The following is a 66,585-nucleotide window of genomic DNA, read 5'->3' as shown; positions in this document are numbered from 1 at the left end:
AAGGTGCTGAAAGCATTCTTTAGAAATGTTGGCCCATATTGATAGGATAGCATCTTGCAGTTGATGGAGATTTGTGGGATGCACATCCAGGGCACAAAGCTCCCGTTCCACCACATCCCAAAGATGCTCTATTGGGTTGAGATCTGGTGACTGTGGGGGCCATTTTAGTACAGTGAACTCATTGTCATGTTCAAGAAACCAGTTTGAAATGATTCGAGCTTTGTGACATGGTGCATTATCCTGCTGGAAGTAGCCATCAGAGGATGGGTACATGGTGGTCATAAAGGGATGGACATGATCAGAAACAATGCTCAGGTAGGCCATGGCTTTTAACTGATGCTCAGTTGGCACTAAGGGGCCTAAAGTGTGCCAAGAAAACATCCCCCACACCATTACACCACCACCACCAGCCTGCACAGTGGTAACAAGGCATGATGGATCCATGGATCTCATTCTGTTTACGTCAAATTCTGACTCTACCATCTGAATGTCTCAACAGAAATCGAGACTCATCAGACCAGGCAACATTTTTCCAGTCTTCAACTGTCCAATTTTGGTGAGCTCGTGCAAATTGTAGCCTCTTTTTCCTATTTATAGTGGAGATGAGTGGTACCCGGTGGGGTCTTCTGCTGTTGTAGCCCATCCGCCTCAAGGTTGTGCGTGTTGTGGCTTCACAAATGCTTTGCTGCATACCTCGGTTGTAACGAGTGGTTATTTCAGTCAAAGTTGCTCTTCTATCAGCTTGAATCAGTCGGCCCATTCTCCTCTGACCTCTAGCATCAACAAGGCATTTTCGCCCACAGGACTGCCGCATACTGGATGTTTTTCCCTTTTCACACCATTCTTTGTAAACCCTAGAAATGGTTGTGCGTGAAAATCCCAGTAACTGAGCAGATTGTGAAATACTCAGACCAGCCCGTCTGGCACCAACAACCATGCCACGCTCAAAATTGCTTAAATCACCTTTCTTTCCCATTCTGACTCTCAGTTTGGAGTTCAGGAGATTGTCTTGACCAGGACCACACCCCTAAATGCATTGAAGCAACTGCCATGTGATTGGTTGATTAGATAATTGCATTAATGAGAAATTGAACAGGTGTTCCTAATAATCCTTTAGGTGAGTGTATAACTATATAAAAAAAGAAAAAAAAAAAAAAAAAACTACCCACGATCATAAGCGTAGCAGCAACGTCTGCTGATTGGTCCAACTCGCTGTTACCATAGAAATGTTTACCTTACTGGCTGCTGAATTCAAACACTTACCTCTGTAATTGAAAATGAATTTCTCCCAGAAGAACTTGTACCCTTTCCTCAGTTTTGATGTTTCCACTTGAGAGTTTTTATTTACCATCCGAACCACATCGTCATATGTGACTTCAAGGCAAGCAGGTTGCGGAGACATTTGATCCAGCGGTATCTATCGGACTAAGTTTCCAAGCAACACAGCAGTAATGACTTTATGAACTTCTTCACTTATAAGATTGATAATATCAGGGACAAAATTATAACTATGCAACCGTCTACTACAGTATCGCATCAGGCAGTGCATTGTTGTCTCCCTGAGGAAAAATTTGATTCATTCGTTGCTATAGGAGAGGAAGAATTTACTAAACTCATTAAATCATCTAAATCTACAACATGTATGTTAGACCCTATACCGACTAAGCTACTGAAAGAAATACTTCCAGAGGTCATAGATCCTCTTCTTAATATCATTAATTCGTCTTTGTCTCTAGGATATGTACAAAAAAACTTTAAGCTGGCTTTGATTAAACCGCTTGTTAAAAAAACGCAACTTGATCCTACAGAATTAGTCAATTACAGGCCGATCTCGAATCTACCTTTTCTGTCACAGATATTAGAAAAGGCAGTATCCTCACAACTGTGTTCCTTTCTTGAAAGAAATGATAACTGCGAGGATTTCCAGTCCGGATTTAGACCGTACTATAGTACCGAAACAGCTCTCGTTAGAGTCACAAATGATTTGCTCTTATCATCCGATCGTGGTTGTATCTCTCTATTAATGTTACTCGATCTTAGTGCTGCATTTGACACCATTGACCACAACGTTCTTTTAAATAGATTAGAACATTATGTTGGCATTACGGGAAATGCAGTAGCATGGTTTAAATCATACTTATCTGACCGTTATCAGTTTGTAGCAGTAAATGAAGAGATGTCTCATCGATCACAAGTTCAGTATGGCGTACCACAAGGCTCAGTACTAGGACCGCTGCTGTTCACTCTGTACATGCTACCCTTAGGAGATATCATTAGGAAACATGGCATTAGCTTTCACTGTTATGCCGATGATACTCAGCTCTATATTTCTTCAAAACCTAACGAAACTTATCAATTCACAAAATTAACGGAATGCATAGCGGATATAAAAAATTGGATGACTTGTAATTTCCTACTTCTAAATTCTGAAAAAACAGAGTTTCTAATTATTGGACAAAAAACTTCCTCACGTAATAATCTAGAATACTGTCTAACACTTGATGGCTGCTCTGTTAAGTCTTCGTCGTCGGTTAGGAACCTGGGTGTGCTCTTTGATACCAATCTTTCATTTGAAAGTCACGTGTCTAGTATCTGTAAAACTGCATTTTTCCATCTTAAAAATATATCTAAATTACGTCATATGCTCTCATTGACAAATGCGGAACAATTAGTTCATGCGTTCATGACCTCAAGGCTAGATTATTGTAATGCTCTACTGGGTGGTTGCCCTGCACGCTTAATAAACAAACTACAGCTGGTTCAAAACGCAGCAGCTCGAGTTCTTACCAGAACCAGGAAGTATGACCATATTAGCCCAGTTCTGTCAAAACTGCATTGGCTCCCTATTAAACATCGCATAAATTTTAAAATATTGCTGATTACTTACAAAGCACTGAATGGTTTAGCTCCGCAGTACTTGAGCGAGCTCTTAACGCATTATAGTCCGTCACGTCCATTGCGATCTCAAAATTCCGGCCAGTTGATAATACCTAGAATATCAAAATCGACTGCTGGCGGTAGATCCTTTTCCTATTTAGCACCAAAACTCTGGAACAGTCTTCCTACCATTGTCCGGGAAGCAGACACACTCTGTCAGTTCAAAGCCAGATTAAAGACACATCTCTTTGACCTAGCTTTCACATAATACATTATAGACTTCTATAATTTAATGTTATGCTGCATAGATTAGGCCAGCCGGAACCGGGAACACTTCCCAAAAATCCTGATGTACTCGTTACATCATGAGAAGAATGGCATCTACGCTAATTTTAGTGTCTGTGTTTATCCCAAGGTTTTTCCTGCAGCCTGCCGGATCCAGGCCGTATCCAGATCTGACGAAGGACCTTCACCTGGACCGATGACAACGCAGTGCTGAAGTGCCAACTAGTCTCTCCCTATGGAGGATCCCAATACCACTCTACAGATAAGGCGTTGTCGGGAAAATTCGTCTCGCGGTCCTACCCCAAAGCAACAAATAAAATAAAATTCCTTATCAAAATTTATAAGGAAAGACAAGTATTTTGTTTAGGCTTGGCTTGTAGGGAATTCCAAACCTGCGTATATTCTAACGCACATAACTATAGAACCCATTCTAAATGCACATGTGAACGCCATCAGCGTTTCTCACAGGTTTGCGTTTAAAGTCTGTGTAGAGAGAATGGTGTCGTCTTAGCGGCCCCTAATTTAATAACAAATGATCATTGCGACGGAACCAAATCAATTAAAACTAACTTTAGATGGAAATAACTTAACTCTGCTATAAAGCCGAAACAATCTCTGTTACCTTAAATTATACGCTTATCTCTGTGAAGCTGCTTTGAGACAATCTACATTGTTAAAAGCGCTATATAAATGAAGATGACTTGACTTGACTTGACTTGACTAAGCCATTGTAAAAAGCTAACCGGAAGAGTCGTATCCCTACTAAAAGACGTACTTCCGGTCTTCAATTTTTTCGTGATAGGCCTATTGATGCTCGCTCGTTCCTCCGTCCTCCAGCCTGTGACCCGGAAACTGATCAAAGTTTAAGACAAACCATGTGCAAATTCATAAGTCAACACTGAGTATTTTCTCCTTAAAACTGCAGTGAACAAAAAGACAGTCTCAAAAACGCGGTTTGAAATCGCTGGTGTTTCTGACGTCACAAAACACCTTGTAACCAATCAGGTCAATGAGTGGATTCTGAGCTGGTGTGAGTAAGTGGAGGCGGGGTGCATTTGCATATTCATCGAATCTGTGTATAAGAGGCATGGGTGTAGAGTTACATTAAAACTATTTTAAGGCATCAAGATTTTTTTTTTCTAGGAAAAAAACATTTAATTTTGCTGATCAAAGATGAGTTTTAAGGGATAAAATTATAGACTACAGGGGGACTTTAAATATTTGAATATGCAACAAAGTTCACAGTTGTATGGTTATACGAGATACTTAAAGTCCACATGAAATCAAAATTGACCATATTTACTTTGTTTGCCTAAATTGATCGTTTTGTGGTGAACAATTCATCCATGCAAGTCAATCCACACAAAAAAATTTTTTGGCTTCGTAATCTTTAATCAAAATCTGAAAATGTCCCTCCCCTCTGCTTTGGAGGACCTTCCCTGATGACGTATGTTTGAGGAATTGGTTTGGGAAACGCTTAACCACTCCCCTCAAACCGTTAGTCTGTTATGAGCAGAGATGGAGAGGAGGAGCGCTAGAGTAAAACCCTGCCCTCTGTTCAATATTCCGTTTCACTGGGAAATACGTCACAACACTGGAGAAAAGTCGTTTGCAACTTCCGGTTCACGCGGACTTTAAAGTGCTGAGCTTTATTTTATTAATGTAATTCTAATGTCAGTCTTTATTTGGCCTAACAGTCTACATTGTTCTTATTTTCTTTGACGTCATGCATTTCTGGGGATTGTGTAACGTGAATTTACTGAAAAGCAGTTTCACTTTCAAATGAAGTCACACCACAGTCATTGCAACACACTGTGATTTCACAAAAAGTCTCTTCTGTGTGTGCAACATCATTATTATAATTGTTCTCCTAGATATTGATCATTTTATTGGTATGGTGACATGGTGTGAAAATTAAATGAATAATTCAGTATTATTATTATTATTATTATTATTTACAAATAGCAACACCTGAAATAGGCAACTACAAATTTGCAAACAATGGAAAAATACTAATATCATTATAGGCTACTTTTCTAAAACTGTGTATTGCAATACTTTATGGTGTGATTACAGCTTTAAAAGACAACCTAAAAGTAAATATAATATTATGTCTAATATGTTAAGTCTTGACTGCAAAAAAAAGTATTGAACATGTCCACCGTTATTAGGCCTACACTTTGAATAGAATTTGCATTGCACTTTTCCGGAAAGTGCCGGCTTAAAATAGCATTGAGTTGAGGAAACCCCTGCTTTGGATTCTCAGGATGTAATTCTTAAATTTAGTCTGTCTTATTTGTTTTCTCTACTTCTTCTTTTCCTTCTTATTGTCTCTCTCTGCTGGCGTCTCCTCTGTCACAGCGCTGCACTTTTCCTCTCACTCTTTCAAACCTGCTCTGCTCTGCTTGGGCACGCAAATATTTACAGATGAAGCTCCGTCCCCTCCGACACAATGAATGACTCAGATTGCAATATGTTTCTGAAAGAGACGAGCACAGGAACCGCAAAACCTGCAGCCTCTCGCATGCAGCAGGGCTCCAGCAATCTGACCGGAGTCTTGCGACAGTCGCCATGAGACGCTTCAAGAAATACATCACTTAAAAATAAAAATGCCATTCATTCACACGCATGACGTTCCAAACCCACATGACTGTCTATCTTCCATGAAAAACAAAATAAGAAATGATGAAGAAAGCTGATGCAACTCTTAAAGTTATTTCCTAACCTAACCATAACTGAACTTAACTAAACTCAGCTCATGTGGGCTGAGGTGGAATTTTTTTTATTTATTTTTTTATCCTTGACTTGACAACATGAGACGCAGAATTGGTTAGAGCTAGAGCTGCAGAAGCGACAAAAGGGAAATAGAAAGAGGAAGTTAGTCACCCATTTAAGATGGTGTGTGATATTTCATTTTTACACTTTATCTTGCCAGGTAGGCATGCGATAGAAAGAGAACAAGAAACTAATGGGGTTTAGAGGGTTTCAGGATTGGGAACTGGCGTGAGATGGACTGACTCATCTTTACCCACATGAATAACATATTTTGATAGGTCTGATCATATGTGCAAACCACTAGGTCATGTTTCTGACCATGCTTGTTCCATATTATTTAAACTAGTCACATTCAAACATCATTGATAATTTGATAAACAATTTCAGATGCTGCTGTATAAATATATTACAAATGTATATAATTATAAATGAGAAAAATGTAAAATATAAGTGTGTAAACAATAATTAAAATAAAATGAATATAAATTATGCAAAATTACAGATTATAATTAACTTTAAATAATGTCTATAAGAAGTCTCTTATGCTCAGCAAAGCTGCATCTATTTTTTTTTTTTTTTAAGATTGCCCCAGACTTTTCAATAGAAGTATATCACAGTTTCCACAAAAATATTAAGCGGCGAAACCTTTCAATATTTTGTAAGGATGGACTTCTACTAAGACTGAATTCAAGAATTCTAACCTGCTATAAAACAATAAAACTCACTAATCTGAAGAAGAGATCTATGGGACAGAGAGCACAACAAAACTTCTCCAATCTCGTCTCTTCCCCCCATGCTGAGTTCCTGACTCCTCACACTATCTGATCCCCTCCAGGTCTCATTCAGTCATGCAAAACACACACCTACTGTCTCCAGTTGTTTTATGAGAGGTCAAAGTAAATACTTTTGGTGCGAATGGTAAAGAAGGTTCATTCCCGCAGCAGCAGAACAGTCAGAAAAAGAAAACAATGCCTGTTCTTCTGTTGTGGGAGATGCCCCAATAAAGATCGTTGATAACATTTGTATTTATCCCCCAAACTCAGGCGTGACCACTTGGGCACGAGAAAGGGTCCAGCAAAAGCTGAATAAATATTTGGGTGCTAGATGTTTATTGTTCTTTTGTTCCACTGGGGTATTTAAAGGGGATTGGCAAACCACTCAAGGAAGCATCTGTAAACAGAACTTCCCACACTGTTGCTGTGTGTCTCTATTGCCAGGTATGCTGACTCTTTTAAACTATTTTTGATATTGCATTTTGAATTATGTTTGTACTTTATGCTGATCAGTTATGTATTGTGTATTCTGTTTAATCCTTTTTAATTGATGCTTAATCCTGCCTGGCAAAATAAATGTTACATCTTGATTTATTCTGAAGTATTCTGAAATCATTATTTTAATGTATTAAGGAGGCTGGTGCTACCGCAAATCTTAGTTAAGGTAGGTCAAACTAAAGGCGCATGTATACGGAGCAGTAGGCACGTAAACTGAAGACCTTTTGATTTCTGTCTATCACTGATTTAGCAAGTTGTATGGAAATGGCTAAAATAAACTACACTTTTTTGTACAAGTGAGCAGTAGGCAACTGACTTAAGAGGTATTAGCTAACCCTACATCCACTGACTAAAATCAGAATTAGCAAGTTTGTGTCCGTGAGAAACACGATCCGGCCGACGTGATCTCTATGCGGCATTGGGTCCATAATTAATTAATAACTGAAAGTATGGAAGGTCAAGAATAATAAAAGATCTAAATTAAATCACAATTCATATTTTGATCAGCTGTTAAGAGAGAAAATCAATAAATACGAAGAGTCACTTAAATTTGGAGTCAGATTAAATTATTCATGGAGTCAAAATTAAAATTGGAAATCAACTGTTTAATAAATTAAAGTAAATTTTCAGAAGCGCCCGAAAAGACATACACGCTGCATTGCCTTCGACCAAGACATCGGACACCGTCATTGGGCCGGTGATTGGAGCTTACAAAGTGGTGACCCCGACGTGATCTCCCAGTCTCAGGCGAGTGACGTCTTTCGGCGCGACAATTCAGATCCGAACGGAGCATGAGGTTTGAGCTTCTCCTTCTCTGTCTCCAGCTGCTGTGGTAAGTACATTTTTCCTGTATCTTTTAGAAAGTGTTGAGGGAAAACTTAGACGCACCTCATATAGACACATTGGTAGAACGGGTCGGAATACCCAGGATAGACCGGAACCGCAGAAAACCGGTATAAATCTAAGATTACTAGGAAAAACATGGCTTATCAGGGAAATGGTAGTTCGAGTGTAGACAAGGATGTAATGGAATCTCTCGCTTTGCAACTAAAAGATCTCCTCTTCCGTTTGCGTAACAAGGGAGTAGATTTTGATTGGAATAATGAGCAAATTTTAGCCTGGTACGCTACCGAGGGGCGAAAACTAGAGACTAAATCTCATTTTCGGAAAATTCCGGTCGCGATAGTCTATTTGCTACGTCGAAATGATTTAGCAACTATTGCTGAAAACGAACGCGTGATTTCAAACATAAAAGAACTAGAAGCAGCGCGATCAGATGAGTTGAAAAAACTCAGAGCACAGGTCGAAGCATCCGTGTATGATAAACAAACTTGGGCAAGACAGGGCGACGCGATGGGAACACAAATTAAAAAGCTTGAAAAGAAACTTCAAGTAGATAAACAATACACGTCCGCGCTCGAGGAGTGCTGCGGTTCTGCAGGTTTTCCTATAGCTGCAGTTAAAATAGCGGCGATAAATTCAAAAATTGGCGAGGATGTATACAGTGATAGTGACGAGGATGATATGGTAGCAGCTCTACCGAGCGGCATCCAAGATCAGTTGTCTCTGACAGAAGCTCGTAAACAAACTCCAAAGGCACGCTCTAGTCTGGGAGTGCGCGATCTTTCTCCAGAACCCGCGACTGAAATGTATTATCCAAATAAACCTAAAGAACCGAAACCACGCAGTCCCATAAGAACTCGAAGTAAATCTGGCACTGTTCTAAAAAAAACAGTAAAAGTTGCTGTTCTTAAAACAATGACTAACGCAGATGATGAAGTCACTACCATTAGCCGACCTTTAACTTGCGAAGAATGCACAAAACACAAAGAAGTTGTGGGCATGATGCCAAGGAAAGGCCCTTTTCAACCCTACTGGGACAACTTAATGTTACAGGCTTCAGTATACAAGTTAGAGCCCAGAGACGTTTGGCAAGTGGCTCTCCTCACTCTTCCAGACGAGCTAAAACCAAAAATGTCACGCGAATTGAGATCTGGAGAAATTATAATCAAACAGGAAGATGAGGATGAAAATGAAGTTTATGAAAGATTGAGGGAAACTTTATTAGAGTTAAGGGGACCAACACACGCCGAGTGGAACAGAATTTTAGACATCAGACAGGCCAACAAAGAGCCATTTGAGATTTATGCTGAACGTTTATGGGTGACCTACAAAGAGCACTCAGGGTTAGAGGATGCACGCCGTGATCAGGAAGTTTTACTTCAACTCCTGAAAAATAATGCAGGTCCTCATATACAGCAGGCGCTCGTTCATGGAGCCGATCCATCCGAGAATACTTACCGGTCACTGGTGGATTGGGCTTCCAAAATAGAAGCTAGACTCAAGCAAAGCAAAACTCGTTCTGTTTCAACAACACAATGGCTAGCTGAAGGAAAAGGAAACAAAAAATTCGACCTAAAGCCCAAATCTCAACCCTTCTGTTACTTCTGCAGAAAAAATAATCACATTACACAAGATTGTTTCAGATTAAAACGGGCCGAAAATAATCAGAAGATAAACTCTAAATCTGACAATGAAATTCTTAAGCGTTTAGAGAATTTGATTATACAAAACAACTCCTCAGGGAGTAACCCAAAACAAACAGAGGAACAACCTAAAAATCTGAATAACCCGTACAGAAACCTTCAAGCAGACCTCGCTAACCTGTTAGCAAAATACAACAATCCCCAATAGGGGTGCGTGGCCTCCGTTGCTATAGGAAACATTATCACAAGCGGAAACCGAATCAAAATAAGAGCTAACCTTGGAGGCCGGTTAGTTAACATTCTTATTGATAGCGGAGCCGCTTGTTCTTGCACAAACATTCCATTACCACTAAGCACGCGAACGATTCAAATTAAAGGTATAGGCGACACTTTAATGACAGCAACTCAAACAAAATCAGTCCAACTCGATTTAGGCATGGTAGTGCTAAAAGAGCAATTCTGGTATTTACCAGATAACAGCGAAGGAACTGTATTGGGTATGGACATTATGAGAAAACATGGCTTTGTAATTCATTGCTTTGAAAAACAAATTGAAGTACAAACAAACAAAACAACAAAGAAATGCCTGCCTCAAGGCAAGGCCAATATCATGTCCATATCCAGTACAGATCCAACTCAACTTCTCATCAACAAACACAGCGATGTTTGGGCTAACCATGAACATGACTGCGGCCTCGTTGATTTTGAAGTATGCATTGAGGGAGAGCCCCCTCCCCCGCAAAAACAATATCGCATTAAGCCAGAGGCAGAGGTCGCGGTTCATGAGATAGTGAAACAGCTTGAGATTAGAGGCATAGTTCGACGATGCTGTTCAACCACAAATTCTCCGTGTTTACCAGTTCCAAAACCTAACGGTAAATGGCGTCTTTGCATTGATTATCAGCGTCTCAACAAAGTTCTGCCTAAAGCAACAGCTATAGTGGCAAATCCAGCTACAATCTTATCACAGGTTTCAACTAATGCTTCGTGGTTCACAGTGCTTGACATCAAAAATGGTTTTTGGTCTATTAAAGTCAAACGAGAAGACCAGTGGAAGCTGGCATTTACTGTAAATCAAATGCAGTATACCTGGGAAAGAATGCCGCAAGGCCTTCACAATAGCCCCTCGATTTTTCATCGAGCTGTGGCAGATGTGCTCAATCCCTTACTAGGGACGGGCAAAGTAGTTCACTATGTAGACGACATACTGATAGCCACAGAAGAACCACTTGAGAACCACTTGCAGCTGGTTGACGAAGTGTTACAGATGCTAGGTGACGCAGGCTTTAAAATGAACAAAGAAAAAGCCCAAATTGCGCAGAGGGAGGTACACTATTTAGGATACACTCTGACTCAAAGTCACAAAGCTTTAACAGACGACAGGAAAAAATGCATTGCCGAACTGCCTCGACCTTATACTTTAAACTCGTTGCAAAAAGTATTAGGAACAGCAAACTATTTACGAGATTTCATCCCTGATTTTGCAAATACCGCTGCACCGTTGTATTCGCTTTTAAAAGGGAAAACGAAACCAAATGATGTCCTTGAATGGGCTGATGAACACGAACAGGCTTTTACAGATTTGAAACAGCGTTTGTGCGCCGCGCCCGCCCTGGGTTTGCCCAACCCATCAAAAGTTTTCCACATTCAAGTAGACGCGCATGAAATCACACTAAGCGGAGTCTTAGCTCAGGAATATGGAGGAAAACTGCGCCCAATCGCTTACTACAGCCGAAAAAAATCTCTGGTCGAACAAGGATTCGACCCATGTACACAGCATGTGCTTGCGGTGCATTGGATGTTAAAAACAACAGAACCCATTGTAGGTTTCCAATCTGTGGTTATACACACAATGCACACGCCTGTACGAATGCTGTTACAGGGCCGAATAAAGGGAGTTTCCTCCCAAAGATTAGCGAGATGGCTAGCAGACATTCAAGCGCGCGAAATCACAACAAAAAACACACGAATTTTGCCACATCTGCTCGGGGATGTTGAGGGACACCCACACACATGCCAGCCCAAACAAGAAGCACAAAGCCTTGTCCATGACGAGCCACTTCCAGGCCAAGTGCATGTGTACATTGATGGTTCCCGATTCTGTCAAAATGGGCATTTCTATACTGGCTGTGCAGTGTGGACACCTCATCTTCCCGAGACAGATGCTAAACGGCAATTGTTGTTTAAACTACCAGCTAACATATCCGCACAAGAAGCTGAACTCATTGCATTGCAAGAAGCAATCAAGGCACACCCTGAACCGCTCTGCGTGCACACTGACAGTCGGTATTCTTTCGGCGTCGTAACTGATTTTATGGCACAATGGCAATTGAGAAAATTCCTCACCTCCGCCGGAACGCCTATAAAACATTTCAACACCATAACTGCGATATGGCAAGCTGTACAAGCGCGAGAAAACTCCATTTCCGTGGTAAAAGTGCGCGCGCACATTAACAAAAATCCAAATGGGCATGAAAGAAACAATAACATTGTTGACCAATTGGCAAAACTGGCAGCAGTGAAAGGCAACCGTTGGCAAAACGAGACAACCTCTGTTTCTGTAGCAAGTGCTGCACAAGTCACACCCATCGACCTAAAACAGTATCAACAAGATCTGTGGGTCTCTGATGGAGAACTTGTGCCACATTTGAAACATGATCAGATGGTGAACATAATTGAAGGCATAGTAATCCGAGATGGAAAATTTGTCGTTCCAGAAGCCCTCCAAAAGCCAATAATCAAATTATATCATGATTATGCGCATGTATCGGCAACAAAAACAGCACAGTTGATACAAAAACAGTTTTGGTGGCAAGGAATGACAGCTGACATTGAAAGATGGTGCTATGCCTGTCTGGTGTGTGCGACAATTAACCAGGGAAAGCTAGGCCGAACTAACCTACGCAGACCAGAACCACCAAAAGGGCCCTGGGAGTCCCTACAATTGGATTTCATTGGTCCGCTTCCCAGTGCCAAGGGAGGGTATCGCTATTGCCTCGTGATAATTGATAAATTCTCAAAATGGGTTGAAACAATTCCCACGCGCAATAATACAGCAAACACCGTGGCACGTGTGATGGCGAACCAAATCATCCCTCTTTGGGGAGCGCCCATTCAAATTGAATCAGATCAGGGGACTCACTTTACTGGACAAGTCATGAAAAATATGTGCAAAATGCTGAACATCAAGCAAAAATTTCACATCCAATACAGGCCGCAAAGCTCTGGTATGGTTGAACGTGCGAACCGCACCATCAAAGAAAATATTGCTAAGCAAATAGCTCAACACCAAAACAGGTGGATTGATGCTTTACCCACCGTTCTGACTGTGCTGCGAGCAACCCCATCAAAAGCTACAGGCATCAGCCCATATGAGCTTATGACTGGAAGGGTGATGAAGTTACCCATTGATCCAGAAATTTCCCCAGCAGACCTGGGCCCCCTCATGCTCGCAACTCAGCAGACGGTGTTGGTGCAATTGCAAGAAAGGTTGAAAGTGCTGCACGCCCAGGCTGGACTGAAACAACAGCAGTCAGACCTGACAAATGATGCACAATTTAACCCAACCTCTGAAACAACATTTTCAGAAGGAGACATTGTGATGGTACGCGTTTTTGTAAAGCAAAACGCATTTTCCCCTAGATGGCACGGGCCCTATGAAATTAAAGCTGTTTGCAACAGTTGTGTGGCCGTGACCATCAGAGGAAAATTAAGATGGTACCACATGTCCCAGTGTAAACGGTTCAAAGGTTCATTGAATTAATTATGATCTTTTTCCTTCATAGGACAGTCATCGCAATTCCATGGAGGCCAGATGCCAGGACGGTGTCCGGACCCGCCTGCATCGAATTGGGACAACGAGTCACACTTACACACACCTTAGGATGCGGTAGATGGGTATGGAAATATATCAAGGGGCCATCCACATCATACATTCCAGTCACATACAAAGAAATAGTCACATGGCCTCCCGGATTAGCACCGGAACCAAATTGTGTAACAAAAATATGCTGTAAGACAGGTTCTACCCATCTTCCAGACAAAAACCTCACAAGCTACACACGCGCACCAAAATTTCACCACAACATTACCGCCTGGTACCAACTCGAAGAATTTCCAGATTCAAATATTGGTAACATGCACACACTATATGAAAATAACAACCATGGAGGAGATCCAAAAAAATGTTATTCCACTAAGGACCTCCAACCAACCACATATAGGTGCACACACACTACAACACATAACAATACACATTTAAAGTTTACTGAACTTCTTTTCAATCTAACAAATAAGGTATCGAACAATAATTTGAAAACATTTGTTTGGACTGGCCGAAAAGAAGGAACATACTGTGTGGGAAAATGTGAGGCAAATATGGATAATTATACTAGCCCTCACAATTGTTCATGGACTTTACACCATTGCTTTAACTTAACCACATGCGGTTACAAAAAGCCCACACAGTGTCCGAAATTGTATACCACCCCTCCAGGTGGCATAATCAAAGGAAATGTAAATAAGACTTTACTACATGATGTCAATCTTGTGATAACACATGTCACGTATAACATCTCCAATGTGTTATCTGCTTATGTAAAACACTGCAACTTTAATGATAAGACGTATACATGGCTACAGTCACGCATCGATGATTTAATTTCTGATTACAAAAACAGACTTGCAGTTCAAATTCCATCTGCTCGTACCAAACGAGACCTGTTTGGAAATATAGCAGGCCTTTTTGGCTCAGTTAATTCTATATCCAACACTTACAAAATAACAGGTCAATCTCAATATTCAACTTGGTTGGCAAATCAGGTAGCTACTGGTTTTCAACACATCACCAATAGTAACGAAAACATTATCAAAGCGGTCAAATCTGAGGCGCAGGCGCTTCTGACGACCAGTCAATCAATTTTCAATCAGACCCGTACCATCGAGCATGACTTAGCCTGTAGATTGTATGCACAAGATCTGTTTACTGCAGCAAGACAAGAGATTTTAGATCTTCGTCTCCATAAAACACCTAGACATGTTTTAAATGATCTTATTGAAATTTTAGATCTACATAGATGGCTTGCATCAGAAAGAATGAAAAATATTAAGTATTCTGAATTACTATCAACCTTAATGATGTATACTGGAAATGAATGTACTGGCTGTATTGGGTTCTTTGCCACTTTCCCTCTAATTCACCCAGACCAAATTTATCTAAATTCCACTACCATACGCTCTATTGGCGTGGTAGTGAGGGATCAAATCATTAAATGGGATCATCTGACGGGATATATGACTTTGAAGGGCACTGAAACCTTGTTTACCACTCGCACCTGTTGTCATGAGACATCCAGTTACATTATCTGTACCTGCAACACTTTACAACCCTTTTCTTCCAATGATTCTAAGCTCATTAACGTTCAGTCATTGCATGGTCATTCTGATGCTGTTCAAGTGTCTCACACACAGTGGTGCGTCGTCAGTGAGATGAATTCCTTCTCCTATGGAGGTCTGACCTGCCCTGCGAACCACACGTTCTGTCTGGAAGTGAAAGAGGACTTTTCAATGGGTCAGATAAACATCCTGGGGAGGGTACCGATGGACGTGGACGTTTCTCCCTGGTGGGAGGACACTTTCTATGAACAGAGCACTCAAGCTTTGGTCAAAACAATGGACTTGGTGCAAGAAATCATCTTACAGACTGAGTACCATCTCAACCAAGCGCAAGTGGAAGCGAATCTGGCGAGAAAGACTGCAGAAATCCTGTCCAGCTCCTCTACCCGCTCAGCAAGGTATGCTTATACCTGGTGGGACTGGACGTTCCGTGGATGTGTCCTCGCCAGTGTGCTCATCTTCTTATTCACACTCTGCCAGTGCTGCTACTTCAGATGCCTTCTCCGCACAATGCGCACTTCAACGAACGTGGCCATTGCGCTCAGTCCATTACAGATACCAGCCCTACGGAAATTGCAACCATAAGCGGACTTCATCAAATTTTGGCCCCTCAGGGACTGATCTAAATCTGCCCCAAGGGGCCAGGGGCGGAAACTGTAAGGATGGACTTCTACTAAGACTGAATTCAAGAATTCTAACCTGCTATAAAACAATAAAACTCACTAATCTGAAGAAGAGATCTATGGGACAGAGAGCACAACAAAACTTCTCCAATCTCGTCTCTTCCCCCCATGCTGAGTTCCTGACTCCTCACACTATCTGATCCCCTCCAGGTCTCATTCAGTCATGCAAAACACACACCTACTGTCTCCAGTTGTTTTATGAGAGGTCAAAGTAAATACTTTTGGTGCGAATGGTAAAGAAGGTTCATTCCCGCAGCAGCAGAACAGTCAGAAAAAGAAAACAATGCCTGTTCTTCTGTTGTGGGAGATGCCCCAATAAAGATCGTTGATAACATTTGTATTTATCCCCCAAACTCAGGCGTGACCACTTGGGCACGAGAAAGGGTCCAGCAAAAGCTGAATAAATATTTGGGTGCTAGATGTTTATTGTTCTTTTGTTCCACTGGGGTATTTAAAGGGGATTGGCAAACCACTCAAGGAAGCATCTGTAAACAGAACTTCCCACACTGTTGCTGTGTGTCTCTATTGCCAGGTATGCTGACTCTTTTAAACTATTTTTGATATTGCATTTTGAATTATGTTTGTACTTTATGCTGATCAGTTATGTATTGTGTATTCTGTTTAATCCTTTTTAATTGATGCTTAATCCTGCCTGGCAAAATAAATGTTACATCTTGATTTATTCTGAAGTATTCTGAAATCATTATTTTAATGTATTAAGGAGGCTGGTGCTACCGCAAATCTTAGTTAAGGTAGGTCAAACTAAAGGCGCATGTATACGGAGCAGTAGGCACGTAAACTGAAGACCTTTTGATTTCTGTCTATCACTGATTTAGCAAGTTGTATGGAAATGGCTAAAATAAACTACACTTTTTTGTACAAGTGAGCAGTAGGCAACTGACTTAAGAGGTATTAGCTAACCCTACATCCACTGACTAAAATCAGAATTAGCAAGTTTGTGTCCGTGAGAAACACGATCCGGCCGACGTGATCTCTATGCGGCATTGGGTCCATAATTAATTAATAACTGAAAGTATGGAAGGTCAAGAATAATAAAAGATCTAAATTAAATCACAATTCATATTTTGATCAGCTGTTAAGAGAGAAAATCAATAAATACGAAGAGTCACTTAAATTTGGAGTCAGATTAAATTATTCATGGAGTCAAAATTAAAATTGGAAATCAACTGTTTAATAAATTAAAGTAAATTTTCAGAAGCGCCCGAAAAGACATACACGCTGCATTGCCTTCGACCAAGACATCGGACACCGTCATTGGGCCGGTGATTGGAGCTTACAATTTAGATATAAAGATATCAGCATATTAGAATAATTAAAATATGATATAAATGATACATCTAAATCTAAATAATATAGTATAAATGATTCTGTAACATCTGTTAAAGGGATAATTCACCTAAAAGTGAAAACTCTGTCATCATTTACACTGCTTATTCTTCAAAATATCTTCCTACATTCATACAGGTTCGGAACAATGTGAGAGTGAGTAAATGATGACAGAATTTCATTTTTGGGTGAACTATCCCTTTAATATAATATAAATGATTGATCTTTCTGGGTCAGGTTAGTAATAAATATTGAGTTTCTGTGGTCCATTATCCCATGTGATCACTTTTGAGAATGTTTTTGTTATAATTTGTATCATAGTTCAATGTGCATAACCCTATAAGGCATTAAATGTACTATGACTGAAAGCACTTTTGCTCTTGTTGCTCTTTGCCCATTATTGATGCGTTACATAACACCACGTACAAAAATTCATAATATTTCTAAGGAAATCAGGAACAGATATCACTGCAGTTTTTAGGAACATGACAAACACCATGACATCGTCAGGGGTCAAAGAGCTGTTCCTCTTGGGGGAAAAGCTAACCCAACTTTTGCTTTCGTCTCCAATACTGACGTCCCTTCTGAAGCATTGTCACTCCGGTTGACACACCTGATGTGGTTCAGCACCAAGGACAGAGGACAGACAAAAACACGTGAGCTTTAGACCAGAGGAAGTCAACAAATCACAAGATTCAGCTTCTGTCACGGTAGGAAGGATCGTTTGACTCGTGTTACTGTAGTCAAAACACTCAACGGACAGTGAAACAATTTCCAATTCAAATATTTTCACTTTCAGTTTTCACAAAAACAAACACACGATGCTTTGACATTCTCAAAATGAAAGCATTTTCAAATTGCAGTGTTAAACTGAAATATAAAGTAATGTTATAATACACATTTGATGTATTAATGAATATAAGCCGTCTCAGCCAACAGCACTGTTCTGCTTACATATTTTGCTGTTTCTGATGAGTTCACTGCATCTGCATTCAGTTTTTGTATTATTGTAACTATTTTCTTAATTTTAATTTTTAATTTTTTTTTTGCTAAACATTAGTTTGTTAGAGGTGTGATCTGATGACGGGAAGGTGACTCATGAGCATCACAGTTTTGCGATATACATGATGTCACTCATATGCCTCATCATTTCTTGTTCCCATGGTTTTGTGGTTCTTGGTTTCGGACTGTGTTTTGTTCTCATTGTTCCTGTATTTGGTCATCTTCTGTGTTTATGCTGCGTTCACGCCATGTCATTATTAAAATATCAAAATTACAACACATGATATTGTATTCGGAGCAGTTCACGCCCTAGAACAGGGAATTGTGCGTTTCGATGGCATCAACGCCTAAATGAATCTGCAGCAGTCGGGTGGTACAAGTAGGAGCTGTAAGTACGAGCTCTACGATGACGTGAGCGCTTTTTACAAGTTGAAATCTCTAAGCTAATTTTCCCAGTAAAGAGGAAAGTTGAGAAAGACTTGCTGTCTTTATTCCAGGGGGTTAAGAGGGTCAGAAAGCAGCAGAGCCGGGGGTCATCGCTGTCCTGAGAAAACATGCAAAGAGTCAATGCGGAGGTGGACTGCAAACATGAGCTGAGAGGTCATCTGGCTTTATTTAGACGAAAACAATATGGTGAGGAGTAATAAAGTGTTAGACGATGAACTTTTCGTGTGAGCCACACTAGATGTTTAAGACAGTGCTGTTTGTCAGTCAGAACTGAACTGAGAATGCCTTTCATAATTCTTATCAATTTCTGAGCAAACATCAAAAGAGAGTTCTGAATAAATTGTCACAAACCATCTTCAAATAACTTCTTACATTTTTGCAATTTACCAAAAGTCATATTACTGAAAAAAAAAAAAAAAAAAAAAAAACACATTAGACTGCGTCATCTAAAACATATTAGGCACTGAAGTTCCTGCTCTTTAAGGAAGTGACAGACAGTGTTCTTCTGTAAAGCTTCAAGACAGAGAGCTACGGTGAGTCATGCCTTGTTTTAAATCATGTGAAAATACAGAATTAGTCAAAAAAAAGAAAATAAATGTGTGTTAAAAATCTAATTAATTCAGCTCAAATTGAGTTTAATCAATATGACGGAGATTTTCAAAAGTCAACTTCTGTAAAGGTTAAGTTGCTCTTGTAGCTACAGTATCAAACATGTTTATTTATGTTTGTAACACATTAAAGTGAGGTTCCATTTGTTCTACATTTAGTTAACATGAACAACAGGGAACAACACTTCTATTGAATATGTGTACTGTTATAACATTAGTAAATGCTGTAAATATATATTGCTCATGTTCGTCTATGAGACCTTATTGTAAAGTGTTAATCACTGTATTTGGCCAAAGAGTAGAAGTGAAACATGAATGTACTGTATGTATGTATATATATATATATATATATATATATATATATATATATATATATATAAAATACACATACAAATCCAGACATCCATGCATACAAATCTTTCTTTGTTCTCAGCAAGGCATTATTAGAGAAAAAAATAGACACTTCCCTTTCGAGGGAACTCGCGATGCGTCAATGACGCTTTGGGAACGCTCCTGCGTGATTGCGTCTGAAGCACCTATGTCAACCAAGCGGGAAGGAAGTCGACCGGAAGTTGAAGTCGGCCGGGTGCCGCCATCTTGAGAGGAACTTCACTTGCGTTAGCAATCCCATTGACTTCCATTCATTTTGGCGTCACTTTGACAGCGAATAACTTTACATCTGAGGCGTTTGAAGACTCCATTTGTCCATTTTTTATTTCTAAAGAAACACGACAATGTATAAAATGCTCCATTACCTTGTAGCTTATGTTATGGCCCCGTAGAAGCAGTTTTTGTAAAAGTAGGCTAACGATTGCGTCATAACCAAGCGACTCTTTGTCGCACATTAGAGAGATTACCGTATGGACGGGAGGAGAAGCTCGCTGGCAATCGGGGGGACGTAGGGGCAAAATGACAATATAATTAATCAGAATACCTAGCAAAAGTTGATCCTGCTCCATGCTCATGGACAATTCCTACTTACACTCTCCGTCTCTGCAAGATTCGGAAGGGAATGATTCAGATTTCTCTTGGCACAGCTACTAGAAGACAGACGGGTTGCTCACGTGGTCCGTGTAACGCTTTGCTCGGTTTGAGTCTGCGCGTCAGGAAAGGAAGTGCTAAGAAATCGCTAAAAATGGGCTTCACTTGTCTCAATTGAGTCCCAATGGGGTCGCTGTGTCCATTTCTTTTACTGTCTATGATGTCAACTAGTCCAATGGCGAGAGTGGGCGTCACGGGCGGGTGACGTGACGACCAGGAAAGGATAAAGGACATCCGGTTTAGAACCGCGCTAGCTTCTGTGCCTCAGCAAGCGCTCTGTGTTATACTGTCTGTCTTATTTATTGTTGTCTGTCACAAGCATAAATATTATGGCGAACAAAACAACCTTAGATCGTGTGTTCCTCCTTGCCCTCTGTCTTTACGGGTGGGGATACACACGGTGTATGTGTTGTTTGTTTGAAACGGAGCATGTTCTGTCAGCGCTCGAGGGTGCTGACTACGAGCATTGCGAGTTACTATCGTACTCGCTCCGTTCCCGCTTGTCACTCTTTGAGGAGGGTGTTCAGGCTCGCGTTCCTCGCAATGGCGACACCGTGTTGCCGAGGCAGCAAGGAAGTTGGTATTGTGGGTTAGCAAATAGATCTCGCGGAGAGGTTAGAGACGGGCTCCGCCTTTTCTCTGGCTTTATCCGGGGGATCCAGCGCTCTCTCTCTGCGATCGGAAGCACGCGCCGCGGCTTCTTCCGTCCTGGTCAGAGAGCCCGGTGTTTCAGCAGTCTATCTCTGAGGAGGTAGAGTGCTGAGCATCGATACATGTCCACAACCACAAGCATATTATATATATATATCTAGACAGGAGTATGGGGAGCAAACAGCTTTGGATTGTGTGTTCCTCCCCGCCCTCGCTTCATTACGAGTGGGGACACACGCGATTCATGTGTTGTTTGTTTGGGAGTGGAGCGTGCACGGTCAGCTCTAGTAAAATAAGGAGGCTGACAGTGTTCATTCATAAATTCCCGACGTGTAATTTTTGCACTATCGAGAGTTTAGCTCTGCTCCCGATGGCTTTTTTCTCGAGGGAAGAAAGTCAATAAAGATTTTTTGGCTCGGATCTCGCGGGTGCTGAGGCAGCGCGTAGATTACGGGGTCTGCTATAACAATAATAGTGGACTGGCTACGTTCATTCATGAACATTTCCGACGTGTGTTCACTATCAAGAGTTTCCCCATGCTACTGTTTATTTAAAAAAAGACTGCAATAAGAGTCCAGTGGTTATGCAAATGCAATGCATTTATTAAAAAATAAATAAATAAAATTGTGTATTGCAAGCTATGAATTTATGATTCTTTTGTTGCATGTTGAAACTATTTTATATATATAAGCCTATATATAAATATATATTCAGCCTTTCATCTAGACTATATTAAATTGTCTGGTTGATTTTTTTTTTTTGCTGTTTAATTCTGAGGAATTAAATAAGTGGGCTGCATTTAAAATGTGCTTATCTGACTTACATTAGTTAGATTCATGTATATGTTCAGTAATTCATCCAGACCGTGTTAACTTGTCTGGTTGATCTTTTTCTATATTTAATTTTGAGGAATTAAATGGTATAGTTTGGTGCTACAGTTGTCCACCTCCGAGGAGATGGATGTGCTGAGCATCGAGTTAAGGGAATTGAAGATTCTACATCTCAATCTTCTGTGGACAATGAGTTTAGAGTTTATAACTTTGCAATTGGGGCTGCTGGGCGGAGCAGCTCTAGCCATTAACAAACTCATTGTACAGACAGAGTGTCATTTCCTGTGCTCCCCCTCAGAAAGATTGGGGACCAGAATGGCATTCTCAACAGAAGCCTTTAAAGCAGAAGATGGATCTGAGGACTGTTTTTCTGTGAAAAAGGTTTTCAGCCAAGGTCCTGATGCCACTGGTGTCAGACCTCTGAGGGTGGAGCGGTGTACACCTCATTATACGGTGCCCGCCCCACCTCGGTGCCCTCAGGAGGCCGTTCTGCCAACCCCGCACCCTTGGTCTCGGGGCGCAGCGGTTTCCAGCGAGCACATGGCTCAGTGTCACCACGACACTGTGTCAAACTCGCACCCTCTGAGGGGGTTCAAAAAGAGTCAGTTCGGTTGTTTCCTGCCAGAATGCTTCAGGTCACCGAAGTGGCTGTTACAATAACACCAGAGGCCAGTCTCGAGAGACTGTTACCCTTAGTAGATTTTCTGACAGAGTGGAAGAATCTGCCGAATATATCTCCATGGGTCCTGCAGATAATAGAGAGAGGTTACAGAATACAGTTTAGTTTTCCTCCACCTCGTTACAACGGGTTGCTACTCGCGTTAGTACATCCCGAGCAGGCTCTGGTAATGGAGCAAGAAGTAGAGTCTCTATTAGCGAAGGGAGCTATAGAGCAGGTGTACTCTCCCGACAGAGAATCGGGGTTTTACAGCTGCTACTTTATTGTTCCATAAAAGGATGGGGTGCTGCGTTCCCATTTTTAGATCTTCGTCTGTTGTATCGTGCAGTCATGAAACTCAAGTTCATTATGCTCACACTCAAACAGATTGTGACTTTTTTCAGATCTGAGGACTGGATAGTCACAATAGATTTAAAAGGCGCTTACTTCCATCTTCCCTCAACAAAGGAAATTCCTGAGGTTTTCTTTTGGGGGCAAAGAATACCATTATCGGGTGCTTCCATTCGGTCTAACTCTATCACCCTGCACGTTCACGAAGTGCGTAGATGCAGCTCTGGCCCCGCCAGGCTGCAGGGCTACGCATTCTGAACTACATCGATGACTGACTGATTCTGGCGGAATCGGAGCAGTTAGCAGTTCGGCATCGAGATGTCGTCCTCGCTCAGATGAAGAAATTGGGGTGAGACTCAATGCCAAGAAGAGTGTGCTTTCTCCACTACAGAGAACCACTTTCCTTGGTGTGGTATGGGATTCAGTCACGATGCGAGCCATACTTTGCCCGTTCGTGTAGCTGTTATCCTCGCAACCACAAAAGAGTTGAAGCTAGGCCAGCCACGCACTGTGAAACAGTTCGAGAAACTGTTGGGCCTCATGGCAGCAGCGTCCAATGTGATACCCTTTGGCCTACTGTACATGAGACTCTCGCAGTGGTGGCTCAGAACCAGAGGGTTCTCCCCGAGGGGAAACCCACTTTGTATGATCAAGATCACGCGGCAGTGTCTCCGCGCCTTGGTTATATGGAGGAATACTGGTTCCTATCTCACATGAGCAGTCACGCATTGTGAAACAGTTCGAGAAACTGTTGAGCCTCAAGCAGCAGCGTCCAATGTGATACCCTTTGGCCTACTGTATATGAGACTCTCGCAGTGGTGGCTCAGAACCAGGGGGTTCTCCCCGAGGGGAAACCCACTTCGTACGATCAAGATCACGCGGCGGTTTCTCCGCGCCTTGGTTATATGGAGGAATTATTGGTTCCTGTCTCACGTGAGCAGTCACGTATTGTGAAACAGTTTAAGAAACTGTTGGGCCTCATGGCAGCAGCGTCCAATGTGTTACCCTTTGGCCTACTGTATATGAGACTCTCGCAGTGGTGGCTCAGAACCAGAGGGTTCTCCCCGAGGGGAAACCAACTTCGTACGATCAAGATCACGTGGCAGTGTCTCCGCGCCTTGGCTATATGGAGGAAATACTGGTTCCTTTCCCAGGTTCCGGTGTTGGGAGCTCTTTGCCATCGAGTTGCTATCTCGACAGATGCTTCCCTCACCGGCTGGGGAGCGGTATTGGGAGGCCACTCATCTCAGGGCCTGTGGAGGAGTCATCATCTTTTTGGCACATAAATTACCTGGAGATGATGGCAGTCTTCAATGCGTTGAGGCAGGGGCTGAGGCCCGGGGAATGGAGGCTCCACACCGAGGTGGTGGAGCACATTTTGGGGGGTTTATGGCCAGGCACAAGTGGATCTGTTCACGTCTCAGGATACGACGCATGGTCCACTTTGGTTCTCCCTCACACACCCAGCTCCCTTGGGGCTGGACGTTGTGGTATGGACATGGCCGAGGCTACGTCTGTACATCTCTCCCCGATTATTCTGCTCCAAGGAGTTCTGGAGAAGGTCCGCCGGGACGGAATAAGTCTACTATTTGTAGAACCGTACTGGCCGGTCTGATTGGTTCTCAGACCCGGTGTCTCTACTCGATGGCTCTCCCTTGGAGATTCCAGTCAGGAGGGACCTTTGGTTTTAAGTGGGAGGGGTGACCCTTCACCCCAGCCCAGATATATGGAACCTGTGGGTTTGGCCTCTGAGGGGGCCAAACTCATTGACTTGGTCTCTCAACTGAGGTTGTGGAGACCATACTTCACTCCAGAGCTCTCTCCACGAGGAAACTTTATGTATTTAGTGATGGGTTTTCACTTCATATTGCGGGTCTCGGGCCCAGTTACTGCCCGATTGGTACAGTGCTGGAGTTACTGCTTGCTTGTTTTTCCGCAGGGTTATCCCCTTCCACACTGAAGGTGTACGTGGCAGCCTTAGTGCCTACATGTCCCTTTTGGTGGTATTTCCCTGAGGAGGGGGAGAAAGGGGGGGACCTTTGGTTGTTTCCTCCGTGGTGATTTTAGACCAGGACAGGAGTATGGCGGCTTAGAAGCCTTATTATATATATATGTAGATATCCCTGTAGGGTGTGGTATGCGGCAGGCTGGTCCTCTCCGCTCACATTCGTAAGGTTTTGCAACTTCGACCTGGGTGCTTCCCCAGGTTCTCCAGTTCTCTTGTCTTAGTTGTGCAGTATTCACACAGACAGGTTCTGGTTCGTATGGCGTGTTGGGCATTCTCGTTCCCAAAGCGTCATTGACGCATCGCGAGTTCCCTCGAAAGGGAACGTCTCAGGTTACGACTGTAACCCTAGTTCCCTGAGAAGGGAACGAGACGATGCGTCACTTTGCCATACTTACTACATCCCTGTGATCGACTTGCTTCGGTTCTAAACCGGATGTCCTTTATCCTTTCCTGGTCGTCACGTCACCCGCCCGTGACGCCCACTCTCGCCATTGGACTAGTTGACATAGGTGCTTCAGACGCAATCACGCAGGAGCGTTCCCAAAGCGTCATTGACGCATCGTCTCGTTCCCTTCTCAGGGAACTAGGGTTACAGTCGTAACCTGAGACGTTTTTTGGTCTCAGGGTTTTGGCATGTAAGAAATGATGTGAGCATCTAGTGAAGTGAACATAGAAAAATCTAAATAAATACAAAAAGTAATGAATAAAAGTGACAAAAATGATTTGGATGTGTGAAATAGTTTGTCTGTGTGCTGAGCTTTGACCTTAATTGTGGTTAAGGGTTGAAGACAGGAAGCTGAACTTTAAAACTATAAGTATGAGCAAAATAGATAAAGAAGAAATTAGTTATAAACAGTTGTTTCTCTTTAAGTGTACTTAAAGATATATATATATATATATATATATATATATATATATATATATATATATATATATATATATCTTTTTTTTTTTTTTTTTTTTGTATAATAAAATTCAACCTCTCTTCCAGCAGATAACGTCTCATGTCTGTGTCACCATCCAGCTCGATCATGGACCAGAACACAACCAATTCAACTCAAGGACCTTGTGGCTTGTCTGAAATGCCAGCTCGTACATTCTTTATATCTGTATACTCTCTGGTTTTTCTGGCAAGCCTGACACTCAACAGCATTGCACTATATGTGTATTTTTGTAAATCTGCAAGCCAGTCCAGCATAACAATATATCTCAAGAATCTGGTTATAGCAGACTTCTTTGTCTGCCTGTGTTTGATATTACGCATTATCAAATTTGCTAGCACTTCAGTGGACATACAGCGTATCTACTGTATCTATGGTGCTCCAGCTTCCTACCTGAACATGTACTCCAGTATTCTCTTCATGGGCTACATTGCTGCAAACAGGTATGGATGTTCATTCGTCCGTCCATCCATCCGTTTAAATTGGTTTCTGACCTTCAGGGCACCATGAAATATAGTCCATCCATCCATCCATCCATCCATCCATCCATGCACCCATCCACCCACCCACCCATCCATGCACCCATCCACCCATCCATGCACCCATGAACTTGATTAAGATTGTTTATCTTTAAAAATTATTTAGCAAAAATAGGACATTTTTACCATACAAATTAAAAATATGCATAGATTTTTTTTAAATAATATTTAAATAAAGGGATAATACATATGAATATGTCTATATTCCTAGGCCAGACATCACTAAAAAATATTACACACTAAAGAAAAGGCTAGTCTAATAACAGTTCAACATATGATTATTTTTTTCTTCAGTAGCAAGTCACGGAGCCGCAAACGTCACAAACACTGTTTCTGTATTTTGAAAGCCTTTTCTGTATTCTTTGAATTCTTTGCTCCTTTGTTTCAGGTACATGAGGATCGTCCGGCCACTGGAGACTCACGTGCTGCAAACCGTCCGCTCGACCCGCTACATCTGCATAGTGACCTGGGCTGTCCTGTTGTGCTTTGTTTGTGTCTACATTGCTGTTTTTGTCAGTTCTGATAAAGAAAACACTCCCAACAGTGGTTTTAGCTGTGAAAGTTTTCATAACAGCTTGCTCAAACGGATCTACTTGGTCATGCATATCCTTTCCTTTTTAGTATTTTTGTCTGTGCTTGTCTCCCTGATTCTGTTTTATTGGGGGAACGTACAGAGGCTTCGACAAGCTCAGCGCACGATGCCGGAAAAGCCTGGGAACACACAGCTCAGCAAGTCAAAACGCAACATGCGAGTACTGGTGGCGGTTTTCTGCGTGTGCTTTGTGCCCTATCATATGGTGAGACTCCCGCACGTGTTCATCAGTCCCCAGATGCATGACTGTACAGCAGCTCAGGCCTTCGACATCATAAAGGAGCTGACCGTCCTGCTTGCAGTGCTAAATGCCTCCTTGGATCCACTTATTTACTTTGTCTTTTGTAAGACCTTCAGGGCCCAGCTTAACCTTCAAAGATTTCAACAAAGAAACCAGTAAGTTGAGTTAATGGCGAAATGTGTGATTAGCGGCACGCAACAGAACTGCAAAAATTCAAATCCAGCCAACATTTCATGGTGGGGCCAATGTCAGCATATGGGCCCTTCATGGGTTTGTCTGAATTAACCCTCAGGTTGTGTTCAAAACCCCATAACACTTTTTTTGTTCCCGGTCAAAAATGACCGGCCTATAAAAACTAGCTTATAAATCACTTGTTATGCTATATTATCACCCAATATTGGATTCAATCTTTTTGTCAACTTGTTCTCTTTCAATTAGGACTGGTTTTATATTTCTATTTGCATCTGATTAATCATAGGCCTCATTTATCTGAGAGTAGGTATCTCATTTTTTGAGTAAAAAAAGCATTATTTTTGAATAATTTTGGAAATATTAAATAAAATATAAAAAATTGCCACTGTTGATCACACTAGTCTACTTTAATTTTTCACAAGGAAGTTTGTTTTGAAAAACTTTTATTTTGTACAAAATGGCACAAAGTTATGCTTGTGGTGTTCCTGGTCAAAAATGATACCTACTCTCAGATAAATGACGCCTATGATTAATCAGATGCAAATAGAAATATAAAACCAGTCCTAATTGAAAGAGAACAAGTTGACAAAAAGATTGAATCCAATATTGGGTGAATATTTGTACAAAATAAAAGCATTTCAAAACAAACACCCTAATTAAACATTAAAGCACACTAGTGTGACAAACATAGCAATTTTTCTTCATATTTGATTTAATATTGTGAAAATTATTCATAAATAATGCTTTTTTTACTCAAAAAATGAGATGCCTACTCTCAGATAAATGAGGCCTACAATTAATCAGATGCGAACAGAAATATAAAACCAGTCCTAATTGAAAGAAAACAAGTTGACAAAAAGATTGAATCCAATTTTGGGTGATAATATAGTATGAGATATTGATAAGCTATTTTTTGTAGGCCAGTCATTTTTGACCGGAAACACAACAAGTGTAACAAGGTGATAATGGAAGCTTCCAAAAGTTCACTTGAACAATTTATTTGTTTAATTATTGATGTAGCAGTACAGAAATATTTCTTTTCATTTTAAGACTTTTCTTTGTTTTATTTAGCTTGACACAAATATTAATATAAAATCTTAAAATATGTATTAAATAAGCTATTATAACATGATGTCCAGCCAAGGAAAATGGACATCTTCGCCCTTATTTAAATATTCTTAAAAATTTGCTTGGATTTAATTGTTTTATTTGTGCTAAAGCAATGAAACCTGCCAAATTGTACAGACATCATTGTTGGCCAGGCTGTCATATAACAAAGTTAAGAACACATGCAAAAACAAGAGAGAGAGACAGCCAACTAAATATCAATAACTGATTATGTTGTAGTCAATGTATGCTTTTTGCAGGAAGATTTTTGTGTTTATATCTGCATTTGTTTTATTGCATAAGAAATAACCTGTAGCTGTAGTTTGCTTTTTTTGCCAAATAATTTTGTCAGATAAATACTTTAACCACGTTAGTATTTTGTACATTCCTCATATTTTCCTCTTTGATGGTTTAATTAATAAAACTTGTAGGATCATTAAAAACAAAAATCCCCTACAGACATCACTTTTGGCCACCACTGTAAATACATTATATAATAATAAATGCCACAGCACTCAGCGTGGGGTGAGAGAGGAAACCAGCTTGTGCCTGACAAACACAACATCCGTATTTAAGTCCCCTTTGAACTCCCACTGAATCCTCATATGCAGAGCTAATGATAATAAATCAGGAAAGCTCTTCAGACAGCTGTGGTAAATGTTCTTGTGTTGTATTATTTTTATGCTCTAATGTACTTGGTTGGATTTGTAAAACTGATTCGCAAAGTATTTCAGTTACTTTAAGTTATTTAAGTTATTCTGTTTAAACTGAAATTCTTACATTGCACTTTTAAGTTAAATTCAGGAATGTTCTGTAAATATTCAATTTTCTTGTTAGTTAATTCTTGTTAGTTTAGTTTATTTTTTTGTCATAGTGTGCATTATGCTTACAAAGAACTCATATCTGGTTTGCATATATATATATATATATATATATATATATATATGTGTGTGTGTGTGTGTGTGTGTGTGTGTGTGTGTGTGTGTGTGTGTGTGTGTGTTTGTGTGTGTGTGTGTGTGTGTGTGTGTGTGTGTGTGTGTGTGTGTGTGTGTGTGTGTGTGTGTGGTGTGTAGTTTTTTTTATAGTCTCATATTTTGTTGTATGTTGTCTTGCACTGTTCATTGAGTCTCAGAGAAACATGTACTGGATGTGCTGAAAATAAAGCTCTTTTGAATTTAGAAACCTCTGACAAAGTTGATGTTTTATTGGTAACACTTCAGAATAATGCTCCGTCATTAATAAGTATGCAGAAAGTAATGCAGGACTAATGAGTAGTACTACATTAACACTTCAGCTACTACTATTAACTAATATAGAAACAAGCTCAACTTATAAGTAAATTATATCAATAATTACTTCATGGGAATTGGCATCATTAAAAACTTATAGGTAATTTTGACACTAAGTATTTATTACTAAGTAATTACTAATCACAATATTAATGTGTCTGAGACATTAGCAACTGTCTTTTTTGACTCTCAATGTTATAAAATACATCACTAATTACTCAAGTGTTAGGGGAGACTGGGGACAGTTGCAACACTTTTTGCATTTCTCTCAGTTACTCAGAGACTATTTGGACTAGACAAACCAAATTTGTAGCCAGATGTTGCAACTGACCCCAAACCAGGGGACAGTTGCAACACAACCATGGGACGGTTGCAACATGTTAAAAATACCTTCAATTTCACTAATTAACTTTAGTTTTTTGTCTCAATGAGCATAGAATTCTGAAAATATTATCTGTTTTAGGCCTACTATAATATAGTGTTATTTATTTATACAATAATATTATTGTAGCCTAGCTATATTTATCAAATAACAGTTATTGAGTTTTGTTTGTTTATACATAGGCCTACATAGATTCAGTGTGCAGGGGCCTGTTTCAGAAAGGAGGTTAAGTGAAAACTCTGAGTATGTTAACCCTGAAGTGAGGGAAACTCTGGGTTTTCTGTTTCAGAATGGGAGGTATGTCAAACCTGAGAAAGCAGAGTAAGTCAAGCCTGTTTCTGAAAGAGAGGTAACTTATACTCAGAGTCAGTTACCATGGTAACTTACTCTGTGAACCTAACCTGGTCGGGAGCAGGTAAGAGATAAGAATACCCGTTTATACTTAGATTTAAACTTAGATTTTATAGGCTACTCCACATAAAAATTTGAAAAAATCTGAATGTGTAGATTGTTTGATGTGTAGACACATAATATGGGATCAAATTCCCGCCAAATATATAGCGGTCACGTATAAAAAAATAATAAGCGTGAATCAAAAATTTAAAAACACATGTAAAAATATATTGCACAAACTAAAAAAAAAAAAGCAAAATGATCAGAATAGCAAACAACGTGGTCACGGATCAAAATATAATAAGCGTGAATCAAGAAATAACAAGCATGAATAAAAACTTTAAGCACATTAAAAGTTATTTTGCACAAAACTTAAACTTATGGTCATGCTTTCTTAAAAAGTATGTTTTCCTTGGTTTTATTACTGTGTGCTTTGTGCTTTCTTGCATTTTCTGCTCATATTTTACTCTTTTGTACACTTGTGCTGTTTTTCTCTTCGCTCTTCTTTCTATGTTCTGCGCTTGCTTTCCCAAATGTTGCAGTTCGAGTTTCATGTAAATTAGGGCGGGCTTAAGCGTCACCATTGGTCCACTAGTTCTAGATTGACAGCTACTCCTCTAGCCAATCAATCGAAGAGGGGAGTTGACGTCACACCAATGCGACTCGTGGCTACTGATGCTTATGTTGGAGTACAAGCTGTTTATGTTTGTACAATTTCTTCAATCCCATTATAATATACTAAAATGTTATTTTTCTAATACTTTTATATACTATTAAATTTCTTATTTGTGCTTTGTTATGTGCATTTATTAAATTAATTATTTTCGCTTGGCATACCAGCGTGATTACATCACCGCACACTTCAGTGGGTGGTGCGCACCCGTGATGCACTTCATTCTGAGTAAATATAACAACAAAGAAGCACTGCTGCGCTCTTTTATTTAATTTTTCTTTAATCCTAATACTCCTTTTCAGGAGTGCTACACTTATACAGGGGAAGACGGCAGTTCAATTTAACTTTACAAAGACTTAAGCAGTAAAGCTATCTGAACTCTGGACATAAATAATTAAATTGATCTTTTTTGAGATACATGAGAATGTTAATGTGCACTCTTGTAATTGGTGTTAACAATATTACTTGGCTCATGATGTCAATATGCTAAGGCTGCTGTAAGTAAAACATCCTGCAGTTATGAAACGCTACAATTCGTTGCAAAAACTAAAACGGCCATTGTCTGAAGACTTTAGGACTTTGACCTGTCATCACTACGCATTGCCTACCTTTTTTATTAACCTCGCCAAATTTGACATTGAAAATGATTGTGTTACAGAGAAGATGAAACCAGTTGAATTTAATACAGTGATTTATTACAAACTTGTGTTTACTTACATAGCTACATAATTGCATATTACTTTAGGATTAATGTTTTAAATATAGCTTAAAATTTGAATACAGCAACATCTCCATCAACGATAGGTAACGTTGTTTCTAGAGTGCCGCTGTCCTGCAGAGTTTAGCGTCAACTCCGATTAAAAACCTAAATATCCTAAAGACGATGATTAGCTGGTTCAGGTGTGTTTGATTAGGGTTGGAGGAGCTAAACTCAGCACCCAGGACCGACATTACACATCCTTGTTATTGATTAAATATGAAAGTAAAACGGCCAGTAGGTGGTGGGAAGTTACTGCTCGGAGAGGATCGACGCTCGCGGTGCCAGGTCTCAGATCATCAGACAGGCATAACTGTAATAGGTCGTCGTTAGGATGACGAATTTAACGATACCATATTGCCAGGTATACGTATATACCGGCAACAGGTTGAGTTGCAGGCACACATGAAGTTTAAAGGTGTCCTGCCACGGAAAAATGTTTGCCAACTGAGTTGATGGTCGTCTTCCCCTGTGTAAGTAAGCATCAGTAGCCACGAGTCGCATTGGTGTGACGTCAACTCCCCTCTTCGATTGATTGGTTAGAGGAGTAGCTGTCAATCTAGAACTAGTGGACCAATGGTGACGCTTAAGCCCTTCCTAATTTTCATGAAACTCGAACTGCAACATTTGGGAAAGCAAGCGCAGAACATAGAAAGAAGAGCGAAGAGAAAAACAGCACAAGCGTACAAAAGAGTAAAATATGAGCAGAAAATGCAAGAAAGCACAAAGCACAGAGTAATATAACCAAGGAAAACATACTTTTTAAGAAAGCATGACCATAAGTTTAAGTTTTGTGCAAAATAACTTTTAATGTGTTTAAAGTTTTTATTCATGCTTGTTATTTCTTGATTCACGCTTATTATATTTTGATCCGTGACCACGTTGTTTGCTATTCTGATCATTTTGCATTTTTTTTTCAGTTTGTGCAATATATTTTTACATGTGTTTTTAAATTTTTGATTCACGCTTATTATTTTTTTATACGTGACCGCTATATATTTGGCGGGAATTTGATCCATACTAATAATATTAACATTACCTCTGTAGGCCTCTCTGTGGCAGCAGAAACTCTTTATCCCCATCGTCCTGTGGAGATAAGCTTTGGTTGAGTACACTTTATAACACTATTTGTCATCATTTCTGGTGTATTGAGTGGCTACTTACAACTGTCTGGGGTTCTGTTGGGACAGGAGGCTCCAAAAGACCAACAAAAAACCCAACCCAAAGTAAAATAAATGGAAATATCAAAAATAGCCTATATAAGAAATTACACATATGTAAACCTCTTACATTTTATGAAGGCCCTTGGCTCTTCGGGAGTGACTGGCTCTGAAGTCCCTCCAGGAATTCCCTCAGCCAAAAATGCTGCTGCACTGCTAGAAACGGGATGCTATTTAGTTATTCAATATGTCAAATATTTGTAAAGTCAGGTAGCCTACACCCATGATATCCTCAAGCCTTACCTGAGTGAATTATGTTTTTATATTTAATTTTAAGATATTAAAGCCTCTTGGGGTACAACTGTAAAAAGTTTGAGAACCACTGGGACTGGGTTAAGGAATAGAACAAAATAAACATCAATATAATTTATTATTATAGAATTTATAATATACAATAGTAAAGCCAACGATTCAGTCAAACATAAGTCAGCTCTCTAGGCTACAACGTTAAGTTAACATTAAATAAAGCTATGAAACTTCACTTTGCCCTCAGCTAAAACGTTTTGCCAGGGAACAAATTATAGATTAATGATACAAATAAAATAAATAAATCGCCCGTTAGATATACACAAGACGATTTATATCTCATGTTAAACCACTAGACTAGAGACATCCGAGCCAGCGGTAAGTCAGCAGCACTAGCCGAGGAAAGGCTGTTCTCGGCGGGGTACGAGCGCCGAGCGTCCGATTGCCTGGTTCTCACAACTCCGAAAACGTCAGATCAAATTTTCAAATAGGCGCTATCTTTATAAATAAACCAAAGATTTGATCTTTAAACAACTACATTCTCGCCTGAAATACTCTTAAAACTACATTTCATGACACAATTATTACAGTATTTTTAAATTACGCGGGGTTTCTCCTCTGCTATTGACGCTTGCTGGTTGGTGTGAGATGCATTCTGGGATACCTGGCTGTCTCAAGTTCGCACAAGTCACCTTTCGATGCATCCTCGGTAAAAGAGGCGGGTCAAGAACACATCCGGGGATTTGAACTGGACTTGGCTAGATGTGAACTTTGAATTGGAACAGTACTAGGGCAGCGACTGATGACGTTTCACAAGTCCACAAGAACACAAGTACAGACAAGAACGCATATTGAGAAACGGCTTCAGAGTCAGTCAACTCAGAGTTGATTGAACGAACTAATTTCTTGGTGGGGGGAGGGTCTAACTGTGCATGTTCAGTATGAGTGTCATCACTCTAGCTTGTTTCTGATTGGAGAAAAATTACATCTTGCAACTGTCCCCGGTCTTCCCCTACTTAGTGACTAAGCTACTAGTGATCTGGTGATCTGTCACGGTGTGGTGCAGGAAGAAGAAGAAGACGAAGAAAGCTCCAATGCAAACTTTTACTTACAATTGAATTCCAACAGATACAGACAGGCAGAATGATCACACACACTGAATAGGACTGAGAACGGACAATGACAGACTGAACAGAAAGGAACTAAATACAAACACTAACAGAAACCAGGTGACATACTGTAGATGATGATGGTGATGATGATGATGATGATGATGATGATGATGAACTAACACAGGTGACACAGATGTACTGATAAAGGTTGCCAAGGAAACACAAGAGTGGCGGGAAAACAGAACGAAGGAAGACATGTGACTATGAACATAAACACTGACACGCGACAGGTCCAGATCACTATCTTTAGTTGGAACTCAGCACTATTTCTGAATAACTAAAGCACTTTAAGAACAAAATAATTGGTCCAATTTAGCAGAGTTTAAGTATACTAATTTAGTATACTAAAAGTGAAATTGCAGGGTATTTATATTAAATATACAAATATGTAAATGTATTTGTAGTATACTTAACATAAAATAATTGTATTCATTAGGATAGTTCTTGAAGATTGTCTTTTTTTAATCAGAACATGGTTATAGAATGCATCACTAATTACTCAAATGTTACCTAGCCACTCTTCAAGAACTACTAGTGATCTGGACCTTTATTTTAAAGTGAAAACATATGTTTAAAGTGTTTAAAGATGTCCAGATCACTAGTAGTTCCTGTATAGTGACTAGGTAACACTTGAGTAATTAGTGATGCATTTTATGATATTCAGAGTAAAAATTATGGTGGATTATGTCTCAGACACACAATAATGTTCTTTATGATTTGTCAGTTAATTAATAGTTATTAATGAGGCTAATCTCATTAAGTAATTATTGATTACCTAATAAGGACCTATCTCCTAAATTTTAGATTACTTACTGAATAGTTGAGCTTGTTTCTATACTGCAGTAGTCAATAGTAGTAGCTGAAGTGTTAATGCAGTATTACTCATTAGTGTTGCATTACTTCCTAGTTACTTATTAATGACGGACCATTATTCTAAAGTGTTAACATTTAATGACAGGCACATGGTAACTTCATAGACTCTAATCAGCATTAGGTTATGTTGATGCACTGGGAGGAGGAATCTGTTTGTGTACAGATATATATCAGTGGAGGAAGTTCCTGCAATGCTGATCAAGTGTCCACCCACGAGACAGACTGAGTGATTCTGTTAGTTCCTGTCTCAGAGTCAACGCCTCCTTCCTCTCAAATATCATGTGAGGCTCTTCTCTCCAACATGATCATTCTCTGTCATGATTCAAGCTGACTCAACACTTCAAGTAAGTTTCTTTTATTATGGTAAAAGTTACCATTAATTATTAATATATTAAAGTTATTTTGAGTGTTTTACAATTCAGAGATGTCTGAATGCAAATTGCACCATATTCAGGCTGACGACATTCAAAATTCAAAGTCCTTCTGATTAAAATCTAAAATGAAAATTCGGTCATGCTTAATGTTGTAACCCATATGACTTTAGTTTGTTCTTTCTTTCCGTGGAGGACAAAAGGAGATGTTAGACAACAATGTTTAGTGACTGACAGCATCATTGACCATTCACTTCTAATGCATCTTTTTCTCGTTCAATGAAAGCGAATGGTCTCTTGTGGTTCTGTATAGCTTCTCCTTTGGTGTCAAGTCAAGTCACCTTTATTTCTATAATGCTTTATATAATACAGATCAATTCAAAGCAGCTAACATTAATAAAATTAAAATGATTAAATGATGCAAACAGTTCATTTCAGCTGTACAGCAGCTCTAAGTGCTTTGGTTAGTTTCATTAAAGATCATCAATTATTAAAGCAGTTCTGCAGAAAAACAGTGACATCATCGTCCAGTTCAGTTCATTTCTTATCCAATCGTGTCCGTGATCTTATTTATTAATCAACTATGACAAAATGATGAGGGAAATACATTTTTTGGTGTTTGTACTTTACAAATTGTGTACTTTAAATCTTAAAAGTATATAGTGGTCAACATTTGAAGTGTATCAAAACCTTTCATCAAAGTTATACATGTCTTAGGAGAACTTAGGAGAAGTATATGTATGACTACTAAATTAAATAAAAAGCAAGAAAGTGACTGTGTTTCTAAGCACACTTTTAACAATTGCATTTTGTAATCATTTTACTATTATAAAGTTATTTCTGGACATCAGCAAAAAGGCCTATAGAAGTTGTTTAAAACATTGCCATTGTCATTCAACTAAAAAAAGTTCTTTCATTTTCCATTTTAGTAATGGACAACATCAACAACACACAGACGGAACAGAGAAACATCACGGATGTCAGCAGTGTTTTCACAAAGCAGGTTCTGCCTGTGTTATACTCCATCATCTTCGCTTGTGCCTTCATTCTCAATGGACTTGCCGCTTGGATCTTCTTCAGGCTTCCCAGCTCCTCAGCATTAGTTGTTTATCTAAAAAACATGGTGTTGGCAGACATTCTGATGCTGTTTACCTACCCGTGGCGTGTGGCCAGTGACCTCAGTAGCGGTGACTTGCGGTTGAGGCTGATAGTCTGCCGCTACACAGCTGTGCTTTTCTACCTCAGCATGTACACAGGAATAACCTTTATGAGCCTCATCAGCTTGGAGCGCTACTTCAAGATCGTCCGCAGCACCTCCAATGTGTCTTCCTTCCTGCAGCGCGTTTCGGTAGCGAGAGCTCTCGCGCTGCTATCTTGGGCCGTCATGATGTTTTTCATGCTGCCGAACACCATATTAACCAACCAACCAATGCCTAAAGAATTTAACTGCATGGCCCTGAAAAGTGAGCTGGGTCAGCGCTGGCACGAAATTTCAGCCCACTTCAACGTTGGAGTCTTCTGGGTGGCGTTCATGCTGATGGTGTTTTGCTACACCTCCATCGCCTGTCACGTGTACCGCTCTTACAAACGGGTGCAAAGGAACAGCAGTGAGGCAAGACGACGGTCAAATCGAAGCATATTCAGCTTGCTGGCCGTGTTTATCTTCTGTTTTGTGCCCTACCACGTTTGTCGCGTTCCCTACACACTTAGCCAAAGAACCGTGGCTGGTTTTAACGATTACAACCGCTTCATTCTCTTCCAGATGAAAGAAGCTACGCAATTTCTGTCCGCCCTTAACGTCTGTCTGGATCCCGTCATTTACTTCCTAATGTGCAGGACATTCAGAGAGTCTCTTTTGCAGACTTTGTGTAACACTTCTGTAAAGCGAGACACCAGGAGGCCTTCAATAGGTACTGGGCTGAGTGTCAGTAATCTGTAAGAGGAAGAGCAACGGAATGGAAAATGCCATTTTCAAGATGTAAAAGCAGATTTTACATTTTAAAACCACATATCTTGCTATGGTTTCCTTGCATGAAAAAATGCAGAATGAGAAGGCAAAATGAAAGAAGTGTCACACCAAAGTGGGGGTTTCCAGAAAACCAGTATCCAACCACAGCTCTCAAAATCATACTGAAATAAGCTAATTCTTAATGGCAAGGTATAAATAAAATTTACTCACCCTCATGTCATTTGAAATCTGATCTTAAAATAAATGCTTCATATTGATGTTACAGAAGAGCAATTTTAGGCTTTGTGAAGAACCTTTCAGTGAACAGTTCTTTTTTTTTTCTTTTTTTTTTTCTTAGTGTGAAGAACTTTTAATAATCTGAAGAACCCTTTTCAACCTTTTGAGTAATGGAAAGTTTTTATAGGTGTCAAAGGTTCTTCATGGAACCATATATGGCAAAAAAAAATTTATTTAAGTGTGTACTTCTGTGAAATATAAATGGTGAAATTTTGAAGAATATCCCAGACAATCTTTCCCATACAATCAAAGTGAATGAGACTAGGGGCCCTGTTTTAAAGATCTAAGTGCATGGTCTAAAGCTTAGGGTGTCCGAAGGGTTGTCCCTATTCTCTTAATGAGTAATGGGTGTGTTTTTGGGTGTGTTTTTGAAGTGTTAATGTATGGGTGTGTTTTTGGCTTTACGTGCAATTAACCAATCAGAGTCTGACATGATGGAATTTGTGAGCGGAAAAACAGAACGCTTCTCCAGAGAGGAAACAGATCTGCTCGTGCGCGAGGTTAAAGCACTCAAGCAGACCATCTACGGGACAAGCCGGATTCCACCAAATCTGTATATACACATTAATAATCTTTTACATTGTAATTCTGTAATTCATTGAATTATTTTTTTTTATATTTGGCATGTTTGTGTGCTGCTGCGTATAATAAGCAGAGTGTACGCACATTATGGACCCGACTATAGGCGCACATTACTAACGCACTCTTTAAATAACAAAAAATATTGCGCCATTGACTTTAGACCAGGTTTCTGTTGGTCAATGGCACAGTCTCTTTCAGTTGCCTCAAAATAGAGCGTTGTTGCCTCAACGCGCCAACAATGTGCCTGAACAAACCTCGTTTTCAGACCAGCACGCCCATGGGCGAACAAAAGGGCGCAAATGCATTTGCTATTTAAACAACGTGGCGCAGGACGTGAAAATGCTAACTGCATCGGGCTGAAACTAGCAAAAAACACTTGAGTCGTGTCTGGTGCTGCATTGCGCCGGGTGTATGACAGGGCTCTTGGAGTGTCAAGAACCAAAAAAGACAAAAAAGCAACATTAATATTATTTTAAGTCTTCTAGTCATACAATTGCTTTGTGTGAAGAACAGTCAAAAATGTAAGTCTTTAATCATGGAAAATCTTGCCCTTCCTGCTGCAGCATGCAGTGCTCAAATTAAATATGTTCTAATCATGTGGTGATGCCATCATCATAGCACATTTGACATGATGATCCATGGTCACATGAATTTTCTAATTTATTTCACAGGCAGAAATTAGGGTGAATTCCAATTTTCATTACATGGAAAAGTTCTGATGAAATAAATCTTGGAGACTTCTTCTTTTGTGTTCCACAGAAGATGTATGTATGTACAATAAATAAATTCTAACTTAAAACATTTGACCATCATGAATGTACTCATGATAGTTTTCTAAAAAAGTGTTTTACTAAGGCTATATATGGTGCAGGTCAACCCAATCACTGTATTTCGCCATGTTGAAATAACGTGACCTGCGTGTTTCACTAAACATTTCAGAGAATCTTCACGCTCACTGGCTGCTTCAATAGTGCTAAACAGTGTTGCTTCATGGCGGAGGAGCGAAAATTAAATAATGAAACACACTCACGCTTTACCAGTGGAAACAACGGGAGAATCAGGCCAAAGATGCAGAAAAGGTCAGAAGACAGTCAAATCCAAAACAAGTGTAAACATTGGTATGGCACACACGGTGGAAAGATTTGACGATGGAGAAAATCCTGAGTTGTGAGTTTTTTTGTTTTGTTTTTTATGGTAAGGGAATTATTGTGTAGACACTAGTAGTGTACGTAACACCTGTACGTAAATGTGGTTATCATCCCAAAAAAAGATATTGTGAATGTAGCCTTTAGCAACTTTGATTAATGGTGATGCGTCATTAAAGAAATGGGGGTAATACTAGCCTATTGGGAAAGAATGTTACACTTCATTAAAAATTGGTAGCTTCTTTAGCTCAGTGAGTTTCGTTAAAGTTGCATGTTTCATGTACATACTGTAAAAAAATATGTTCTCAGTGTGGAATTTAGCTTTCGACTGGAAATGGATTCTGTACACTATTTTTCTTTTATGTACATAATAAGAAAATAGAAAGTCTACAATGTAGTAATGACGTAGATCTAGCGCAGATAACCACATTTTTACTCAAACAAAAATGTGTTACTTTCATCCCTAGCAACCCCTTGTCACAACTCTGGTTGTTAAGCACACACACGACAAATAAAATTATGTCAATCCAAACAGGAGAAACAACCAAGACGTAGACATAAATGATACCAGACAAACTAAAGGAGAGGATAGAGGATAATTAATCACACCTGAACTGAATAAGAACCAAATCAGTAACTATGACAACAGAAAAGGGTGAAGGCAGGGAGAAACGGTGCAAATGAAAACAAAGTTCAAAACTGAAGAACAACAAAAATTATTGCAGCAATTAAATGCAGAAATTGCCTGGGTAAAATCAAATGGATGTGTTATTCAAACATTTGTTCCTGTGTTTACTAGATGTATTTGCTCACTGTGTGCTCATACTATGGCCACAATATGAGCTCATCCAAGCTAGAAATTGTATTGTTCTATGAATGTTTTGAGAGCATTATGTTATGTTCTTGTAATGGTTTCTGAAGCTAATTTAATTTTTGTTACCAGAATGTTCTCCTAAAAGGTAGGATAACACTCTCTAAAAATATTTAGTGATAACATACATTATCCCCTAACATTCTTATAAAGTTTTAACCGGAAATGTCCCAGCAGACAGAGGATTGAACCTCTTAAAAGAAGTTTGTTTGAAAGTAATAGTTTGGTGTGGTCACCATTGTGGAGGTCAGTTGTTGCTTTAGTTGGGTTCTTTGACCTTAAAGGTATAGCGGAGGATTTTCTTTTTCCGGGTGGGTAGTGTAAACTATTGGTCCACCTAAGTGTCAATCATTCTGGTGATATGTAACGTAAGGCCGTCGTACGTGCTCGTCCCTTAGTTTTCGCTTTCTGCGCATGCGCACTTTCAGGTGTTTATGTGTGGTGGTGAGCTAGAGTTACGGTTTAAGCCATTCATTGAAGCTCGCCGTTTCACCGGGTCCTTTGAAAATGTCTGAGGGTCGCAAGAGAAAAAGTTTGTACGAACTGTATGAGAAGAAGAGAAAGGCCTCAGAAGAGAGAAACAAGATCAGAGTGTTTTTGGGAGATTGTTTCACACGATGGCGTGCGCTGAAAACACAGGTTGGGCTTCCCACTAATGCCTCAGTCGCGAAGTTTCTACTCGACAGGTAAAGTTTGGCATGCTATTTGGTGAAAAAGTGCAAATCTTCTTTTGGAAAGTAATCTTGTATGAGTAATGCCGACAGCAACTTGTAAACAGAGCGTGCACGAGGAGAACCTCGCACACGTTTAATAGGCGTTCCCTCTCGGGAGCATGTAGTGTGTTGCGCATGTGCATTTTTTCAAAAAGTGGAGAGGGCGGTTCTTATCTAAAATTCGGAAAGATCCTCCGCTATACCTTTAACTATTTGATGTTAGTTTTTCTCTGGAAGCTGGAACTGTTTATTATGGCATGAGAAAATGTGTTCAATGTTGGCAACATGTTGATAATAAAGATATTATTATGATGTAACGGCCTGGTTTCGTCCGGGGTCTAATCTAGTATCTATTTCACATGAACACAAATAATCAGGATTTCAACAAAAGATCCTGCAGCATTTTAATCAGAAAATCTGGAATATTTAATATAAAAAAGCAAACTTTGTTTATAATATATTTTACCCCCCTTCATTGAGACAAACACAAACCTCAAGAATTAGCATGTGAATCTCAATAACGGTGACATGCTTCATGCCGCAATGCATTCTGGGTGCATCATACAAAACTCATCAGTGGCTCCCAGAATGCATTGCGGCATGAAGCATGTCACCGTTATTGAGATTCACGCGCTGATTCTTGAAGTTTGGGTGTGTCTGAGTGATTTAGTAAGTTGATATGTTTAAGGTTTTTGTATTATTATACAGATTTTCTTATTTAAACACTGTTGGATGTCATGCTTTTGAAACATTACTATAATCAATTATATGAAGTTAATTACACACATAATAGTCTAGAAGAGATCAGGTGATCAGAGCACTACATGATGATTATATCATTATCGTCATCAACAAGTTGCTGACATCATCTGATCTCATTTTCTCTCACTGTTCTTCACATAACAAACAGTTACAGCAGCCAGAGAAAAACTAGCAAAACTAGCAAACTAAAACATCAAGAGTCAAACTGCCCAACTAAAGTAAACACTATATCGAACCAAATTATTAATTTCAACAAATCATCGACATCTAAACCTCTGTTAATCTCAATAAGGACTTTTGTGCACATATGACAGAAGTAAATCTGTTTTGTAATAAGTGAAGCTGGTAATGCTGTTTTTGGAGTTGTTTAAGGGCGTTGGAGCCTGACATCAAATGTTAGACGTCAGCCCAATTTTCATTTTCAACCAAAATTTGACGTCTGAGCGATGTTGAGTCCACGTCCAATAACATTTCTAGCTGGAGTGACCTCACATTGTGGCCATAATACGAGCACACAGTGAGTACACTGTGAGATTACACTTTTAGCTCACTGTGACCTAACATTGTGATCATATAGAGAGATCACTGTGAGATCAATGTGTTGACTGGGTTGTGCTATGAATTTTAATATTGGTCAAATGTATAATAGTATGTGGTATTGAAGAGGAGAATTTAAGTTTTGTCATTGCATAACTGAGTTAAAGCATATTTATCAAATTAAGCCAGACAATATTCAAATAATCGACATGTCTTTCTGTTACCCCTCACGCATCCATTTGCATTTGTATTTATGATTTTCTCACTTTTTGTGTGCACACAAAAGCAGGACAAACAGCTGAATCATAGGCTTACAAAATGGATTTAAAGTAAGATAAATTTGATAAAGCAGCTAATAGCGGAATAGCTAATTAATATTTACTATTATTTAAATCATAGAATTACTGTTTCCCTTTCATGTAATTCTGATGAATGGAGACATAGGCTACTGAAAACAAGCATTTACATTTGTTTTGTTTTATAGTAAGTCATGGGGGGCAAAAAAAGTTCCTGAGAATGAACCAGACAGTAGATCATTATTTTTGTTATTGATTCAAGGCCTAGCACAGTGTAGCCAAGAGGTGAAAAGTGACCCTTTTATGCTATTTTAAAGGCTCCTAACTTTGTATTGGAGGTCTCCTAGAATAGGTTTACATGCATCCAAGAAACAAAAGAAGAAAAAAAAAAAACGTATTTTTCTTATAATATATATTGCAGCATCACCTCTTTTCTCACACTGTCTGAAATTGTTGGATAAAGCATTCGGTCTCTCTAAACCCCTCCTTTCTGAGAGCCTGCTTTGCTCTGATTGGTCAGATGGCTTAATTTGTTGTGATTGGTCTACTCTGCTTTGATTGGTCAGATGGCCCAATCTGTTTTGATTGGTCTACCTCTTACAGCACATGTTGGAAACAAAACATCCATTACCATATCTGAATTTTGGTTCCGGATCTTCCTCAGCACTTGATATACAGTGATACCAACAGTAATGGCACCGGTTTTACCATATCAATTTGAGCCTTAGTAAATCGTAAATGGACTGCATTTATATAGCGCTTTTAACAGACCCATGGCCACCAAAGCGCTTTACATATTGCCTCACATTCACCCATTAATTCACTCATTCATACACCGACGATGGTGTCAGCCATGCAAGGCGCCATCCAGCTCATAGGGAGCAGCTGGGGTTACAGTAGGTGTCTTGCTCATGGACACCTCAACACTTGGTCAGGTGGAACCGGGGATTAAACCACCAACCTTCCGGTTTGTAGACAATTTATGTGAACCACTGTGCCACTGCCGCCCTAGTCCTCATTCTTCGCAAGAGCATTCAAAGTGGGTCTGCTTTTGCTGAGCAGAAAATAGCGTCTTGTCATTTCAACTACATGTGGCATCACGAGAGCGGACAAAACAGAGGAGGTTATAGTCTAGGTGGAACCTGCCCCAAAAACACCGACCACACCACCCTGGGAATTTCACCCAGAGAATGATTTTACTTCCTAATTGCAATGTTATTGATACAATTAAGGACACACAGGTACATATACAATTCAGCCAGAGACGCGGTTCAATTTTAAAAGGAACAACAAATTTTATTTCAATAATTTTAAAACGCATTCATACCTTGGGAAAGGGAACAGGGGAAAAATTATAATTGCTACTGAGGCTTACCAGTGAAGGAGAAGGGTGTCACAAGGGCAGTGAGGAATCTCAGGGAGAGTCACCCGTGAACACACACAAACACACAACAGTGAACACAGCAAAGAAAACGGGGTAGACAAAAGCACACAGGAAGGGGACACAACCACCCGTACACCAACACCACCACCTTTCAATAAATCAGCTCTCAGCAACTGAAACGGGACAAAAACGGGATAGACACACCCGATTAACGGGGATTCACTCAACAGAAAGAAAATCAACATATGATATTTGGATGAAAAAAGAACAAACTGAAATAAACTTATCACAATATAAACACAATATAAACTGCCAGTGGTTCCAGGAAGGCAGTGCAAAACAAAATAATATAAATTCGATAGAAAACACTTGTCAATAAAACCAAGAGAAACAAAATACTAAATATGACTGAAACACAATAAGAACTTAGAAGAAAACTAAACTCAGTTATAGGAAAGAATCAAGCAAAATGTAAATACAACTTTTAACTAAATTAACCAAAGAAACTCAAATATTTAAGTAGAAAACTAAAGTCACTAATGAAGAGAAAACCAAACAAAATGTAAATACAACTTTTAACTAAATTGAAAACAAAATAATGAAAAAGAAAAGAAACAACTTAATCAACCAAATTATAATGTAAAGAGCTAACCCTTCAGCTACAACATTTTAAAACACTAGTCTGGCACACATAAATCAGGTGGCTCACACATTTGACCGTATGGTCGTAGTTGCCCAGTGGCCGTAAAGGCAGGACGAGCGTGCAGCAATCTGTTAAAGTCGCTGGTACAGTGTTCAGAACATGCACTTTAAGGCAAACAGCAGCCCAGTCAACAGCAGCCAGTGGGTGAACGCCATGCGGCTGAAGACGATCTCCTCTTATTTATAGAATATTGCAGTTAACCCCAAATAATAAAAAAATAAATCCTACACCATTTAGCCTACATACCGATCAAGCAGCGTTTGTCAACCCGAAGGAGGCAGCTCAAAGCGTGCAAACAGCACAGGTAACAATCGGTAAGATCCGCTTTTGAATGCGTCTACGAGCGTAGATCTACGAGCGTTCAATACATACTGTAGTAAACATAACAGCAGCTGATAACAGTGGAATAAGTGCAGAGACAGTAAAGCCGCTACCTGACCTGTAGCACAGCAGAACAACACACGGAGTGAGCAACCCGGAAGTATGACGCACTTCTGTCACCGAGCAAGAGGGTAGTCAGAAGGACTACTACCTATATTGGCCAAAAGAACGCCAGGTTGTTACAAGTTAAACTCGTAGGCCTACTGCTACATACGAATCTCCACTGTTCTGGAATCCTGCTCCTCCTCCAGATGACACGCAGGATCTTCCACAGGCGCAGCAGGAGTTTAGGACAATTCTTGTACACTTTGTACGAAGTGCCGCTTGGTCCTGGAGCGTAGCTTGCTCGCGCTTTCCTGAAAACCTCTCGAACCTCCTTCTGCTGCAGCTCTGACATGTTGAACTGCACACTTATCAGAGTGCTGCACTCCCCGAACTCTTGCTTTCTCGCTGGGTCGCTGTATGTTTCCTTCAGGTGGTGATCAATATCCTCCTGAGAGCAGACCAGCTGGCCGCTACGCTTCTGTCTTTGCAGCTCTTTAGTGAACTTTAAGGGGTTGACAATGAATGCAGCTCACTTTCGGGCTCTTTCACGGCGGCGCCTCCACCAAGGGAGGATCCTGCCCGGTGGAGGATCCTGATCTTCTTTCGTAGGATGCTCATCAGCTGCGCCATGCCAATGTGCCTCTCCTTTCCTGTCTGCCTGTACTGTCGCTTCAGGGTCTTCAACTCCTGTCTGATGTTATGGATTCTTACCTAACGTTGGTTCTTTGAGGGAGATTCTTTGGAGCCTCCTTCATTCACCTCTTCACCGAACCATTCAGATGCGATGCTGATGATGATCGTTGTCATGGCATGCAGTTTCCTGTCGACGTCTCCCCTGCTGGTGGTCTCCAGAATCTGGTCAATATCGATGTCAAACTGGTTCCACAGTGAGGTCATGTTAGCTACTGGCCACTTGATCCGCCTCCTCTCAGACTTAATGCTAGAGAGAGTAATTTACAACACTTGGAGGTTCCAGGCACTGTGGGGTGGCTCCTCCTGCGTCTCACCAGGTTGAACACCTGTTCGTTGTGTTGGTCCTGTCCCCACCGGACACTTCATCCTCCCTTGGTGGATCTTTAGGCCTCGCTTGTTCTAACAGATTTTGCCAGTTTGTCCGTTGCCTTGTTCTGATGCCGTAGTATCCGTCCAGTTGGGGTGCTCATCTTCCCCCCTTCTCAGGCACCCCTGGGGGTATTTTTCCATTAGGTTTATCGTAGCTTGTTGTGGGAGTCCCCCTCACAGAAGACAAAGATTGGGTTGCCAGCCCATTCTGCCCCGGATGCAGTCTCTCCGAGCTGTCACCGACTCTCCCATAGTCACCATGCTTTTCGTGGTTGTCAACCAGTCTTTCCTGGTCGTCACTGATTAAATCAGGTTAAAGGTTGTCCAAATACATCTACTGATGCTACTGGACACATCTTCAGTGATGGAAACTCTTAAGGGCACAATAACAGTCACAATAACAAATACAAACACAATCTCTTGGCAATATGGAATTGGAATTCATACAAATCTCATTCATATGTATTTGTATGATCTGCTTACACCCCTGTGACAGTTATATTTAGGGGTGGACCTCCATGTCTTTTTTTTTTTTTTTTTTTTTTAATTGCATAAAAATGTATACATTTCACACCATACAAATTTGTACGAAACCGAATAAAAAAAGTTCCGTATTCCCTTGAGATTGGGTTGATATACAGCAAATGCACATAGAACCACCCAAATGCAATTTATATTTTGAGTTAACAGAGAGAACAGGAGTTTCAGTGATCTGTGTACACTGAGAGAAGAAGAAAAAAAGGTTGGTTAATGCTAAATACAAAAATAGATTACCACATTTAAAACCACCTGCAACAAAACCAAAACTGCATGAGAAGACGGTCAAATGAATAAGTCAACATGCAGAACAGTTCATGTGAAACATAAAGGGACACAGTAGTACTCATGCACTAACTTATTTCCATACTGATTTTCATGAAACAAAAAATCAAACAAGGCTGTCAAACTTGTATACAAGCACTAACAAATACATTTAAATAGGATGCAAAATTGGTAGCACGCAGTTTTATTGTAATTTTTATGGTCATATTGTCACGGAAATAACAACAGGATCCAGAAGCAAATGCAATCAATGAGAGTTTTATTAAAAGTACAAATATAAAGTCAGGAACATAGTTAGAGACGGTCAGATGTCTCAGGCTGCAGGTGGTAGCAGACAGGCTTTGGCAGGAAGAAACAGACTGCAGTGGGCTGGAGCAGTGCAGATATTAGAGATGGGACGGTTAATACCAGGGCTCCTTGATATTGGTGCTTTGTGACCCCACCTGATGCATTAAAGGGAAATGATTATCCCATCACTTCAGGGGCTATATGTAGGATTCTGTACAATAGTTTTGAGTCAGCTGTAACCTCAACACCAGACAGGAACTGAACGCATGTCACTTCTCCTTTGCATTTAACACTAGAAGTGCCAGAATTTCATAACTACTAGAACTGCCGCAAGCGGTCATTTTGATGATAAATACCCAATTGAGAAGAGATTAATGCATTTATTGTATTATGATATCTTATTATGATATCTATAAAAACAAAACAACACCAAACTGTACATTTAAACAAGTTTAATTATACATTTACAAATAATAATATCATTAGTAGCCTACCGTAATTATCGCATATTCACAACAGATAGGCTATATTTCCATATCCATTCAACATACTGTAGGCTAACTCAGAACAAGATAATAACAACTAAAAGTATCTTATTTAATTATAATACATTCTATTTTAATGTAATAACAGAGAAAATAGGCTAATAGAAAAAGCTGTAAACGAGCTGATCTAAAACAAAACAAAGAAGAACCAAGAAGGAAGCGTAGGCTACAGAAACATAAAAACACTAGCCTATATTACAAATTGTATGTTAACTATTTAAATCAATATAGTGCTTGGCTATTTAAGCTTCACAGTCAAGGCAAGTGACCTTTCTTCTCCTCGCACAATTTCCACACACAGGTTTGCGGCATTTGCAGCAGGTGTCGTGGGTTTTGTTTTGAGTGCAGCTTCTCCAAACCTTGGTGTCTGCTGCGGTGGTTGCATCTGCTGCTGACTGGAACCTTGTGCCAACTCACATACTGCTCTTTTCTCCTCCAAGAACTGTGCTCTCAGCTCCTCTGCAAGTTGCTGAGATATAAAACGTCAACCGTGGGAAATGTAACAAAAGAATACCGCGAAATTCTGTGCGGTCAATATGACCGTCTATGGCCGAAATAGGTGAATATGTTCATTAGTTTTTTTGCCTTATGTGTAATTTATATGAAAAACATTTTAAATGAAAATACAGACACTTTAAGGAAAAGTCAGATAGCCTACCAGCAGGATTTATTTTATTTTGTCAACAAAGTTATTGCAGATATAAAATTCAAAACGGTCAAAATGACAGTCATGGGACTTCTAGGGCCCTATCTTGCACCCAGCGCAATTGACTTTGTACACCGACGCATGTATCATTCCTATTTTGCACCCGCGCAGAGTTTTCCCTCCACAGAAGCACGTCGCTAAACTAGGGAATGAACTTGCGCTCCCTGGGCAGTTCAGCGCAAAAAAGGAGCCGTGTTCCGGCGCAAACGTTCCTTTATGCTATTTTGCAGGTTTAGAAAACAATTGCGCCACTAACCAGGAAAAAATTGTTTAAAGTCAGTGGCGCGTTGCGCATGTTATTCATATGCTATTTTAAGGGTGCATGCTTGGCCATAATCAATGTAGCGTGTGCACAACGCGCATACACTTAAATTCTCTCATCTAAGCAGCAGTTTTCATTTTTGCAAATCATACATTACGATAGATAGTAGATAGATAGATAGATAGATAGATAGATAGATAGATAGATAGATAGATAGATAGATAGATAGTCAATTTATTATAAAAGCATACATCTAGCTTACACATTTACCCAAATTATCATACGCCTTTTTAAATGATGTTTTATAAACAAAGTTCGGGAGGAGCACGTTCAAATAATCAATCCAATCTACTCGTCATCAAACAATTATGTCTACCCTAATCAGCATGACAAGAAGTATATATATATATATATATACATATATATATATATATATCCACTCTGTCAACTCACCTAATATTCCTTGACAGTTTTTCCAGCATCCCTCCACCACCCCGACTCCTCACTCTTGGCTCAATCTTTTACAGCCAGGAATACGGGGGGAGTACTCTGGGTTCGGGCCGAATACCGAGCCCGGAGCCCTCTCCTCGGACAGCACGCCAAATACGCATTTATTCTGTCTGACTTATTTGTAAGTGTGAACTAGTGAACCGAAGTTAATTTGGGTGGGTTTCTCCATCCCCAACGTCCCTGACGAGAGCGTTGCTCTCCTTGGCTGTGAACCGCTCCTGGCGTGCGCCTGGCAAATCCGCCGTTATAATAGGAATCCGCTTTAGAACAAGCGCGCCTGTTCTTAAAGGGAATGTGAGATGACGCTCTGATTGGTTTATTTCACGTTACGTGAAATAAACACCTATGAATAATGAAGCTACTTCAGACCAACCCCTTTTAGATTTGCGCCTGGCGCAAGAGTCATTTATCCCGCCGGGAAAATAGCAACAGCGCCAAGACCCGCCCACAAAGTTACTTGCGCTTTGCGCTTTGACACTTGCGTTTCAGATCGTTAAAATAGGGCCCCTAGTGTTAATCATGTGGGTTAAACAGCTCACTCAAAATATTTTTCTCAACTCTACCTACGTCAATTATTAATTATGATCACATACGTGTATATTTTATATTATCAATCAATATGTGAATCTGTTGATCAGGCTACACGACGAGTTGTGGTCTCATTGGCACAAATTAATTTAGATAAGATTAGATAAGATTAGATAGAACTGTACTGATCCCAGATTGATTCCACTGTTATGTCACAGACTTCCAAAGCTTTGTTTTGGTCTTGTGTCTTTTCAAACAGTATATCCTCTGCTCCGCGATGATTTGTTAGATACAGTGGAGAAAACAAGTGTGACCAACAGATGTTACTAATGCGCATTGTATTAAAAGCTTCAAGTTATGTGCATACTCAACCCATGAAAGTTACTGGCTCCAGGAGGACGGATTCTGAGAGACTGGTTCTGATTGGGAAAGACCAACAAATTGGGGTCCCCTGTAAGAGACCATGTCCCAACCTCTAACACATCAACCTCCACCAAAAACTGACAGGAGGGATCAGGGGCAACAAGAATGGGAGCTGAAATGAAGCGGCTCTTGAGGTTGGACAATGCATTGGAAGACCAGCTGAACACCGTTTTGGTTAGTGGTTGACCAATATATCGGCAAGGCCGATATTTGTCATTTTAAAAATATCGGTATTGGCCAATACGTTTTTGTTTTTTTGAAACGGATACCACCTCATTACACAGTGCCTGTTTCCCTTCGCCCTCAGGTTAAAGGCTGTGCAAATACTAGGGGTGGGGGAAAAAATCGATACTGCATAGTATCGCGATATTTTCTGTGGCAATACTGTATCGATACACGGGCGCCAAGTATCGATCTTTTATTATTTAAATTACACATGAGAATTTAACTTTGGTAGTAGAATGCTAAAAATCAATTGCTCATTCAGTCCACTAGATGGTGCTGTTTGTTTTCTGGTGAGGTCAGCGGGGTTACTGTCGGGTTGACTGCATAGACAGTAAAGGTTGACTGTCAGCGTGCAGGAGGACGTAGATAAAATAAACATGGCAGCATCAGAGAAAGAAATCAGAAATGCACTCAGTGCAGTGTTTCCTACTCATAGACTAATTCGTGGCGGTGCGCCACAGAATCAACACCGACCACATATTGCGTTTCGTTATAAAAAATTTTTTTACGCAATTTAAAACACGCAGCATATTCATTCAGCTGCATTTCCTTTCCCTGCTCTCCCTCCGTCTCTCTGTCACTCACGCGTCTCTCTCACAAGCAATTTTTTGTCTCGCCAAAGCCTTATTTGATCGGTGAGTGATGTACATGACTGCTGCGCTTGCGATAATGCGCATATTACTGAAAGAACGAGCAGAGAGAGAGAGCCCCGGTCGCGCGCGCGCACCCTCGCCGTCTTCAAACTGTCTTGCTCTCTCTCCCTCTCGCATATTAATCAAAATCAATTGAGAATTGACATGATGGTAAAAGATCGGAAGACCGAAGTTTCACGTGCAGCATTCGGGTATTTTTTTCCCCTGAATTACTGCTGGGTGTTGTGCAAAAAAAGAAAGAAAAACTTTTACGTTGCCTTATCTTCTCTGAAAAGCGTTCCGCACATTCAGCTGACATAAAAAACACTTTAAATAAACAAAACAAAATCCAATCCGCTAATGACACGTCCGATTCGCGAACTACTCCTTTGAACCGATTCAACCAAAACAATCTTTTAGTTTAGAAAGTTTGCGGTAAATGCAGTTGGGTTGTCGAGGTCAAAACTCTAAATAAGATGTGAATCAAATAAACTTACTATAAATAATGTTATGTCATTGTTTTACTCTTACACTGAATGTTTGGATTTTTTGAAGGTGTGAATCATTTTTGATTAATATTTAATATAATGAAGTTCTGTGTAACAGATTATTAACGCAGATTATTTAAATTGATGTGACATGAACAAACAGATGTTGACAGTTTTCCATTGCGGACATAATTTGAAGTTGGAAAAAGGTAATAAATTGCAATATATTGCAGAATATCGCAATATGTTTAAAATCGCAATAATATCGTATCGTGACCTAAGTATCGGGATAATATCGTATCGTGGTGCCTCTGGTGATTCCCACCCCTAGCAAATACATCTACTGATGCTACTGGACACATCTTGATGGATGTGTGATGGAAACTCTTAGGGCACAATAACAATAACAAATACCAACACAATCTCTTGGCAATATGGAATTGGAATTCATACAAATCTCATTGATACGTATTTGTATGATCTGCTTACACCCAAGTGACAGTTATATTTAGGGGTGGACCTCCATGTCTTTTTTTTTATTGCATACAAATTTTCATACATTTCACACCATACAAATTCGTACGAAAACGAATAAAAAAAAAAAATTCCCTTGAGATTGGGTTGATATACAGCAAATGCACATAGAACCACCCAAATGCAAATTATATTTTGAGTTAACAGAGAGAACAGGAGTTTCAGTAATCTGTGTACACTGAGAGAAGAAGAAAAAAAAGGTTGGTCATGTTAAATACAAAAACAGATTACCACATTTAAAACCACCTGCAACAAAACCAAAACTGCATGAGAAGACGGTCAAATGAATAAGTCAACATGCAGAACAGTTCATGTGAAACATAAGGGGACACAGTAGTTCTCATGCACTAACTTATTTCCATACTGATTTTCATAAAACAAAGACAAACAACAAGGTTTTTTTTTTTTTTTTTTTTTCACATTTCAATGTCACGTTAGTTACATAGGCTACACACGTTTCGCATTCTGACACCGCAGCGCGCAGCCTCTGCATGGGTTGTAGCCTACCATGTGAGGGAGTTCTCCCTTCCCCTCGTATAGAGTTGGTTGGGTCCATAGTCCGTCTTTTCCAAAACGTTTTCTCAGGTGGGTTACCGCGGCACCGCCGGCGCCTACCGATAGCTGGGCCTAGGCATCAATCACTATTACCACGGACATAAACGGATGTTTATTTGCGCGTTATGTCTGTTTGATCCACATAAAAGCAGCTGTAGTCGCGCGCTCCCGCGGACGGCAATCAATTTTCGGCACGACACCGGCCCTACGGTACATGTCAGGGAGGATGGATGGGAGAAGTGGCCAGGAGGTATGGAAGCTTTTTTCCGCCACAGAATAAAACATTTTAAAAGATAATTGCGACTTTTTATCTCACAATTGCGAGTTTACATCTCGCAATTCTGACTTTATTTCTCAGAATTCCGAGATATAAAGTCAAAATTGCGTGAAATAAAGTCGCAATTGTGTGTTATAAGGTCAGAATTGCGAGATAGGCCTATAAAGTCAGAATTGCGTGATATAAAGTCAGAATTGCGTGTTATAAAGTCAGAATTGACCGTTCGCAAAAGCCACGCCCCCTAGTTATTGTTACTACGCCCGTCAAACAATTGAGAACCAGACATAGCCATGGCTGGGTTGAGCTCCATACCTATTGGTATAAGTGATTGGTTTTGGAGTAATGCAGCAGACAGATCCTCCAGGGCACGACAGAAAGGGCTGCAATCTAGTTTAGGTTACAAAGATTCAGTTTCTACCTGTTCTATCAGAGGTATGACAGGTTAGCTATGCTAGCTAAGCTAAGGATGACGACCAACCTAAACAAGTAACGTTATTAGCCTACAATTTCCCCACCTCTCACGTTTAACCTTTCATCATCGCATATGTTCTACGTGTCTTTAAACATTTCATACTGCACTCGCTCGTTCGCGTCCTATTCGCTTTGGACGCGCGAATGGATTCAAAATGTTCAAGCGTCGAACTAGACGCGATAACGTTACACGCGAATTTGACGCATATGGGGCGCCGTTTGTAAAGCGACTCACGCTGAAAATAACAGCAACATTTTGTCACATTTAGCTTCAAACAATGTTTAAAAAACTGGTATGAATTTTTGACGGTCACATTTTACCACATTTACAACAATATTTGTCAACTTAGAGATATTTTAAATAGTTAAATCTAAATATTAAATGTTACACCTAAATGTTGAATGTTAAATCTAAATGCTAAATATAAATCTAAATATTAAATCTAAATCTAAATGTTAAATCTAAATGTTAAATCTAAATGTTAAATATAAATCTAAATCTAAATGTTAAATCTAAATCTAAATGTTAAATCTAAATGTTAAATGTTAAATCTAAATCTAAAAGTTAAATCTAAATCTAAATGTTAAATCTAAATGTTAAATCTAAATCTAAATGTTGAATTTAAATCTAATGTTAAATTTAAATCTAAATGTTGAATCTAAATGTTTCCGGTGAAACTAAATATTTAACTAATATGCAAATTCAAAATGCCGGTAACAGGAAGTGCCAAAATAAAAGCTCGAGGTGGTCGGTGTGTGTTTATAGCATGGTTTATAGTGTCAAATAACGAATAAAAACCATCTCATCCGAGGAAATGGACTCTTGGACATGGATTATCCTGATAATAACTACCTAAAATAATAAACACGTATGGAGAAACTTTATTTGAAGAGTAGGCTAGTGTCACTTTTATGAAAAGTGCGGGACTTATGACTTGTAGCCATAATAGCCAGCCACGAGGGGGCTCACTTTGACAGAATGTCATATCATTACTCTCATCACGAAACTCTACAGTTTCTCCAAACGTGTTTATTATTTTAGGTAGTTATTATCGTTATATTATAGTTATTATTATGAGATGTTTTTTATTCGTTATTTGACACTATAAACCATGCTATAAACACACACTGACCACCTCGAGCTTTTATTTTGGCACTTCCGGTTACCGGCATTTTGAATTTGCATATTAGTTAAATATTTAGTTTCACCCAAAACATTCAACATTTAGATTTAGATTTAACATTTAGATTTAGATTTAACATTTAGATTTAGATTTAGATTTAACATTTAGATTTAGATTTAACATTTAGATTTAACTTTTAGATTTAGATTTAATATTTAGATTTAACATTTAGATTTATATTTAACATTTAACATTTAGATTTAACATTTAGATTTAGATTTAATATTTAGATTTAACATTTATATTTATATCTATATTTAACATTTAGATTTAACATTTAGATTTAGATTTAACATTTAGATTTATATTTAGCATTTAGATTTAATATGTAACATTAAGGTGTAACATTTAATATTTAGATTTAACTATTTAAAATATCTCTAAGTTGACAAATATTGTTGTAAATGTGGTAAAAAGTGACCGTCAAAAATTCATACCAGTTTTTTAAACATTGTTTGAAGCTAAATGTGACAAAATGTTGCTGTTATTTTCAGCGTGAGCCTCTTTACAAACGGCGCCCCATACTATTCGCGTTTGGTCTGAATGCAGCATAATGAACAGCCTCCGATGTCAAGATTGCAATGCTGTTATGTGTGTGTGTGTGTGTGTGTGTGTGTGTGTGTGTGTGTGTGTGTGTGTGTGTGACGTGTGTGTGTGCGCGTGTGTGTGTCAGAGAGAGAGAGGCACGGGCGCGATCGAACGGTGGAAACATAAAAATAAATACTCCGTCATTTTATTCATACAGGATATCATTACAGTTTTTCTCAGTCGCTTTGGTGCATTTCTCACATCACTATTTACATTTGCACAACAGTTAGTTCAACCTCCACAACATTTAGTCATTTGGGCACATCATAGTAGCATTTTCTCATTCCTTCCAACAAATTGCAAATGCTTTTGGACATGCATCAATTGCTTTCATACAACTCTCTGCTGTTTTATAACATTATCATTTGCTTATGTCATGTCAGTCAAAATTAACTATACTTGTGAATGCTGAATAGTCATTCCATATAAAACTAATAGTCCTCATTTCATTGCTTGAGTCATTACATACAAAAATGTTGAACTAGCTGTCAAAATTTGTCATTTAAAAAAAAAAAAATCCTGAAAAAGTCTCCTAAATTGAACAATTTGCAATTGAGCAAGAGATGATATTCGCTGTGATGTAGATTACTGTAAATTATGTGACCAGACAGAGAGGAACGTCTGGATGTGCATGAATGATTACAGTACCATGTATGTTGTATGTTCAGTTCCAATATGTTCTGCAATATTGTGTACAGTTGTGCACAGCTCTACCCAAAGGGAGTTTATGTTTGTTGTAAATAATGGTGTATTTTTTCTTTGCACAATGCTGTGAACAAATTAGAATTGCAAAGAGCATATGCAGTAAAAATGTGAAACATACATATATTCAGTGTCTTGTACTCAGTTACCTCATAAATACAGTAATGTGTAACTTTACTGTATTTTTCAAATGGCTGTGCAAATAGTATTTAGTGCTGTATTGAGCATTTTCAGGTAGTGTCACCAAGATCTGACTTTTATCATTGGAAAACATTTACAGAGTAAACTGTCATAATGAAAACACGACTAAGCCATTTGACTATCTTGTTCATAAACGATGGTGTCAGGACTTTTTATTTTGATGACACTGACACTTTCATTGACATAAATACTTGCTTTTGAGGAATGGGCTATCCATTTTGAGCAAGTGACACGCTTTTGCAGGTTATCAACTAGGTTTTGCAGTTTGTACTATTTGTTTTGAGAACTGCATTAACTGTTGTGCAAATGTAAATAGTGTTATGAGAAATGCACCAAAGCGACTGAGAAAAACTGTAAAACTGCAAAGTGTTGTAAGAGTAACTTATTTAAACTACTTATTGATAACTGATATGCTAGGTTAGCTCGCTAGCTTTACTTACCCTTGTGAAAAAGAAGTGTACTTAATTGTATTGAAAGCGTACTTTTTGTGTGCTTAAAATAATAAAAGTATACTTTTTAAAAAGTGCACTTGCAGATAATATAATATAATTAAAATTAAAGACCACTTAAGTGTACTTAAATGGAATACACTTTAATGACAATATTTCTTAACACACTTAAGTGCACTTTTTACAAATGCACTTTGTAATAATATCTAATTAAGCTTAACTTAAAGTAAGTACACTTTCATGACAATATTTATAAACACATTTAAGTGTACTTTTTACAAATGCACTTTGTAATAATGTCGAATTAAGCTTAACTTAAAGTAAGTACACTTTAATGACAATATTTATAAACACACTTAAGTGTACTTTTTACAAATGCACTTTGTAATAATATCTAATTAAGCTTAACTTAAAGTAAGTACACTTTAATGACAATATTTCTAAACACACTTAAGTGTACTTTTTAAAATGAATTTTGTAATAATGTCTAATTAAGTTTTACTTGAAGGAAGTACACTTTCCTCACAATATTTCTAAACACACTTAAGTGTACTTTTTAAAAATGCACTTTGTAATAATATCTAATTAAATTTTACTTAAGGAAAGTACACTTTCATCACAATATTTCTAAACACACTTAAGTGTACTTTTTAAAAATGCACATTATAATAATGTCTAATTAATTTTATTTAAAGAAAGTACACTTTCATGATAATATTTCTAAACACACTTAAGTGCATGTTTTAAAAAATGCACTTTTTTAATAATGTCTACTTAAGTTTTACTTAAACAAACATTTTAAATAATTATGATTTTGTAGTGTTTTAAAGTTATTAAAGTTAAACTTATAAGTTATTAAAGGAAATTTATTTTGATGTATTGACTAATATACTAAATAAAATAAGAACTTTAATGGAAAACATGGAAAATAATTGATTTTAATTACAACTCAGGTGTGTTGTCCAAAAATAATTTGTTAATGTATTTTAAATATGTTTAGTCTATAATATGAAATGCACTTGAAATGTATTTTTCCAATACATTTGCTTGTACATTATAATCAAGTACATATTGTTGACATTTTTGTCTGTTTTAGCCTATACATAATATTTGACAATAAAATGTAATTTATGAGAGGAGTCTTAGCATAATAGTAATGTGTTGTACTTTACAACTGTGAACAGAATACTTTCAATATCATTATGTTGTTCAGAACTTCTTAGTCAATTAATTTAATTGTAATCAGACAACTACACTGAACAAAAATATTGATTTTTAGTTAGGTGAAAGAGTCAAGTTTTGTGAATTTAGGCTACAGAGTCTAACAACACAATGAGTTATAGAACAACTTCAACTTAAACAGAAAAGCTGAAATAAATAACCCTTTTATATACTGTCTGTGGAAATAACATTTAACCATGCATGAAATATACGAACATGTTGTTTAATGCGCATGCGCCGGAAATACTACGTCATGATGACGCACTACTTCACTGGAGTTTGAAAAATGCGCTGTTCGGAGCTGTGTGCGCCTGCGCACTCTCATCTGCTCTCTGCTAAGGATTTGGTGCGACGTGACACAGTGGCTCCTGTCTCATCAATTTTTCCGGTTATTTTGCAGGTATTATTGTTACAACAACTTAATAATATGCACACGAGATCTGTAATGCAAGTGTATATGCCGCAGATGTTTCGAGTAATGACGTTCGGGGTTGTGAATATGCAGTGGCGTAACTTTGTTTTAAAAAGTGGGTGGGACGGGTTTTTTTTTTAAACGGGGGGGGGGGGGGATTTATGAATGCTAAATCATAAATCGATGTATGTACAATAACATTACGATGTCCAGCAATCGATTGAAATAGTGCATGGGTTTAATTTGTCGTTTAATGAGGTTTGATATATGTTAGTGTGGGTAAATCCGTTATAAATATGTGTATTGAAATGGTCTAGTGGTAGCCTGGCAAGCCAGACCTACATCAAGATGTTAGGTCTGGAAACTCACCATAGTCACGGCTCAATCCGAGGGGCGGGATAAACGGCTGTCTTTCAAATTCCCTCTGCACGGACAGCGCTTCAACCAACCAGAGCGTTTTCCCAACAGCGGAGCTTAGTTGATAGATTCAACTTTTGCCATATCTGGCCGGCAAAACGACGAACACATCTTCCTTTTTTTAAGAATAACTTAAGTGCCGTTCTTTGCTCTTTTCTCAAAGAAAAACTAAACTCCAAGTCCTCCAGAGTCGCGGCCAAATAAGCCGATTCGAAAGACCGTTGTTCTCCATCAGCAGCCGCCATTTTTTGTTTTCAAGTAGCAGCAGCCAGGTAACCGTCGCAACTCTGTCGTGTATGTTAAGCCCGCCCCCGCCTACTCTATACACAACGTGATTGGCCTGACCCAATCTGGGTTTTTGCAGCGAGAAGGTTTATTGAGAGTTGCTAGACTACCCTGGCTGCGAAATACATTTTGCTGCCGCTAGGGTGCGTCTAGATTTCTAGGCTAGTCTAGTGGTAGAACTTTTGCCCAGTGTGTCAGAGGTTGTGGGTTCTATTCCACACTTGTATAGGTTTTTTTCTTTTCTTTTTTTCTCATTAAAACCGATTATGTTTATCAGTGGTTGTATATCAGGCAAGCATACGTTTGTATGCATTTTGTTTTGTAATTTCACCGGAACGAATAGAGAGTCTCCACAACGGATTGAAGCGCGCGTCCGAATGAAGACTGTGCGCGAGCCACAAGAGAACACAGTATCCGCGCCACTGGTTCCGGCAAGATGGCGGACCGGGTGCATCATAACTTCTGAGCGCTGTCTGCTTGTCCCAATTTTTAAATAACTTAACCGTCCAATTGCCTTCAACAGACCTTTCAAGTTTTATACTCTCTTGAAATTCATCGTTGAGAAAGAATTGAGCCATGAAACCGTCTCCAGCCCACCGAGACACGGCCGCTACCCAACACAGCTACGCGACAAAGATGGAAACTTCGACTGAGAGCCTCAAAAGAAAAGACCCATTCTCTCCAGTTAAAAACCAACCAACCACCAAAATGAAGGACTCGACTAAAGATGAAGGTACGAAAGCCGTCCTAGAAGCGATAAAAAATCTCACTGATAAAGTGGATGACCTCGGCTCCCAAATAAAACAGAACTCAGTTATGCTAGCTAGCATGGCTAAAGCAGTGGAGTTTAATGCGGCGGAGATCAAAGACTACAAAACTCAGCTATAAACCACGGAGCGGGAGGTGTCAGTGATTAAAAAAGACAACGCTATGTTAATGGAAAGAGTCCTGGAGTTGGAACGGTACAAGCGCCGTTGGAACCTTAGAATCCGAGGGATAAAGGAATGTGAAGGAGAAAACACACGAGAAATGGTTGCTAACTTGCTGATAAAAATCTCACCTGCATGGGCTCCAAACATCAACCACATCGTGGACTCGGCTCATCGACTGGGAAGACGTGAGGTGAACAGGACCAGGCAGGTCATCGTCCAGTTCACACAGAGATTACATCGAGATGCGTTGTGGAAGATGACCAAGGATTCCTCCATCTGCAAAGAACTGGGGATTGGTTTTATCGAAGACCTCTGTAAGGCTGACAGGGAGGCTCGAGTAACGCTGTGGCCGAAGATACAACAAGCACGGGCGGCTGGGAAACGAGCTTACTACAGAGGAGGAGACGGTTACATTGATGGACAAAGAATCACTTAATGAAAACACCTGAGGTATACTGATAGATAAAACCTAAAATTCACAAGCACTAAATAGGGTCTTTATTTCCCCTATGATAATAAGGTTGGATGGTTGAGTTAAGTTATATTTTCTAAGATATTGAAGGGACATTGCCCACACTTATCTTTGCGGGCTTTCTGTCTTTTTCATTTTTGATTTCTCTTCAGTCAGTTAAATTCGTTACTGTTTACTAGCGGTTGCTAGTTGTTTAAAATGAATGTTGATTTTTCTTGTATTTCTTTGAATGCTAGAGGCTTAAGAGACATTACTAAGAGAAAATCAATTTTTTTGTTTTGTAAGGGCGAGAAAGCCAATTTTGTTTTATTACAAGAAACACACTCAAAACAGGAAGATGAAAAATTCTGGACCAACCAATGGGGGGATAAAATCATTTTTGACCATGGCTCCACGAAATCAGCTGGACTGGCCATTCTGTTTTGTAACTCTCCTGGCAAATTGGTGGCCTCTAAACTTAGTAACAATGGTCACTGGCTAATCTGTGTTCTAAATATTGATGACCAGTATTGTATTCTTGCTAATATCTATGGCTTTAATAACCCAGCTCAAAATAAATTATTACTTGCAGAGCTTTCAGACAATATTAAAAATCTAAAACTCACCTACCCACTTGCAAATTTAATTGTGGGAGGAGACTACAATATGGTTTATGATGAACATCTGGATAGATACCCCTCTAAGTGTCAACACAGCTCTCATAACCCTGCCTTATCTAATTTCTGTGGCAATCATAACTTAGTAGACCCCTGGCGCCTTGTACACCCCAGTGTTAGACAATACACCTGGTTCAAACCGAATAATACATTAAAATCCAGGATTGACTTCTGGCTAATTTCGGCTTCAATGATATGTTCTGTCTCAGACTGCTGTATGTCAGCAGCTCCTCTGTCTGATCACTCGGTCATCAAGTTGGCCTTTAAGCCTCCTGGTGGCGGCTGCAGAAATAAGGGCTATTGGAAATTCAATTCATCTTTATTAAATTGTCAAGCATATTGCGATGGTATTAAATCTCTAATTACTGAAGTGATGACTGACAACACTATAATGTCCTATGTTTCAAAGTGGGAGTTTCTAAAATTCAAATTTCGAGAATTCTCCATTCATTTTGGGAAATCATTTCACAAAAATAACAAACTAGCAGAACTTAATTTAATTAAATAAATAAACATTCATTGTAATAAGGCATTACCAAATGATAATGATAAACAGAAATTACTAACTCTACAAACACAACTTGATGAGATTTATCTAAAAAAAGCAGAAGGGGCCTACATAAGATCCAGAGCTAAATGGATTGAAGATGGTGAAAGAAGCACAGCTTATTTCTGCCGATTAGAAAAAAGACGGCAAGAGAGAAATTCAATTAAAACTTTATTAATTCAAAACCAACTATGTACAGATCCAACCTTGATCAAAAAGGAATTGACTTCTTTTTACAGTAAGCTATACTCGTCTTCCTTCTCTGCGATTGATTCAGACTCTTTTTTCAACCATATTAATGATCTTATACCCTGTATTGATGATGATTTTGTAGAGTTATGTGAAGCTGATATCACTATTCTTGAACTAGACAGAGCTGTAGAAAACCTGTCTTTAAATAAATCTCCCGGCTGTGATGGCCTTACTTCCAATTTCTACCGACATTTTTGGCATCTATTAAAAAATCCGTTCACTCTCATGTTAAAGGAAGCAACCGATAATTTATCCTTTCCGCCCACTATGAAACAAGGCATAATTACTTTAATCCCAAAACCCGGTAAAGACTCCAAAATATTGGATAACCTTAGACCTATCACGTTATTGAATACTGATTATAAAATTGTAACCCTTGCTTATGCTAATAGATTAAAAAGTAAACTAGATACAATTATAAGTGACTCCCAATCCGGATTTATGAAAGACAGATCAATCCACAATAACATCCGTTTGGTGATTGATCTCCTAGATTATAATCATTTAATAGAGGATGATGGTTTTATTTTATTTCTCGACTTTTATAAAGCCTTTGACTCTATCGAACACCCTTTTATTTTTCAGTGTTTAAAACTTTTAGGCTTTGGGAACAAATTTCGAGCCACCATAGAGTCTCTTTATGATAATTCAAATAGCTCCATTTCGTTACCAAGTGGTACGTCACCAAGATTTGCTATTAAACGGGGGGTCAAACAAGGGTGTCCTATCTCTCCTTTTCTCTTTATTATTGCCACAGAAATGCTTTCTATTTTTATTAAAAATTCAGACATTGCTCCTTTGAATGTTATGGGGCTACCTGTGGTCATTAGCCAGCTTGCAGATGACACTACAATTTTTATGAAACACCTAACTGAGACCCCTAAGATACTACAAGCAATTAATACGTTCTCGAGTGCCTCTGGGCTTAAACTTAATTTGAACAAGTGTGAATTAATGCCAATTCATCAAAGTGACTTAACAGAAGCATACAAAATTCCTATAAGATCTGTTGTCAAATACTTAGGAATTCACATATCCAGAAACCCAGCTGAGAGTGAAAATTTGAATGTGTGGAGAATAATAACCGAATGTCAAACTAAACTTAACTCCTGGTTATTGAGAGACATTAGTTTACTTGGGCGGGTCTTTCTTACTAAGATGGAAAGTATATCCAGATGTATCTACCCGGCGTATTCGTTGGCCATCCCTAACAGAGCCATCAAAAAGGTCAACCAAATCAACTTTGATTATATTTGGAAAAAGAAAATGCACTATATTAAAAGAACAGAAATGACCAAAGAATACAAAGAAGGAGGCCTGCAGGCTATTGATTTTGATTTCATTAATGGAACACTGAAAATTAACTGGTTAAAATCCTTTCTTAACAATAATAGCTTTAGGTATCATATCCCCAGTGAAATCTTCAAAAAGTTTGGAGGTATCGACTTCCTGTTAAAATGTGATTTTAATATCCAGAAACTTCCGGTCAAATTGTCCCTATTTCATCAGCAAGTCCTTTTATATTGGAAACTTTTGTACAACCATAATTTCACCCCGCATAACACGCCGATTTGGAACAACAGATACATTACAGTTAAAAACAAATCATTATATAAAAAGGACTGGATGGATAAAGGTATTTGGTCCTTAATTCATTTGACTGATGGAAATGGGAGTGTGATGACATACGAAAATTTTTGTCTTAAATATGATTTTTTAGTTGATCGTAATTCCTTCGCTTCCATAATGAGAGCCATTCCCATTCCTACATTAAATTTGGTTCAAGAGATTGTTTTGAACTCGACTCAAATTTCCCCTAATCTTCCACATCTATTAGTTGGAAATTGTGATTTCAAGACTATGAAAATTCCTAATAAAATGATTAGAAAGATGCTTGATGATATTACACACCCTTTATTGTCTTTTCGAAACTCAATTAAACACATTTTCACCAAAGATACTATATATTCATTACGCTCTAAATACTTAAAATTTCCCATAAATCCAAAAGCGAAAGAAATCCATTTTAAGGTTTTGAATGGTGTGTATCCATCTGGTGAACTATTACGACAGAGATGTGGTTTTGAAACGAACAATTGTGTATTTTGTGATGATATTGAAACTTCTGTTCATTTATTTTTTCAATGTATGCACTCTGAAGGTCTCTGGACTGATATCCATGACTGGCTGCACACAAAGATCCGTATTGAACCTTTTTCTCAGAATGACATTGTTTATGGAGTTGTATTGGACAATAATGAATGGGACTTCCTGGTAAATAATATAATTATTCTTGCAAAATTTTACATTCACAAATGTAAATATATGAAAGTGAAACCAAGGTTCTATGTATTTCATAACGAGTTTCTTTCTTTCACCAAAGCCCTTAACATAATGAAAAGTAAACAAGCAATGAAACTTCTTAATTTAATTGAAAAATATACTTTGCGATCAAAGCCCTAGCTATAATTTTATTTATTTTTATTTACTTATTTCATTTTTTTTTTTTTTTTTGGTGTTGTTGTTGCACCTGCTCCTGTGGAATGTTGAAAAGAACGTAAGCCACATTGTTTGTACATGAGTTTGTTAAATAATAATAAAAAAATAAATAAAAAAAAAGTATCCGCGCCACTGATCGCAGCGGCAACGAGCACTTTGATCACTTGATTTAAAAAACAACACATTTCAGCGCTAGATCGCCTCTTACAAACGAACTAAATGAATGCTCTGCTAGTTAACTGGAGATGTTTTATTTATTTGTATTGGTACATTCGTACTCCCGTGAGATGTTTCAAAAGTGGTGGGGACAATATCGACCTTAGCAAAAAGTGGTGGGGACATGTCCCACCCGTCCCACCCGCAAATTACGCCTATGTGAATATGTTGATATGCAGACTGTCCGCCATTTTGTGAACGCTGTAACACGAGGTGATTGTGAAATGCGTTTAATTCGATTCAAATTGATTCCGTTACAAGGTTATAGTGTTCATGATGAATTTACTTTAAAATTGTGTTTGGTTTAAGTTATGTAAGTTATAAAGATCGGATGGACTTTCTCAGGCAAATGTTTCAGACATGTATTTAGCTGATGTAATACTGTGTTATTTCCTGCCGCTGCAGAAAGAAAAATGAATGTTAAATATGTATGGTTTACACTTACAGATATGTTTATAAGGATCTTATGCATAACATGTTCAGTCAACATAATTGTTATATGCATAAAATATTCTTTTGACTCATCACACATTCATCAACAGTTAACGTTAGCAGTCAAAAGTTTACCTACGCTTTGCAGAATAAACTGCTTTCATCAGGGTAGTACTAAATAAAAAGAGAACATATACATTTTTGTGATCCCTCTTATTGCTAAAATTAACATTTTGCAGATACTGCAAGGTGTATAGCCTATAAACTTTAAAGCACAACTGTCTATCAATTTCGTTCATTTGAGCCAAATATAATAATGGACTGGATCTGTTTTATAAACAAATGTTTTCCTTTTTTTTTCAAGGTATTTTTTCGGACTTTTCTGCCTCTTTAGAACATTTCCATTCACATTTACTCTGGAGAGCTTCTGGGACATTGACATAAACAGCACTTTCCAACAACTTCAAACAAATTGATGACATGATTTTCGTTTTCTTGTTTTTGTGCCTTTGGATTTCTTCAGTTTTTGTTTTGTTTTTAGACAATTATATTCACTGTAATGCTGGAGTAAACATTTTGTCCTGTTTAATGTTGGTGCTATGTAAAGTGTGCTATGTTAATATTAGTTTAGGTATTAGCCAACATGATCTAACTTTTTTTTACAGTATTTATTAATCTTTGTTAATATTAGTTAATTAAAATATAGTTTAAGTTAGTTAATACAATTTATAGTCATTGTTCATGCGAGTTCACAGTGCAATAACTAATTTTAATACACAACTTTTGAATAATGCATTATTAAATGTTGAAATTAACATGAACTAAGACTAATAAATGCTTAAAGTATTATTCATTCTTAGTTCATGTTAAAGGGATGGTTCACTTTGAAATTAAATTTTGGTATGTTTTAGCTTACCTGAAGGGCATCCAAGATGTGTCTTTTTTTCCGCAGTAGTTTCCATTTTGATATTTTTAGGTCAAACCGTTCTTGTCTGTCAGTCATATAATGCAGGTCTACGGTCACGGTCTCAAAACAGCATGCACATGTCCAAATTAAAACAATTCCCCATCGTCCAAATGAAACAATTCCCCATCGTATACACCGCGGGCGGGTATAGATATATACACTGATGTCGCCTTGGCTAATGAACTGCAATAGCGAAGGCGACATCTAGTGTAACAGTTATCTATACCCTCACGCGGATATAGATATTATGTACACTAGATGTCGCCTTCGCTACAGTTCATTAGCCAAGGCGACATCAGTGTATATATCTATACCCGCCCGCGCCGTCAGATCAGTTGGACGCGGCTTTGTTCAAGAGGCAAAAACTACATAAATACGGTTCGTTTTCACACACAAACCGCTCGTTTCGTGTCTTAGGCCATCAAAGTGTACTTACGATGGGGAATTGTTTCATTTGGA

At 38.9% G+C, this 66,585-nt stretch overlaps 3 protein-coding genes across 3 annotated transcripts; all 3 read left to right on the top strand.

The window, feature by feature from the left end:
• Positions 1-13,476: 13,476 nt before the first annotated feature.
• On the top strand, positions 13,477-15,673 carry LOC308693220 (uncharacterized protein; the record flags this gene model as incomplete). Its single annotated transcript, XM_081370012.1, has 1 exon — positions 13,477-15,673. The coding sequence occupies exon 1, from the start codon at positions 13,832-13,834 to the stop codon at positions 15,671-15,673; it is 1,842 nt and encodes a 613-aa protein (XP_081226138.1). The 5' UTR covers positions 13,477-13,831.
• A 10,072-nt stretch (positions 15,674-25,745) lies between these two features.
• On the top strand, positions 25,746-27,186 carry LOC308693219 (P2Y purinoceptor 14-like; the record flags this gene model as incomplete). The annotated part of the gene is made up of 2 exons (XM_081370011.1): positions 25,746-26,098; positions 26,583-27,186. The coding sequence occupies 2 exons, from the start codon at positions 25,746-25,748 to the stop codon at positions 27,184-27,186; spliced, it is 957 nt and encodes a 318-aa protein (XP_081226137.1).
• Positions 27,187-35,614: 8,428 nt separating this feature from the next.
• On the top strand, positions 35,615-39,324 carry LOC308693094 (P2Y purinoceptor 14). Its single transcript, XM_081369820.1, has 2 exons — positions 35,615-35,675; positions 36,632-39,324. The coding sequence occupies exon 2, from the start codon at positions 36,634-36,636 to the stop codon at positions 37,639-37,641; it is 1,008 nt and encodes a 335-aa protein (XP_081225946.1). The 5' UTR covers positions 35,615-35,675; positions 36,632-36,633; the 3' UTR covers positions 37,642-39,324.
• The last annotated feature ends 27,261 nt before the right edge of the window (positions 39,325-66,585 follow it).

The sequence above is a fragment of the Scardinius erythrophthalmus genome (assembly GCF_964197995.2).
Source record: "Scardinius erythrophthalmus genome assembly, chromosome: 7".
Lineage (NCBI taxonomy): Eukaryota > Metazoa > Chordata > Actinopteri > Cypriniformes > Leuciscidae > Scardinius > Scardinius erythrophthalmus.
The sequence above is the reverse complement of the archived record's forward strand: the minus strand, read 5'-3'. Positions and strand labels throughout refer to the sequence as shown.

What these genes read in the sequence shown, in the direction of transcription:
- LOC308693094 (XM_081369820.1), top strand. Translation starts at nt 36,634, where the DNA reads ATGGACAACATCAACAACACACAGACGGAACAGAGAAACATCACGGAT.